The 72,089-nt window shown below is 34.4% G+C and overlaps 1 long non-coding RNA gene across 1 annotated transcript; it reads right to left on the bottom strand.

The window, feature by feature from the left end:
* Nucleotides 1-19,218: 19,218 nt before the first annotated feature.
* Nucleotides 19,219-47,781, bottom strand: LOC142343955 (uncharacterized). The gene is made up of 3 exons (XR_012759231.1): nt 47,627-47,781; nt 22,619-22,719; nt 19,219-19,380 (listed from the first exon to the last, which is right to left on the bottom strand). It is a non-coding gene; the product is annotated as an uncharacterized LOC142343955 (long non-coding RNA).
* Between the last annotated feature and the right edge of the window lie 24,308 nt (nt 47,782-72,089).

The raw sequence follows: 72,089 nt of genomic DNA, 5'->3' as shown, positions 1-72,089 counted from the left end.
CAAAAACTGAAAAGTTGGGAAAATATTTCAAAAGGTTTATCAAAAATTTAAGATTATTCGCTATAAACTGACTACTTCGGGTAACATCAATCATTCAATCCTCAATTACAAGCCTATGAGACCTGTCTATAATTTGCGGCTACCTAAAGATCAAAAACAACAAGTTCAAGAAAAAGATGAGAGAGAAAAAAGTCGTAGGCGCAAAAAAATGAACTTTTCACTAAAATATCTTCTATTTTCTATCATTTTTTAAGAGCAATGGCATTTGTCATTTTTTGTCAATATAATTTCAAAAAACCAACAATTATGAACAAATACATTTGAACCACGAAATTTTCGAGGAAACACGTATTATCAACGCCATTAAATTCAATAGCTTTGAACTGAAGCCAGTAAATGCGCTAAATTATGCCTCGATGGGACAACAAGTTTGTTTGCCAATCATATTTCAGCAATAAAATCTTAAAACAAGTTATTGACTATGAAAACAACAACAGAGACAGGCAAAAACCAAAAACTCATTAGAAAAAGGCGAGAAGAAAATGTCGAAGCAATTCAAATCGTAAGCTCTTCTATGAAAACTTTATCTATGATCCGTTGAATTTTTTCTCTGAGCCAACGGGGACTATCAGCAGTAGGATGATGGGATAAGATTTCAAAAGGATCCAAAAAAATAAAGAACCCTAAAAATTAAAAAAAATTAAGAAATCTCGTTGCATTAAACTAATAAGTAGAAGACAAAGCCGCTTACCAGATTAATTTTGGCTGCAGTAGAACGAAAAAGGATTTTGATAGTACTGACATTGACCAGGACTTCCCGAAAAAAAAGTTTAAGGTTGATTAATGTTCAAAAAAATTCGAAAAATTATTTTTTTAAGTCTTAACAGCCATTAGCTGTCCCCTCAAAGCACTAGATATGTTCACTTAATGCTCATCATGGAACCTATTGCACTGTTAGTCAATGAATTAATGCCATAGGACTAAAGCAATAGTAAAACCCCAAAAAAAGGATTAAAATTTTCATTTAAAAATATGAAAACTCAGAACCGAAGCAAAAAAAAACATGCGCAATTCCTTGAAAACGATGTTTTTTTGTTCATTGGGCTTCATTTGAATGTAAAGAAGGTTTTTTATTAATAGAATATCGATATAAAAAGTGACTTGTCTCTAGGTGACTTAAAAAAAGCAAAAAAAAAAGAAAATTTTTTTAAAAAAAAGCTCTCAAAAAGAATTCGGATTTTTTTTTTGATAGTGAACTTACCTATGAGACTAGAACTAGTATTTTTATCGCACTTAGTCTATTAGGAACACAAAATTGGTCCATTTTTTGGCGTGAAATTTAATTTTGAATTACTATTTTTATAATAAATATTTTAATTTTGAGAAAAATTACTCTAAAAGTGAACAAAACATCCCGTGTTCACAGAATCCTCGATAACTCCTCGAAAAAAAAACGAAAATAAAAAAAAAATCATTTTAGTTTTGAATTCCAAGCTGGACCAGCTTTTTAATGATACCACTCACATTTCTCTACGACGAATATATCGATCGGCCAAAATTGACTGAACAAAAAAAAACCCGTTTGAGTATATAGTTCCTCTCCCCCCCCCCCCCCACAAGTGGGGTCGGAACAGCAAGCTCAGCTGAGCGCGGCGGCTAAATGCTTAGCATTATTGCTAGAGCCATAAGAGCTAATGCTTAGCTTATTTCCTTACGTCAGTAATACATGCAACTATGCGCTATATTAGATAGTGAAGACTGGAACCAAATACGTGGTTTCAATTCAATAACTCATCATCCACGTCAATTTTTACCAACAAGTAAGCAATTATACCAACTTGAAGACCCATTTTATGCTAAACATGCGTCATTGGTTTGAAAACATACACTTATTGGCTCTAACCTTCAACTAAATGGGATAAATTGGCGCAGGTTACTAATGAATGTACCAAGAGCTGCTGGGATGGCGTTTATGATATCTGGCATTTATAACGTTTGGCATTTATAATATCTGGCTATAGAATTTCAATTTGAAGCTCGCAGGTCTATGTTTTGAGATTTTTGGCACACCGATCTTTTGCAAAATAATAAAAATACCTGAACGTCAAAAGGAAAACGCGCGAGCTCTAAAGGACAAAATAGTTGAAGAGTTATAGAAGTCGATCTGTCAAGAACCATTCCATCGCTTCTGATTGCCTGGAAGCCATAGGAATCCACCTCAACTTTTGTAACATCAAACAAGACAATGTCAGGTGACCAAATGGAATGGGGAGGTACTACAATAATGTGATTGTTCCCAAACTCTATATGGAGCAATGTTGCGTTCCCCTCTTTAGAATTTGAACATGAAAAATCAATAGTTCTACTTTTCGCGCTCTCATTTTGATAAATGACTTTTAAGGGCTGTAATCCCAGTAGGCTGTCAAACCCTCATCAAAGTAAAAGAGTAAAACACTCGTTCTTTTTCAAACAGACACCAAGATGAGGTCCGCCACCCACGACAGGTATTCCCGGTGAGAGACGGGATGGTTATTTTGTACGATCTTGCAAAAGATGGTTATCTTATAAGATCTCTCAAATTTCTTGCAAAAGATATTTGTCTTGTAAGACCTTGCAAGATGAAAGGTTACCTTGTAAGACTCTTGCAAGTTCGTTTCGGTTGAACTGCACTCCCATTGGTTCGTGTGAATTTTCTTCATTTATTGTATAAAAAATTACATAAACGGCTACGCGCATTTGGGTGATTTTTATGCATTTATTTACTTGAAAATTGATAAACAAGATAGCAAACTCAATTGTCATTTCCTGTCAATGATTTTGATATTTACGTTTGGTATAATGCCAAGAATTTGTTTATGCGTTGCAAGAATTGCGAGAAGAATTGTAATCTTGTGAGAATCTTGTAAGACAATTGCCCATCTTGTAGGAATCTTGTAGGAAGATTGCTTATTTTAAAAGATTCTGTCAGAAAATTTTGTAACACGATGCATCCTCTTGTAAAGATCTGACAGAATCTTACAAGATATTACAAGATAACAGTCTCCAGTTTACTCGGGTTGACCAGACCGAGTTGAGTTGCGGACAAGGGGGCTCCATACCAACAATACACAAAAAAGGTGTTGGCCAGACCGAGCCGACTTTGGCCACCCTCGGTCAGAAAAAAACAGAATTTGGCCACCATTGGGCAGACTGAAGAAATTGGGCAGACTGAACTTTGTCCAGACCATCGGCAGAACGAATCAATCCTAGGCCAGACTGTTGTCCAGACCGTCGGTCAGACGGAACAGACCCAAAGCCAGACCGTTGTCCAGACCAGTGACAAGATGGAACAGACCCTAGGCCAGATAATAGTGCTGACCATAGTCCAGACCATTGACAAGACGGAACAGACACTAGGCCGGACCATTGGCCAGACCCAATTAAACATGTAGAAGCATTCAAATTGTAATTTATTCCTTTCATTTTTTGAAGACTAAATCAAAATGTGATTTTGAGAAAAAACTCAATTCACAACTGCCGATTTAATGACTGGAGTGAATATCAGAAATTAGTTCCATTAAGTAGTCTAAACATCTAGAAGTAGATGTTGGCTATCATTGATGGGCTGGTATTTTGAAAAACAGTCAATGCAGAACACGTTTACTTATTTTGCAGAGGACCGGAAGACGAATGCCTATCTTGTAAAAATGTTGTAAGAACAATGCTTATCTTAAATGATTCTGTCAAAAAATCTTGTAATACGATGCATCTTCTCGTAAAATTCTGACAAAATTTTACAAGATATTGCAAGGTTATCATCCCCAGTTTATTGGGGTCGGCCAGGCCGACATGGGTTGCGGACAAGGAGGCTCCAGACCTACAATAACAAAAAAAGATATTGGCCAGACCTAGCAGGTTTTGGGCACCCCCGGTCAGATGAAATGGACTTCTTCCATCATTTGCCAGACTGAACAGACTTTGTCCAGAGCATCGGTAGAACAACCCTGGGCCAGACCGTTGACCAGAACATGGGCCAGACGCAACAAACTCTAGAACAGATCGTTGTCCAGATGGGACAGACCTTAGTCCAGACTATAGTATAGATCATAGTCCAGACCAATGAGCAGATGGAACAGACCCTTGGCCAGACAATTGACCAAACCCACTTAAAAGTGTAAAAGCATGCACTAAAATTTATGATTTTATCCTTATTGCTTTTTTTGAACAAGAGATCAGTGTGAGATTTTAAGAAAAAAAGTTAGTGAAAAAACTGTCGATTTAAATATAAATTTGATGCGAGAAATTAGTTTGATAAAATAGTCTAATCATCTAGAAGTAGATGTTGGTTACCAATGATGGGTTGTGGGTATTGGGTATTGGCCAGACCAAACAGATCGAAATGTGGGTACTGGCAGACCAAACAGACCGAAATGTGGGGGTTGGCCAGACCAAACAGACTGAAATGTGGGTATTGGCCAGACTAGAAATTGCCAATGGCCAGACGGAAGGCGGGACTCAAATTTTTTCCAGACTATTGAGTTGGGTCATACCGGAACACCCTGTCCGCGACCCAAATCGTTCTGGCCAATACCTGTCTTGGGTCAGGGACCTCATCCTGGGCCACAAAATGTACATATTAAAAGGGGGTAAGTATGTGTTAATAAGTAAGATTTTTTCACAGTGGTGAGAGGGTAGTGGGGCGTTCTGTTAGCATGACAAAAAATTTTGAAGCAACTAATACCAAGAAGCTTTCAGATTTAGGACCTTCAAGTATCGTTTTGTTATTTTCTAAACAAGATAGTTCGTTGGTTTGAAAATTATCAATAGTTGTGCAAAATATAGCTATAAATTTCTAACTATATGTTCTTGGCCATCGCTGATCAATAATAGAATTCCAAAAGCCTTTTCGATATAACAAAGAGGGGTGGAAAGAGGGAAACAGATTCCTGAAGGTTCAAATTTGAGTTGTGGGTTGACATATGTCACTTGGAGCCACAGTCGCATGATAGCAATGCTTTGTTTTTCGTCCATATCTACCAATTGATGAAGTTTGACAGAAAATTCGACGGTCAAAGTTTCATTGTCGAGTTGAGGAACAGAATATTTGGTCGACTTGTTGACCACTGAAGAAATCAAGTCCCACTCTTCCCGTTGAGTTAGAGGTTTTGTCATAACAAACGGAAGAGATAAATTTAGGAAAAGAAGAAGATACGAAAGCCCACGCATTTTCTTTTCATAAAACCTTGTGCGCGTATGACCAGACGCTTGAAATGACCTCTGATCAGACCAGACCGTCTTTGACCGAAATGACTACTTGTCGAGAACATTGATCTTCGTGGGGCTCAATTTTTTAATACAATTTTTGAGCAGCCCGAACTTTTTATCTGATTTCAGTTTACTGTCAAGACACTGTACCATTAGTGATGGGATTTCCGTAGTGTGCGCTCGAGTCTGGTCTGATCAGAGATATGAGAGAAATAACAATTCTTTGTATTATGAAATTTTAAAGCAAATAGAAAGATAGAAGACCAGATTTTGTTTGCTTTCGGAATTGCTCTCTTTGTGAAAAGTTTTCCCAGCAAAGGTGTGAATTGAAAATTTATTGATAATAAAAATTAATATCTGCAGCTGATTAGATTAGCGGCGAGATGAATATTTTATGAGCTGCAGTTGAAATTTCCATCGATCTATTTGAAGTTATAATTGTGTCTGAAGTAGGCGTTATACGAGTAGACGGTTCTGGGTGGAATTGAGAAACGGGGGATCCAATTGATTGAGATTAAAACTAACTATCGATTTCAAAGTTTAATATAAAACAAAGAATCACAAAAAAGCCAGAAAAAAGACAGACTCCTATAATAATAATAATCATTTCTTCAAAAATTGAAATGTAAATTCATTCACTTGGAAAATCTTGGTTAACAACTGATCATTGTTATTAATATAAGTTCAATTTGAATCAGCAATGGAACCCCACCCACTACCATTTTGGATAAATCTTTGAGTTATTTATCCCGTACTCGCTCTCAAATTTTTCATGCCACTGATTTACGATGCATTCAATGAGAAAAAAATTTTGAGCTCCCCTCCCATGGGGTGAGAAGTCAGAATTTGTTGTCCCTTCTCATTAGGTGACAAAATATTTGACGGAGACTTGCCACCAAACGGGTGAGACAAGGAATCAAAGAGTAGCTCCCGTTTCATAAGTGCCTATAATATCGCGTCTCTTGCAATCGGCATGATAGTGGACCCACGGATTGCTGTAACAGAGGCTGAGTGCGATAACCTACAAAAAACTACAGATAACCCCGCAGGCTTCAAACTTCTGTTATCAGCCAGAGTACCGATAGGTTTTGAGGGTCTTAGGAACTGTTGCCGAAAATCCCCCAAACTGCTCGAAGGCCAAAGGAATGAATTGAGTTACAACTTCCCTACTTTTCTGGGTGTACTATTCGTGCTTTCTCTCCTCAGCCGCTGACAGTGCAAAACCACACTCTTTTTTTGCGATAAGGCTTGGCCGCAAGGGAGAAGTTAAGGTAACATCCAATGCTGCTGACTGACCCGCAGTCCATACGGGCAAGCACATATCGCCCGGACTGGATTTTTCGTCCGGTGGTAAACTTTTCTGCTCACAGATGATGGACAGATGAGCTGCCAAGCAAACTGATATAATTCTGTAAACGTTGTTAAACGAGTTTTGCTGAATTTTTCCGGAAATTTTAGTTTGCAAAAAATAAAGCTTGAAAAAGTCTCTACATAAAGATAACTCATTTTAAGGGTCACTTCAAAAGCAACTGTTTTAAGGTAATTTCAAGCTATTTATGATAGTCACCAGAGAGACTTAGCAAAATTTCTGCTCAAATTTTGAAATTGTCAATTTGTTAAGATATTTCAAATATTTTTCTTTTTTAACTCGGAAACGATGCTAACCTATTTTTGTGCTGATAACATGACACATCATATTGTTCTGTAGACCAAAAAGTTCTATAGATGAGACAAAAAAAACATTTTCGAGTGAAACATTTTTCATTTTGTGAGCCTGGAAAACAGTTCACTTTTACAGCAGCAAGCACACAAGATAAAAAAATACCAAAACAAAATAGGAAAAATGACCTTCTAAATTGGTTTATCATGAAAATGGTCGCTTTCTAAAGTTATAAACTGCTTTGTTAAGCCACCAGTTTTCTGTGGAGATTATACTGTAATATTTAGAAAAAGACATTTTGGGGACAAATAATTGCTTATGTCACCTGTATCAATGCCGTGACTCCCATTGCTTTTTGATCCTCTAGAAGTGTGTTTTCGGAAGAGATTTTGAATGAGAACAAATTCTTCACCTTAAAATATTGTTTGGGATATTAAGAAGTGAATGACTTAGCGCAAAAGGACAAAAAATATGCAATCTACGAGTTGATAAAAAACATTTATCATCTTTAATTTAGGATTTTTTCTGACGTAATTCAAAAAATATATGAAAATAATTTACTAGAAAAAAAACTCAATTTTTTTGGGCAGCCAACCTTTCGACTTAGTTTTTATTGTGGGTTTGTGGCTCTCTCTCTCTCTCTCTCTCTCTCTCTCTCAAAAAAGTGATTTTGAATAAACAATAAGGGCTAAATTTGCATAAACTGTTTTCATCATAAAGTTTCTTATAGAACAGTACGGTAAAAACTAAGTTTATTATAAGAAAACGCTTTTCTCTTAATTTAGACCCAAAAAAATTTTTAATTGAGAAAAAAATTTCGGCACACTAGAAATTGAGTTCTCAAATAGTTGCAAAAAGTTAACTTGTGAGCGATTTGCTGGTAACATACAGAGACGAGGTAAAATTGAATAATATTGTACGACTTCAAGTTGCTTTGTTCACAGACCTATCAACGAACAATTGATCTTCCTTACAACAAACATAGAATAGTTTGAAGTTTTTTTGAAGACGAAAAATCTCCATCGTGTCGTCCTTTTTCGTCACCAATTATCAGAGGTAAAGGTTTTTCAGGCTACATTTTGACCTCTTTTCATCGGAAACATTTCTTCGAATAGTAATGAGAAAACATTCATTTGTATTAAATTACCATACGAAGTTAAAAAACTCTACATATTTCAGTTCCTGGTCGAAAAAACTTTTTAAATTTTTTTCTTGCAGAAAAATGACGAAACTTGCACCACTTAATTGAAAGTAAAACATTCTCTCAGAAGTTGAATTCAGCGATTAAGAAGAACTAGAACTAAAATGAAATTAAAGTGTGTTATTGTTCGGGACACCAATCTTTTTCAACTGCTTGTCTTTTTTTCTGGCTCCCGCTTTCAAAAATCTGATCTGACTTGTTTATAGGCTGAAGACTGTGTAAACAATTTTTTAATCGTGAACATTACTGCACAATAGCCCACTATCCTACTTGGCACAAACGGAAAAACTCACAAAATAAGGCAGATTGAAAATTTTTTGATGACAAAATCACGCCATCATATTGCCCATAAAGTTTTCGTTTCATTTCGTTTAGTGAACCATAGTAGTGGATAAGTACTCAATCGAAATGTGATGAATAATATACCGAAACTATTACATTACGATATAAAATTCAGAACACTACATGTTTGCATTTACTGAACGAACTCTTTTCATTATCTTTTGGCGTTAGCCTTACTTGGGAAACAAAAACAATAAAAAAATTGCAACTTTTAATAAAAAATGAATTTTTCTCGCTAACGTTCATTTCGGCAAGTAGGAGCAACTAAAGTTTTTGGTGTCGTTAGCTTAACTTGAATTTCAGCATTTTTTAAAATGTAGTTGGGATTTACGAAGAAAAAAGAGATCAAAAAACAAAAAGACAAAAATTTTTCAAAAAAAAACTTGAGGAAAAATATACAGCGTTTAAACTTGTTCCATTGACCCGAAAAACAATTTTGGAAGTAGTGCAATGAAATTTTCTCGCTGGTTATTTCAATTTCCTCTCCAGTTTTCCACTCTTAATTCAGATGTTAGGACATCGTAACAAAATTTTCCTAATTTAAACAAAATTTGATTCAAACCATTAATGAATGATGAGACTTGAGAAAGTTGTACTACCTCTTTTACTTCCTGATTTAGATTGTACTCTGCTGAATGGATGCAGTTTACATAGACAAATAATAAACCTTTACCTTTGTTTTTAGCTTTGTTTTTGAATTTCTGAAGGTTCGCTCGGTTGGAGAAAATTTATTAAAACCAGAAACAGACTGGAAATTTGTTCATTTTTTCTTTTAAAAATTACCGAATGGGCGCCGTTTTACACGAAACAAAAATTACCTCACAATTAAAAATTTGCAGATATTTCAATTTTGTTCCCAATCTGATAGTTTGCCCAAAGTTATACGTAGTTTTTGAGGGAAACTTTTCCTTTTGTCTATATCTGACAAATTATGTTTTTACAAAGTAAGTGTTTTCTAATTTCAACAAATCAAACAGCAATGTCAAATTTTTCCTCTCTTACGAAATGCTTCCGAAAATAACTAGATAAATTTATTAAGTGAAGAAGTGAGAGATTTTCCTGAAAAAATTACTGCTGCTAAAATAAATTAACTCTAAAACAGTGTTGTTATTATTTCTTGAGTAGTAGGCAATCAATTGAGTTTTTTAATCTTTGAAAACTTTTTAAAATTATTGAATCTACTGAAATTAAAAATTTGATTTATAGTTAAAAAATTCAATTTAAAATTTATTTTACTTATGAACATGAGCAGCAATTGGCAATATCTCTGTTCGAACTTTCTAAAGCTACTTTAAGATCTCTTTTAAATGTGGAATGATAAAAGTTTGTTATTTACAGCGGCGCCGTATAACCTAATTTGGACTCAAAGGTTTGACCGCATTATGTTTATTTTAGACTGTTTATAAAACAAAGATGTTTTTGAGTTCCCGAAAGATTGAGAACAAAATGACAACCACCAGTTTGATATTTGCGTGTTTCAACTTTTTTGCTAGTTTTCTGCTCACTACTGCGCTAGCGTGTTTAGTGCGTTTTCCACTGAAAGTTTCTTGAATTATACTATGTCAACGTTTAATTTACTCAAAATACAAATTTAAGTGTCAGTTGTTCGAGAAGTAATAGTCCTCTTTCTTTCAAACGTCAATTGTAAAATATTTAGATTCAATTGTTTCAGACGAATTGAAGATTATTTTAAATTTTATCGATTACGATTAGCTTTGAGTGTTTTGTACTTCTTGGTCCAACCTCAAAACTCTCTCTTTTATGTTTTTCATGTTTGCTGACAACTCTGAACCAATTGAGTTATCGTTCACATTTGGAAGTGATAAATATATAATTTCTTTCACGAAAAATTTTATGTTATACTTATGAAATATAATTTTGGTGATTGCGGTAAATTAAGAATGGACATTACAGAAGCTTTCTCGATGTGCCAAACTTTCATAAATTGAGAGTTGCAAGATTATGGCTTTTTTAAAGTCAACTGTTGCCTGTAAGATTTTTTGGAGATATAAATGTGGTACAATTCGAAAAATCTTAAAAAAAACTGAACCGATTGTTGTGAATAATTTTTTAAAATTTTCATTTCTGAAAAAATTAAGCATCAATATTATACTCTTTAACCAGAGGACCGTACACGACTATGTGCTTATATGATACTTTAGTTATTAGCATTATACAATGAAAATTGTTTTGCCCTTTAACAAGCTTTTGATTGATCCCAAAATGATGATCAATCCACTATACCTGAAATAGTTTCAGGAACACCAAGGGAGGTTTATTTTAACAGCACACAAAAATTAATCCAAACTCACTTTTTTTAATTAAATTGTTTACAAGAAAAAAATGATGATGTGTGGCAAGCAACAGCAGTTACCTAAAATTGAAACTTTAAGTTGTTCGTAATTGTCTCAAATGGAAAAAAATGGAACAATAATTGCAATTTTTGGCGGAAATTAAGACTAATTTTTGTTATCGAAAGAAATTATTTTGACTTCTTCCCCTGATTAATAGCTAAACAGTCTTCACACGCTGCTATTACTCATTTTGTTGTACTTCACCAGGCAGAAATATATTGTTTCGCCGCTTTTCCAAAGTATTGCGCAAAGCCTTTTTGACTATTTGACTTGTCTAGACTAGCTTCCTTTTTCTAACAAAGTACGTATTCAGTTGTAGAATTAGAAGGAACTGGTCAACAAAACAATGTGAGATGAACCAATTCAATATGAAAACACATATGAAACTGGATAAATCTGGAGAGCACTTATTTAGATAGCTATTACTTAGATTTTGTTTTCCTTACTCTTCGTTACAAGGTCTATTACTTATTGACTCTGTAAGAGTCGCTCTATTTTTCGCATTAGGAAGGAGCAGTAAACCTTAATATTCAAAAAAAAGTTGGGTCTTCTACGTTTGCGCCCCCAGTAACTTAAACACCCTCCAGTTACGGAGCACGTGTCATTGCATACTAATTTTAAAGGTAACAAGGAGGCTCGGTAATGTGCTGACGCACATGAGGTTCCGACCCCGCTCATCCACAATTTTGGCATAATTCTCTACCAAATGAGGAACAGATAGAAAAACCCAAAAATTCAATTAATTTTTAAAAAAAATTGTATATGAACGAAAAGATAGCCTCCAAAGAAAATAACTCTGTGGAGAAAAAATGATGCATTAGATTGATGAGATATGCCAATTTTGAGAAAGCGGGTCAAGACGAACAGCAAAATTAAACAACAACAACAACAACAACAACAACAACAACAACAACAACAACAACAACAACAACAACAACAACAACAACAACAACAACAACAACAACAACAACAACAACAACAACAACAACAACAACAACAACAACAACAAACATTAATTACCTCAAAAAGTTTGTCCGTTTTAAAAACAAAATTTAATATCAAAGTCAAAATAGTGTCAGATGAAACTGAAACTAAACAAAATAACTTGTAAAAGATATGGGACCAGTCAATAATAAGGCTTGGTAACAATTAGACAATAAAGAACAAAAGCTGTTAAAGCAGTTGAAAACAAGTTGAAAAATTCGCTCATTTTTTTTAAAAAACAATTAATTTCAAAGTAATGAAAACCATTGGAAATCAAGTAAAATTTCCCATAGGTTTAAAATTTCCACTGATTCTACATACGGGAATGGGAATTAAGAACTTTTGGTATTCAATTTTTAATGCGGTTACAAAATAAAAACAAATAGAGAACAAACAAAAAAACCGTTAAAACTTGCCAGAAAACTCTTTCGAAGCCGTAAAGCCATACTTTGGCCCTCGAAATATGTTTGACTGCAGCCTCGGCAAACACCAATAAAGTATTATGTGACCTCTCATTAATGAAACTAAGTAACAAGAAGACAAAAAGAAAAATGCAAAATTAAGTAATACTTGTTTTTTTTTTGAAAAAAAAGTGTTTCCAAGGAGATGAAGGCCATTAAATACAAAATGAAATTTTTAAATAGGTTCTTTTATTCTCCCAAGAGAAACCCTTGAGACCTGCAATTATCCTGAATATGTCTTGCGTCTACAAAAAGAACGTCAAAAACGACTAAAATCAAAAATTAATTCACTTTTTTATGTGGGAAACCCGTGTCGAAGCCAGTAAAGCCATAACGAATTTTTAAAAAACCTTAGATTTTGTTGCACCAATCCCTTTTGACACCTTCCCTTCACAACAAAAATGTCATATTTGGCCTGTAATTAACGAGACTAGTTAACAAACAGAAAAAAAATGAACAAAAATGTGAAGTAAAAACGTGTTTTTTTTTGGAAAACAATTAGTTTAAGAGTAATGAAAGCCATCAGTTATCTACTAATATCTAAATATCTGCTCATCTATTGTTCCATGAATACCAATGAAACCGTGTTATTGTACAGGAAAATAACCATAACCGTGTTATTGTACGACCAAAAGACAAAGTAAAAGGATCAAAAATTCATTGAAATTCTTCAAGGAAGTAGTGTCAAAGCCGTTAAATCCATAATCTACATCTTCAAGGATCATAATATTATCAATTGTGCTCTATTTTGAACGTCAATAATGTGATATATGAGATGTCAATTGCATGATAATGTGACAAATTTAGAAATTATGGAAAATGGGCAAATACCTAAAAATATAATAAAATTTTAAATCTAGTAATATCAAAGGAAGAAAACCATAACTTAAAGCGTAAAACCGAAATAATGATTAGATTTAAATTCAGTAGAAAGAGGAAGCATTCTTTCATTGCTGACACTAATCTACAAGTTGACCAAATTAAGTGAAAAATGAAGGCAAATTTCAACAAGCCATTGTTTATTTAAAAACCAATTTTTTTTAAAAGTCAAAACGACCATAAGCTGTCAAGTAATAAACTATACAAAGTAATTTGGAGCTAATTAGGCAGTCAAATTGACCTATCAATAGCGAGCTTTGATTTGAAATTTTCTTTTTTTTAAATAATATAAAAATGATTGAATTTTTTTAATAAAAAGACCGACTGATTACAATCCGAATTATGTTTGGATTGTAACTGTCCACGATTGGTCCAAAACTAGCCTTGCTAATGTTGTTTGTCTTTTAAGAACACTTAATTTTCCGAGTGCTATAGATATAGATATTTTGTTAGTTAAAAAATCAAAAAAAATTCCGCGTTTTTGATATTCAACGAGTAAAGTTAGCAAAAAACGGCAAAGTTTTAATTACGGAGCACTCCCAAACGAAGATGAATTAGAAATGGCCCCCTTTTGAGTCTACAAAGAATGTGTTGGTGTTGTTTGGGTGTGTACTCCCTGCTAATTTAATCAAAATGGACTTAAAAAAAACTTATTTCGTGCTGTTTTTGATGAAGAACTCTGAACTTTGACAAAATAAAAATAGAAATAGCTTAGAATATTTTTTTGTCTTTATCAATAAAACCAATAAACATTTTTTAAAAAAAGTTTAACGAATTTTAGCAAAATTGGCGAAACTGTAGTCGAAAATTGGCGAAAATTCCGGAAAATGTGAATAAAATCACGGAATTCACTCTATTTTCTCAAAAGTTTAAACCTCGATAACTCCCTGTAAAAAACGAAAATCCAAAAAATCTTTTTAATTCCATATTCTACGCCGGACAAGCTTTCTAATGATACCAGTCTCAACTCTCTACGGTGAATATATCGATCGGCCAAAATTGACTGAACAAAAAAAACCCATTTGAGTATATAGTTCCTCCCCCCTCAAGAGGGTCGGAACAAAAATAGAGCAAGTGCGTCTGGGGGTTGCAAATAATAGGCACCCACTAAGATGGGGATACAAACGAAAAAGACCCGAAAGTAATTTGCGCGATAAGAAATTAAAATTACGCATATCTCTGATAACTAAAATGCTTATTTTGCTTAATTGAGTAACAACTGGAGTCATGAGAATGAGACATGGCTTTTCTTCTGCAATACGCTATGTTGTTTTTTAGATGTGAAAAAGCAGTTTTTTGTAGATTTGAATTCAAATACTTTGAAATCCATTGTTTTAGATAGAATTGAAAAGAGAACAGAATTATATTTTTAATATATTTTGTCAGATGTTGATGTTAAGAAAAAAAGCTTACCTACAGGTCTATATAATAGAGAAACTTTTTATTGCTGCTTTTCGATCTTGCGAAAGAACATTCAGCATGTACAATCTGGCGATTGTTGAAAAGAATGGTTATCTAATAGGTTAAAATTTCCCTGTTCGATGCACATTCGATGCCCATTCCCCTTGTTTTATTAGATGCAGTGATTCTTTGGTAGAAATTTATTCAAAACCCAACATTGATAGTGGTTGAGTGAATTGTTTTCAAGGTTAGGTTCTGCCAATTATGAAACGACAATTTACAATTTTCAGACAGAATGCAGTGAAAACAATGAATTTCTTAGCGCAGTTTTTCTAAATTTCTATCATGGTTCCTGAAATTACAGGACAATTTAATTGTCCGCTTCTAACCTTTACTTTCATCATGGCATCTTTAATGTCATAATGAGAAAAAGTCGAAAAAAATTTGTGGCCGCCGTATCTGTTATCGTAAGATATCGTAATACTACGCAAAACAACCGTTGTACTGGAAAAGATTTATTCATTTTCATAACATTATAGATGATTGATCGATTTTAAACTTGCAAGATCTTGGCTTTATTTGAAAGATTCTAATATCGTAACATGATTCGGCATAAAAATTTGGCGTATTAAGATCCTGTTCAGCGGTTTCAAATTTTTAAAACAAAAATCAACATCCAGAATGTCTTAAAAAAAGAAAACATTAATTTCCAAAATAAAACATACCAAAAAAGTGTCAACAAAATGGTAATGTACAAATCCTAAAATACATAGAACAATAAGAATATTTTTTACAACCTTTGGAATATTAAATTAATAAAACAATTTATTGGATACTAAGAAATTAAAAACAATGAAAACTTTAAAAAGGTCCCTCAACAAATTTCTGTATTTCAATGCCTTTGGGTCCTTCAGATATTCTTTGAAATAGAATTTTTCAGAAAATCTTTGATGTTTTCAACCTTATCGAGTTTTTGTCTTAGTTCATAAGGCACATCATTGTACAATTTCATGGCTTGCAGAATCAAGGATTTATTGAGGAATTCCGAATTAGTTTTCACAGCCGGATATACTTTTCCTGTTCTCGCAATTTGGTTGCAATTGGAAGTTTGCAATTCATTGTTGTTGCTAAAAGCTGGTAATTGTTTCCTAATATATTTCAAGAAAAAAACGTGCATCGATATTTGAGAAAGAATTCAACAGGCTTGATTGTATTTTTTTATTTTTAAATCAGTCCAACGATCATACTTTTTGCTTTTGAAAAATAATTTAATTCCCCAATCAAATTGTTTTTCTAAAGTTATCATGAGATTTTTCTGATGCCAACGAGCATAAAAGATGAGTATTGAATGTGATTTAAAACAAGCGCGTTCAATAGTGTTACTCTAGTTTTTATAGGAAAACAGTTCATTATATCTTTCAAGAACTTAATGCTGCACGCCATTCTGGATAGTATTCTTTTGATCTCTTCTTTAAAATTTAATTTGTTGTCTAAAATTATTCCTACAAATTTTTCCGATTCTCTTATGTTCACACCGTTAACATTGAGATACGATGAAGTTCGTGCTTTTATAGAGCAAACACGATATATTCTGTCTTCTTATTTTTTATCATTAATTGATGTGATTGGAAGTATTAATACATTTCTTCAATATTTTTTTTCCAAATAACTTCTGGCTATATTTTCATTAGTATGAGAAGAATAGAGGAAGGTGTCTTCGGCGTACTGGATTAGTTGACATTTATCATTATCAATAGTTCTATGAAGATCATTCACATAAAAGTGAACAATAATGGTCCTAATACTGTGCCTTGTGGCACTCCTCTGTTAAGTAAAATCCAGTCGGACTCATTTCCTGAGAAAATTACTTTTTGAGTTCTGTCTTTCAAATAGGATCTAATCAATTGTGTAGATCTTCCGCCGAATCCTAAAAATTTCATTTGTCCTATTAGTGTTTCATGTTAGATTGACTCAAATTCTTTTGAGAGATCGAGGAATGCTCCACAAACTGTATTCTTTTTACCCATTTCTGTTCTTATCTATTCCGTACATTGTAGTATGGCATCTGTTATGGACACTTTTTTCCTATATCCAAATTGTTTAGGTGACATCAAGTTTTTTTGAGAACAAATAGTCATTAATTTGGTTCCTTATAACTTGTCCAAAAAATTTTACCAATGCGCCAGTTACTGATATTGGACGATAGTTAGTGGGATCTTCTGTGTTTCCTTCTATATGAAGAGGTAAGACCAAAGGTTTATTGAGGTCAGTCGGAAACGAAGGCTCAGAAATAATCTTGGTTATCAGAGAATAGAGAGGCTCAGCAAGGACTGATTGGGCATCTTTCAATTCTCGGGAATTCTCGAAGGACCCAAAGGTTTGTTCACGTTCAAGCATTTTATCAAATCATGGACTTATTTGCAAGTAACATATTTGAAGAGAAATCGATTTGCATTAACCGTATCAGCTGAGAGCAATGTTTTATCAATTTTTTTTTCGTTCGCCAAAGTATTCCCCAAAACTGAAAACTTGAAGTTCAAAAGGTTTACAATATGTTTTCCGTCCGTGATAAGCTCACCGAAGCTGTTACGCAGAGTCTATTACAATTCGTTGTTTTTCAATGTTCCTAACTTCTTGAATAAATTTCCAAAGACTTTTTCTGTGTTCAGAGCAATAAAGTCTATAAACAAGGAAGCTTCATTTTCTGAATAAAAACTTTTTTTTCAGTTAGGAAAATATTTCTATACAGGTAAAATTTTGGTTTATCATTCCTCACAAAACAAGATGTCAATGGTGTATGCACATTTATTGCTTACTTGGCTATGATAGAAAATTGGAACATCATTTCGTTTCATTTTGTGACATCCAGAAAAGACTGCAATATAATTCGGAATATATTTCTGGAATTTTATTTTAGAATAGTTGTTTTTGTCGAAGAACGTTTTTTGATTGGCATTCGTTTCAGGATTATTTTTTTCTTTTAATATAGCAACTGTTCCGTAATGATCACTCTTCAAGATGCTCTCTGTAACAAAACCTTTTCTGAAGTTTTCTGTGATGATATAATCAATCAATGCAGTCTTGTTGATATTCTGTCTTGTCCCTATCTTTGTGATACATAACACCAACCCGTACGGAATAAATAGCGTTTCTAATTTTCGTTTTTCGTTCTTCCGAAAAAATTCAATGTTGTAATCGCCCATCAAAACTATTCGTTTGTTCTCAGCTGCAGCACAGTCAATTCCCAGAGACAGTTCTGACAGAAACATTTCAAAAAGGTGTTCGGTCAGGCAGTACGAAATATGTATCAAATACTTTTTTAATGAACTCACATTCTCCCCAGATGCTTTCGAAACGTGTTTCGGAGGTTGTGGTAAGATCTGTACTATATTTAGGTTTGAATGATCTAGGTATACAGAGCAGCAGGCCATCTCCACTTGTTTTGTCATGTAATGAAAGATTTCTATTTTTTCTGAAACATAGGAAATTTTCACTGCGTACTTCCCAAAAACGGATATCGTCATTCTTTTTGAGCCGGGTTTCTGTAAAGCCAAAAATTGTGTTTTTTCCCATATCATCCATTAATTGCTTTAAGGTGGAGTTCTGACCAACAATACTTCTACAATTGAGCGAGAAAATCTTTACATTATCCTTAAAAGACGTGCCTACTGTTTTAAGGCATTCAGCATACTTCTTAACTGGCCCTGGGTTTTGTTCATGTCTTGGTTGGTAAGATGTACTATTTATCCTTGACTGGTCAGGAACTGCAGATTTTATCATGATAAGGACTTAAATCTGTTAAATACTTATAGACACATATAGATAGCACACATCCACAATGTATAAAATTAAATATAATATCCCGGACACCCTGTCTATCAGAAGCGACAACACTTTCCACTGATTGTCACAATCAGACACAATAATGACGTCATTTTCACCTGGTCCCGGCAAGTTTTCTCCGTTTTCCAATTCTTCAGTCTGCTCAATCTCCTCCTTTTTTGAACAGGTAATCTTTTCCATATTTTGCGAGGAATCATCATCATTTTTGGATAAGTTTGCATTTTGTTCAGCTGCGTGTGAACTCATTTTAGTTTCATGAGCTCCAAGGATTTCTGCAAGCTTCGAATCGATTATTCTCTTAACGAACTTTGGAGGCTGGCAATTTGGTGAAAAGTTTCGAATAGAACAGACCAAAGTTGACTCTATAATTGCGGAAACCGTGAACACAATTGACAAGCTGACAAACTGACGAAAAAAAACTGTTTCCTTTCCGCTGGTAAAGTTAAACCATCATTTAATTGCTATATTGCACCATTGTGGAATTTCACCCCAGTAAAGTTCAAAAAACAAGCACTTTAGTGACAACAACTAACGAAGTGAAAAGAGTTGCTTTTTTAACAAGCATTGATCCTGATAGAATTCTTGTTAACTTAACTGTTTTTCTGATTTGAAAACTTCTTGCTCACTGAACTTTTTGAGCCAGTTTTTATAACTATTTTTTTACCTCTAATGGTATTAATTTTGTAACAGATAATCCCCATACCTTACCAGGGGCTTGAAACCCTATAGGCGCAGAAGTCGCCCACTCACTTATTCCCGTTGACTTACAAAAAAATCTTTTCAAGAGAGGAGGAGGAAACAGTTCCCTGTCCGAATATTGGGAAGTCACTATTTGAACTTGGAGCGAGTATTTCAGACAAAACCAAAAGTTCCACAATTTGTGCTAACAGAACAGTCACACCCAATGAGATCTTCTCACCCATTTCGACAGGAATAAAGAAAGAAAGAACAGGCAGAAATCCCAAAAGCGTTGAGGGAACAAGAAGGACCAATATGTAGAATACTGGTGATCTTGGGAGGAAGGCAGACTCACTACTAATTTTTATTCAAATGAGTATTAATGGCATCAATTTGAATCGAAAGGTAAACACCCTAGTTGAGAAAATTTTGGTTTTAAAACCTAAGAGTTCGTCGGTATCGTCGTCTTATTTTAGCCACAAACGACGAAAGTTCTTATGATTTTTCAGCATATTTGTTTTTTGAAAGTAAAAGAGGTGCGGTATCATAGAGTGAAATACCGACGAACTGTTATATTCTGGGTTTTGAAAGCAGAGTTTTCCAGCAGACTGGACGAGAAACGGTCGGCAAGTTCAGTTTCAAACGTAACCATTCGTCGAAAATTTTGCTTGTAACTTGTGATCAACGCGCAAGCATGTCAAAACTTAGTGAATGTGAATTAAAAAATAGAATTTGCATCATTGTTCTACAAGCGTGATCAAAAGTAACAATTGATTTTATTTTCGTTCGGTTAGTTTTGAGAACAAGCTAAAGAACAAACTTCAGTAATTTTGCAAATTCTTTCAGAATTTTTCTCTGAGGAGTACCCTTAAATTTCCAGCAAAAAACCCATGAAAACGTCTTAATACATTATTAACAGAAAATTCAAACGGTTTTATGTTAAAATACCGAATATACTAATTTTTCTGAATCCGAACGTACCGAATCATTTTTGCGTCCAAAAACGACAATACCGAACCTTTGATACGTTCGAAACTGACAATTGTGAACAAACCGAACATACCAAAGCTTTCTTATGTTTGAAACCGGACATACCGAAGATATCATACAAATTTTTTGTTGTTTTTGTTTGGTCTTCTCAACTACAGCATAGTTATCTTTTTTGTTATTCTTCCTCTTTTGGTGCGTTATACCCTCCCTCCCACAACCGTTACAGAAAATTGCAATACATAGTAGACCATTATGTGGTGAAACAACACACCTAAGCCTGGGGTGGCAATAAATTGTACATTTTAACAGCGCGGGAAGGAAAGGAAAAGGATTTTAAAAATCAAATTATTGAGATTTTGTATGTTACTTTTTTAAGCCTTTTCTCGGTTTAAACGATATGGCTTTTATTGTAAACAAAAAAGGAGTTTAGGAGTTTTCTTCTCTTCGACTAGCAGGAGTTTTAGAAAGGCGGCTCGGTAATGTGCGCTGGCGCATAATGTTCTGTTCTATCGTGTCCCTCGAAGTTTTTGGAAGTTTAAGAAAAACAGTTTTTCTTAATTAAAACAGTTTTTCTTAATTAAGAAAAACAGTTTTTCTTAATTTTTTCACTTCTCTAGTATTTCTCAAATATTAGAGATCAATGATAGAATATCGTCTTAAGCAAATTTTCGCTGAACTCCCAAAGCAAATTTTAATTCTTTTTAGGAAATATACGTATACCGAATAGCAACACAGATAAAGTACTGCTGAAGGTCTTAACACCTGCAGCAAACTTTATTTTATAAAATAATACTCAATTAGCGTTGGCCGAAAAATAATCGATACCTGTGTGAAATTCAATCGATAAGAACAGATGTGACAAAAAATGTTGGTTGAATCAATTGGGATCAGCTCAGATCACTTTAGGACCCTCTAGCATTTCGAACACCCTTTAAACTATACATTTCATTTTTCAAATATTTCGAGAAAAACACTTAAATTATATACGTTAATATGTATATTAAGTGACACTAAACTTTTGTTGACGAAATGATATTTCAAGTGCCTAGATTAACATTAGTTCCCGTGTACTTCATCAAAAATCAAATTGATGTTCAGCAACTCTTTGTTCACAAACTTTAGTTTCTTTTCAGCTGATCGAAAACACCTCGGAATAAATTCCGAAAAAAACACTTTGTGTCTGAGTTGTGGTAAAATTGACAAAAAATATAAGCAAAGCGCTTAAGTGACTCCTAAGAAATTGATATCTTTCATTAAGAAAATTAAGCTTCTCAGTGAAAACCAATATGATTTTCGTTTAGAGCCCTCAAATTCTGACTTGATAGCATTTTTGCGAGAAAATTGGAGATGCAATCGGTTTAAAAGCATTCAGAGTAGTTGGGCATGTTTTCTTAACTTAGAAAAAGCTTTTGTTTTTTTGATCATAAAACACTTCTGCAAAAATGACCGTAGATTTCAGAATGAAATTTATTTATTTTCCACCCATATTTGAACAATGGTTAACGAAATTTGGGTTCGGTAATCCAAAATGTGGAGCTCCTCAGAGTCGTAATAGGACCATTGTTGTTTTGGTTACATAAAACTGATGAGGACAAATTCTATTTCTTGAAGAGCTTGACTCAAAGTACAGCCAACAGGCGGAAAATACTAATAAAAACTCATAAACAGTGTTAAAGTAGTTTTAATTTTAACAATTAAAAGAAGGTAAAATTTTTTATGCAACGCCAACTGTTAGCTGTCTACCGTATTTAAATATTAGCGTTGCTATCACGAAATCAAGAAATCAAGCGTACTATTTGACAAAAAAAATTGATTTTGACTTCTTTTTAGATAGAACTTTTTGACATTAATGTGGTTTGTCACTGTCATCGTCATAAATATAACTTATTTCAAATTCCATGGCGGGCATTATGTCATTAAGCAGAAGTATTTGTTTAATGTCTCGGCGTGCCCTACGACTATTTGATTTATGTTCCCATTATGACGCATCCTGAATTAAAGATTTTTTTTAAATACCATAGTAGTTTGGTTGTAGGGTTTGTAAGATTTTGTACAGACTACGCCTCGATCAGCACTAATTCACATGTATTTGATTAAAATTCAAATTGATGTTGAATCGGCAACTTCTTTTTAAACAAACTTTAGTTTGTTTTCATTTTTCAGCTCAAATAAATTGGAATACACATACATTTACTTATATATGTAAATAGTAAATAGTAAGAGAAATAGCAGATTCTTCTTGAAAGCTAGAGTTAATACAAACAAATGATCCATTTTCAAGTTCTTGCAAGTATTTTTTTTTTCCTAGAAGCTTGTAGGATTTCAGTGTCGTAATTATGACTGGTACCAACTCTCCCCCCCCCCCTTCCCACCTGTCCACGACTAGAATCACCTGTGGGTCGCGGGTCTAGGGTCCTGGGTGGCACATCTCATCCTGTGAATTACTGACTTTATTGTAACAGGTATTTTTTCGCAAGAGTACATAGTTGATACATAATTTTCAGCTTGTTTTTTGTCGCCTAACTTTTATTTCCTCATTCCCAAAATTGACAACTATTTGTTTTTTTGCCTTCCTCCTTACCTTTTGAACTTGAAGTTGAACTGAATAGACTCGTAACATTCATTCCAAATGCATGATTCGTACAACTGGTGTGTATTGGGCTCAACAATCGACCACTGACCCTATACATGAACTGATCTGTTTCCTAGGGGAAAACAATTCTTCGGAAAACAATATCTCGCAAATCAAGAAAAATGTAAATAAAATAAGTGAAACGTAAACTTTGCTATATTTAGACAAAACTATACGTTTTATTTGTCCGAGGTAGGATAAACGGGAAAGTTCAGATATGGTGAACAGAAACAACAGTCCCACTCAATGCGCTATGAAGATAAAAAAAAATGAGCTACTAAAAAATTCAGGTGCAGTCTTTAAAAGTTTCACATTCCTATTGTGAAACTTCATAAATAAAGGCAGAAAAAAACTGGACTTATTCCTGCAAAATTTGCGCCACTTTTTGTGTAATGCGCTCCTTGTCAGCTTAATATGCTGGCACAGTGTAGTTTTCTCAACAAATAATACTTATTTTTACGGCTCAAGTTTGCATTTTTTAAATCTATTTTGGCAGCAATGGGTGTTTCATGTCTACTACAAAATTACTTTTTCAGCCCTCAACGGAGTTGTTCGATCTTGTTGTCTTTTTTGCACTCACAGCTGTTCTATAGTTAATAGCAAATCAATATTTCTATATTTGAACATTAAAAATTTGCAGGTCAACGTAATTGCCTTTATTGGAATTGGAAATTTGCTCACAGTCCTCTGAGTAACTTTAATCTTTCATATGAGGTAATGATATCAATATTGGCACCTAGTAAAAAAGATGACCACAAAAGAATCACTTTGTTGTGCTCTCATGACTACAATTACTGTTGCACTCAGACGATGTGCCGGCTGACCGAAAACTTCTCTAAAATCTTTGACTAATGTGAAGAAGCAAAATCCAACTGCTTACTTGAAGCTAAATTGGTTTGTTTATGTTCTACTGCAGGCATGCATTCCGAAATGCAATTATGAAATCAACTGTTGCACCCAGTAGACAATTTGAATCAATTTTGACAAGTTGTTTCCAGAGGTAAAATCAGTAATTTTTAGACCAATTTTTTGTCAGGGAGAACCAGGGACACCACTGAACCTATTCATCTGATTGCTTAAGCAAACCAATGGCCGGCAAAAATTCGAAAAGATTATTTCTTTGATCACCTTTTGACCCTGAAACATATAATAAAACTTTTCTGAGATAAGCACTAGTCGTTAGCTCAGTCAGACAGTTTTTGTTGAACAAGGCAAACACTTTTTAGAAAAATTTTGATACTGCATTCTGTTTTCTAGCTATTGATTCTAATTGCAAACAAGAATAATTTCCGCATTATCTACAACGATATTCTAGAAAATTACTTTTCTATTCTAGAAAATTAACCTATGGTGATGTTTCGTCAGTCACTGCGACGTTGAGTGGAATTTTTTCTTCCCAATGCCTGCTGGTTATGTTAAATAGCTATGCCATGTAAAAATTTTGTTCCTTCAATTTGTAGTCCAATTTTTCACTTTGAAATGCTTTTTTAAATCAGCGGTATCTAAAAATTGAAAGCACCTCAGGAACAAAAACAATAATTCAGATTTGGCTTCTCTTCACATGTGTTAGTTCCATAATGACAATTTGAGATAAATATATAACGCTAAGCATTGTGACGGACTGTGGTCCTTCAAATGGTTGACAGTTTGAATTATATCTGTCAATGTTATTTTGAAACGACTAATTTCCTGTCCACTTTTCGTGCCTCGATAAATTGAAATCTGTTAGCTTGAGTGATTTAGAGATAAAACTCTGATAGTTAAAGCCTTGAACTAGCACACCTTATTGTCTCTTTGTCTCTTTTGTTTGAATTTTCGTACCTCGGAGTTCACAACGTCAGCAGAACAACCAAAACTAATTCAGAAAATAGTTTTTTTTTCCAAAATCTGTCAAATTTTTGTGTTCGAAACCACGAAAAAACCAGGTAATTGATATCACTTAACACTATTCCCAATAAAAATCCGTTCGACATAATCAAAAATAAAACAAAAGGGCTCCGAGGAATTCCCTGCAAGCTGATGAATTTTCCACATAATTTCTCCACGAGTATATTTTAACTTTTAATCGTCTTGAGGAAATTGCGTATGCGCTTTTTCAAGCATGCACTTTCACGACAAAGCACTGCCAATTTGTCATATCTCTCAGTCGTTTGTCGTTCACAGTAATTTGTTCCGCAGTTTTGCGGTTACTGACTGGCCAAAAGTTACATGAGCTAACATATAAGTAAAGATATGGAGGCATGGAAATTATTTTTTTTTCATTCGACCAATGTGCACGTGAACAGGTCGTTCCGGCTAGGGTAGAACAAGGGGCCAAACCATAAGGTTCGCCTGTTAAACGTATGGACTGTCTTACGGTCGACAAGTTACATGAGCTAACATATAAGTAAAGATATGGAGGCATAAATTTTTTTTTTTTTCATTCGACCAATGTGCACGTGAACAGGTCGTTCCGGCTAGGGTAGAACAAGGGGCCAAACCATAAGGTTCGCCTGTTAAACGTATGGACTGTCTTACGGTCGACAAGTTACATGAGCTAACTGATAAGAGTAGTGATGTGTCTTTCTGGGCAAACTACGGGGGGGGGGGACATAAGTGTCTTCCCGTGAACACTACGGGGGGGGGACACAAGTGTCTTCCTGGGCAAACTACAGGGTGGGACACTTTGAAATTCTTTCTCCTTATTTCCCCTGCCATGCATGAAACTAATCTTAGGAAACCATTTTCCCTCCACTTGCGTGACTGGTTTGCCGCTTTGGGCTTGAAGCCATTTTAACTACCACCGCTTTTGCTTTGAAAGTTAATTCGTCATATGTCTGCGCCAAGGTACTTTAATCTTGTTTTGTTCTGGGCCCATTTCAACATTTTACCTACAGTTATACAGAACCTACACACCCAATACCAGAATACGAATTCCAAATGCCACCAAGTCGAAAACGTTGCTTGTTGGACTGCTTTCTGTGTCGCTCCAAATTTTTAAATTCTAAAGATCTTTTTACTCATTTTGAAGAAATACACCCCAACAATTTTAGATATCAATGTGGAAACTGCAATCAGAAAATTTGGCGTTTAATTGACACACGATACCACCAGTGTGAAAATTCAGCAGTTATTGCGCCCCCTCTAATTATCCAAAACCCTGTTTTAAGGTGTAAAATTTGTTTCAAAGTTTTTACCCAGCAAAGTCATTCCCCCATGGCAATTATTCTTAGTCGTCGTGGAATCCCGATAAAACGGCGTTAGAGAAACCTTTTTATTGTCTTCTTTTTATAATAAAGTTTCAATTTTTACATTAATTTGTATTTAGTTTATATGAATGCTTTTATAATTTATCCATGCACTTCAACTACAACTAAATGTAAGTTATCAGTTATCTTCACTGCTTGAATTGTATAATACTAGACGTCTGCGTTTTGGTGTTGGTTCTATTATAAGACTATTACTTGAAGATAAATCAGACATATCACTATAATTGCTTGCATCGCTTTCAACTGCTTCCAATTCTAGAAAAGAATTGTCAAGGGCTGGCGGGGAAATTGCGTAGGGTTCATTCCAGTCAACAATATCTTGATCAAGCTCACTTTCTGAATAATCAGGCTGATTGAATCCTGGATCGGGGGGAGAAAAACTATTGTTTTCAGATATCACATTTTCCGGGGTTGGTTGTGAAATTGAATCCAAGTCGCTTTCGTTTTCTGACTCCCAATCTCAATCATTTAATATAACATTGTGAAATGCAAATCCTCTAATATTTTTATGTCCAAATGGTAGGGAGTTTATTGGGTCAAGGTAAAACCGCTTGTCACAGTAGGCCGAAAGCGCAACTCTGTTTTGTTCCAGTGTCATCAACTCATGTTTCTCTGATTTGATGGTCACATTTTTGACGCTGACAATTTCCCCGCTGTTTAATACTCTCCTGAAGACTTCGTGCTTTAGTTGCTTTTGCCCCTCAGGTGTTATTCCCTTTGCACTTTTCTTCTGACAGTCTGAAAGAACATTACAATCAATCCATTTTCTATTTTAATCTATGTGCTTTCCTAATCTAGGTTTCAATGTTCCTGTTATATTAAAAAGACGCTTCCATGAATTTGGTTAGTTTCAAAACTGGAATTTGTTTTAATAAAATATAATGTTACACATACCCTTCGTTTGTATTGAATACATTTTGGGTTTCAAGCCACAGAACTCTTCCATTACCACCCCTGCCAGTTCGTCTTTGAATTTGAGAGTTACCATGTGATTTTCTGTGTTGTACAATGCGTTATCAGAAGGGTAGTTGGAGAAATCGAATTCTGTGTTGACTTCTGCTCGTGCTAGCTCCTCATACAAGTCATCACAATCAACAGCATAGGTAAGTGAGTCCGTATCACAGTATAAAAGTTCACACTTGAACCACTGTTTCATATTTTCGTAGTGAAATCGAAACATGAATGCTTTTGAAAGATCCAGAATTGAAGCACCAACTATTGTAGGTTTCACCCAGTTTATTTTCGTTTTTCTTGTAGTCACGACTGCCATGTTTTTTAAACACTTGTAGTCACGACTGCCAAAATTTTAAAGGATTTCATGTTAAACTTATCTGTGTGGTTGAGGAGAGCTCGTTCATCTCGGACCAGGAAAGCGTTAACTCGATTTCGCATGCTTTAACAACACTTTCCAAAAGCACAGTTGTTCATGAGGTTGAAGAAGTTTTCAGCAATTTTGCTGGTTGCTGCTTGCCGCAATCTTGTGTTCAGTTCGATATACTTTGCCATCCACTTTGGTTGTCTGAATTTGAGCACCTTGTGCAGTTTTGAAACTTTAAGGCCGTTTTGTTCAAAAATCTTCAACGTTACATAGTGTAGTGTATAATCCTTCTTATCATAGAGTGTTTGAAGCAGTTTGTTGCACTTTGAAACTTTTGGGAGATGATATTCTTCCAAAAGGTCCAACTGGTAACTACTCAACCACATGCTGTCTACAGGTTCTCGGGTGGGTGCCATTGGAAAATCTTGGTGAGCATCGTGTATTGAGTCGGGGTAGTCCAAGTCGACGCAGACGATATATCCAAATTCAGCGTCATCTGGAGTTTGCAAAATTTGTTCAATCGTCACTTCTGTGTCCGTCTGGAAGGAATTGAGTGGCAAGCAGAAATCCTTCATGATCCCACCATAGAGGTTATTAGCATCTATGGTGAGACCATATGTTGATTTTTGCGTGTCATCAAAACGTTCCAGATATTTGTTGTTTGGCGTGGACAGTCTTTTTGTGTATACCGAGGACATACCCCCTCGCAACAATTCTTCTGCTATATCAAGATGGTTGCGATCTGTGAGAAGTTCCAGGTCGGGTTGACATATCTTCAGAAAGGCATCGCCCGCTAAGTGGTGCTGATAGATATTGAGCACAGTCCAAGCTGTACGAGTCCAGACAGACTGCTCGTAGCCGCTCAAACCAGCAGGCGAGCTGTAGGGTGTCAACTGTCAAGTACAGATCGTGATATTCACCCATGTTTCTACAATCAAATTTTTCGAAGATCAGCTTTGCTTTTTCGTAGTCAGCTTCGGTTATTGTCACTTTTCCTGATTTGAGTTTGTCGACCCAGCACTTCCTAGGAGGCAATTTTTTTAGCTTGAATTTTCTGAAGGTGTCCATGTAGGAGTAGGGGTAGAATCCTTTACCGTGCAGTAGTTTCACATCATTTTGGTCAGTATTCAAAATGGTTATCGAGTATATCGAAACTGTTTTCAGGCAAAGACTGAACTAGTTTATCTAAAGACGATTGCATGAAGCGAAGAGAATCGATAAAGCGAAGTTCTTCGTATATGGGTATGACGTTTTGATTTTTGTTCACAATATCTTTGATCCAAACTTTAAAGCTAAAACTGATATAATTCTCATCAGTTTGAGGTATCATTGAAAATTTATTGTTAGGGTAGCAGTGATGTAGACTCTTTACAACATGATGCAAGTCATATCCTGACAAGTTGTGTGCAATTATGGGGACGAAGCTCTGTGTTCTGCGCTGTAGGTTACACTTTGGGTGAGCCCAGCCAAGAAACTGATTTGAGAAATGGCAGTGATCCAAGACTTTTTCGTTGTCCGCAGCAAAACTAGTTTCGCATATCCAACAGTGAGTCGCAAGCTCTTTTGCTTGACCAACTGCTCCTGTGAAGTACCTGTGTTTTTGCTTTTTCTCGTAAATATCTTTTGCCAGTGTCTCCATTTGCTTCACAAAGACTTGCATGCAATCTGCACCTCTGTACAAATGGAAGAACTCCAAATTTGGACTTCCATGTGAAATGGCTACATAACAGTAACCGCTCGGAATGTGTTTGTCCAACACACGAGTCCCTGAAGTCTGTGGGTTTTGTTCAACTGATGATACCGGAACAATGATTGACTCTAGGTCAAAATAGACAACCAGTGGAAAAGCTGTTTTTGCTTGAAATTTTTTGAAAGCGAGACTGTTGCTGTCCGGCTCAGGTAGCAGAACTTGACAGGTTTCGAAGTGATAGCAATGTTTTTCGTGTTTTTGAAGCGTTTCGTTGTTCGAGCAAACATGAAAGCAGTTGCGACAGATTTTTGCGCGTGCATCAATCTGTCGCCCTGGCACTTTTCGAACTAAGTTTACCAGGTCCGTTATCAGCACGTAGTGATAACGTTCACCATCAGTTATCAGTAGGAGATCAACGACAAAATCAGAGTTGTGCTTTGAAATTCGGAAAGGATACAAACTTTTCTTTTCGTATCGAAAAACGTTCACTTTTACTTCATTACATCTTTCAAACGCGCTTATTTTGTCAATGGCATCAACATCGGGAAATCTCCTACTGCTTGATGAGTTAAAGGGTTTGAGCGAGCGTATGTTGCGGGGTTTGTTTTTTTGCTGTACCGATCCCCAGGTTGCGTGAGGGGGCAACCTTTCCCCTGCAAATGGTAGGCAGCCGTGAAACAATACAAGAAACAGTTTGGATCGTTAAAGTTTCGGATATTGAGCAGACATTTTAGAGCGCTAAGTTCAGCTGGAAGTGCTATATAGGTTGATCCCCGAATAGGGTTGAATTTTGCAAATCGAATTTCGAGTTTTTCTACCATTTCAATAATCCAACCACTTCCACTTGTGTCATACATTGAAACCACGTTGACAATATGCTGCACGGACTCAAAGAACTGCTCTTCGGAGAGAGCATCCGTGTACACAATTTGCATTTCAGCGTTAGCGTAAATTGTTACGTGTTTTTCTTCTTCATTAATCCCCTTAGTGAGTGTAATGCTTAGAGAAAGTTGAACTTTCTGAGGACTTCGAGAGTCTTTTTACGTATAAGTTCATTGATGTGATACCTCGAAGAGTTCATGAAAGACAAAACGTCAGTGTGATCATTACCTTCAATCTCGTAGATCTCCAGAGCACCTCGAATTGCCGACTGTACTGGTACTGCTGGATTATTGCTTTGGCCTCTGTTCCAAACAGGCAATCCGTGAGCATTCTTCAGATGTTGATGAAAGTTACTCTGGTTGTTGAAAACCAGAGTGCAGTAGGCACACTGATTTTGGACTTCTCCACCGTGCTCCCGTCGGGTGTGTTGGTTCATTATCAGAATGTTGTGAGTCTCAAAACCACAAGTGCTACACTCCAAGGCTGGGAATTCCGGTTGAACTCCATGAACGCGCTGTTTGTGTCTTCGAAGGCTTCTTTTGTCGGCCAGTTCCTTTGCGCAAATTTCACACGGTTGGGTCATTTTTGAGTTTTTCAATTTTTTTCTTTTGAAAATTCAACTGACTGCTTTACTGAGAAAACGACTCAGCAAATAAAGTCAAATTGTAACAACAGTTAACTGGTACAATTAGAGGGAGTGTTAGTTGGTTGAAAGTTGTGTTCTACACGAGAAAAATTTCCCTATAAGGATGTGCTTGCACTTTGACACCATTTGCCAGGTTTGGAACGCAAATCTTGGTAGGAGTGTAGGTCAACTTTAACCCATGTTAACTTTTGACCAATAAGCGGTGTGTTCTTGTTTCAGAACTACACATTTCCATTATTTCCATGCAAGGTAAAAGTTTATTGTGTAGTTTTAGTTATATCTGTTATCTACCACAACTGAAACACAGCTAACGCAGTATACTTACAATATACTCTTTTTTGTGTCGGGAAACAGTTCAAGTGTTCAAATTACTCTTCTACAAAAGTTGTTTTAGACTTTCTCTACTCTTCGAGGGTTGTATCGAAATTCCGTTCTATTTTCAACCTTATTATCAGTTTTCACTTTTAGGTTTCTGGAATACTTGGCAGTGTTCTTATACTATTGACTAAAATTGTTCTAAACTGCTATTATCAGCGTGTTTCATGTGAACATAAAGTAATTCCATGAAAGACACTCTATCTTATCATTGTGCAAAAGTAAATTGTAGCTATATATAAGACAAAGATAGGTCGAAAGCAATTGAAATTAAGGACTTGATATTTACCACTAGTACTGATAACACATTTACCAAATGTCATTTGGTGAAAACCATAAATATGGTTGTGGAATAACTAAATGCCTTCTATTTACAGAAAATGAACTTCTTTAGTGCTTAAAAACCTTTTTTTTACCCTATGGTTATTAAAATAAAATTTTTTTGTAACTACTTATATAGTGAGGACTTTGCACTTTTACAGAATACCTACATATGAAAATTGACTTTTTACCATTTGAAAACCTTTTTTTACCCTATGGTTAGTAAAATAAAAGTTTTTTGTAACTTCTTATGTAGTGAGGATTTTTCACTTTAACAGAATTCCTACATATGAAAATTGACTTTTTACCATTTAAAAACCTTTTTTACCCTATGGTTAGTAAAATAAAAGTAACTACTTATATAGTGAGGATTTTGCACTTTTACAGATTTCCTACATATGAAAATTGACTTTGTACCATTTAAAAACCTTTTTTTACCCTATGGTTAGTAAAATAAAAGTTTTTTGTAACTACTTATATAGTGAGGATTTTGCACTTTTACAGAATTCCTACATATGAAAATTGACTTTTTACCATTTAAAAACCTTTTTTTACCCTATGGTTAGTAAAATAAAAGTTTTTTGTAACTTCTTATGTAGTGAGAATTTTGCACTTTAACAGATTTCCTATATATGAAAATTGACTTTTTACCATTTAAAAACCTTTTTTTACCCTATGGTTAGTAAAAAAAAGTTTTTTGTAACTACTTATATAGTGAGGATTTTGCACTTTTACAGATTTCCTACATATGAAAATTGACTTTTTACCATTTAAAAACCTTTTTTTACCCTATGGTTAGTAAAATAAAAGTTTTTTGTAACTACTTATGTAGTGAGAATTTTGCACTTTTACAGAATTCCTACATATGAATATTGACTTTTTTTAATATTTAAAAACCTTTTTTTACTATATGGTGGATAAAATAAAAAGTTTATTATAACTACTTAAATAGTGAGATTTTTTGCACTTTTACAGAATTCCTTTATATAAAAATTGACTTTTTACTGTTTCAAAATCTTTCATTCTTCAATATGTGTTTTAAACAGAACTTTGCTTGCTTGCTGTGTTTTTATGTTTTAACATATGAGATTTTCTTCCAACGTTCACTAACTAACAATTTGACGGAATACTTTTTGATTCTGCCTTCTCTTTCCCGTTTTATTCTCTAAACAAAAAAGAGATATCATGATGTTCAATTAAAATTAGAAATGCAAATTGATATTTTTTACATTTTGACACCAAAAAAAAATATTATTAAAGCACACAATTTATTTAGAGGTTCATAGAAATGGTGACAGTTTCAAAAAGTTTCAGTTTTCCGAGTTCAGGTTCGTCCTCAAATATATCTATAAGTGGTGTTCGATTGGCACGTTTTTTCTGTGGAGCATTGCATACTTTGGGAGTCTCTGAGTTCAAGCGTGTTGTGTTGGTTGAGGTTCTGTACGTTTCGAAGGATACTGTAGCATTCTCTGCACTCTGCGTTGGTGTCACAAAAGTTGTCTCTGAAAGAAGAGAACTATCGAAATTCGGTTCGAACTGCTCGGTTGACCCCATATTCCAAGACATTTTGTCCATGATTGAAGCGATGACTGTTTTTCGTTTTGTATCTGTTGTTTCCGGCGTAACAATGGGGCTTGGGTCGTTCGTTGCCGGTGATCCAATTGGTGAAGTAGCTGGTGAAGTTGGCGAAGGTTGAATTCCCCAAAGTTGAGCCAGTTCTTCAATTGCCTGGAATTGGCCGAGTTGATTCTCAAAAATAGGCACACAGTCAAAATCGTACCGGTACAAAAGTCTCTTTGTGTCTGGAGAAAGTGTCTCTATGTCATAGGGGAAAAGTAGGTGCATTTTCCGAGGAACACTGTATCCTCCAGCTGTTAGCACAGTTTTCGTGCCATTGTCTTCTGTAGATACGTATTTATCTGGTAGTGTTGCAACAAAATTCACGAACATTTTTGGTATGATGCAATGTTCAATTGATCTCCAACAGCCTTTTTCGCTATTTTTCTTCTGCTGTATAAAAACTATGTAGTTTTCGTATTGAGTGTGATACAAAATACTGCGCTCCCAAGAATCTTCAGACTCGCAAAGAATGTGGTAAGACATTATTTGTAAAGCACTTTTACAAATTGTTCTCTTTAAAATGGAGCAGAACTGAACAACTATAGTCTTGAATTTAAAACGAATAAATAAAATCCGGCAAATACCAACGTTAGCAACACTTGTGTGTGAAATTTGTTGAATACTTAACACACCCACTTCAAGGGTTGTAACTGCAATTGTGAATGTTTACTCTACATGAACTTGTCTGTGTTATACTTTTATGTTTTTGTAACTAGTTGCAAAGTGTATATGAAAGTCTTATCTACACAGACTTAAACACAATAGTTTTCAGTTTTATTATGTTGATATGTATACTAACGTTTATAATGTATGCAATAGCAAGAAGTTTACAACCAGTTTTGTTTAGTATAGACTGTGTTATATCAAAGGCCTAAAGCCTTCTATCAAACGCTTGCTGTGTAATTGTGAGTTCTTTCTTATCTATGGACACACCCAGAGGTCACATTTGTTTTCCATTAAATTGTACTAGTTCCTGCTCTATGTTGAGTAATATTATCCAAATATAAACTTTATTACCAACGCAATAAAACAGTTTAAGTGAGGGTCACGAGTTTTGTCTTACATTTTGACAAAATTGCCAAGTTTTATAACCTAGACTTACATTCAAATTCAAATCAGAAGCTTAAATGTTAACCAAGAGCGCTCTTATCAGTAGTAAGCATTTAAAGTGTTGTTTGTGTTTTGTGTGTTAAAAGTACTTGTAAATAAAAATCATTTCCGAAAATTCTTTCAAAACAGGTAGTTTGACACAGTTTAAGTACACAATTCTTGAAAATGCCATTTACTGCTGATAAGGACGCAGAGCTTGGAGACGTGTCTTTTGAAATCTCTAGAACAGAGAAAAGATTGATACGCGCAACAGTGAAGTCTTATAAAAAAACGGGTGCCTATGTATTTCTCAAGCTATTTAAAAAAGTTGACAAGGAATATGAACTTCAACAACGAATTACTTTAACTTTAGATGAGTTTGAGCTTTTGTCAAAAAGGTCAGCAAAAATACGGGCTGCTGCTGTAGGTACAGCTACTGAAAACGATCAAGCTAACAAAGCTCCAGCAGCGAAAAGACGTAAAACTAAAAAAGACGACGAGCACGACAATTCAGACTAATTATAATATATTAGAAAATGGTGGAAGCGATGTATGAGCGTTCTCCGGGTTTCTTCAAGCAGTTTCAGTAAAACTTTAAATATTTCATATCGGAAGAAAAACCTAATTTTTCTTCTCTCAAGAACTTTGCCTTTTGCATGCATTTTGAGAGTGTCCACTGTGATTACAATTCTACTAATCATTACCATGTTCTTATCGACGTGTCGGAGTTCTCAGCAGACTTTCTCAAACAAACAAAACCGTGTTCAGTTCCGTGTCTTTTTACAACTTTCAAGTATCTGTTCTCGTCTTCGGATACACTGGAGGCAAAGGGAGATGTTTTTCAAAAACTCTTGCTGGCAGTGGAGTACAACAAAAGCAATTTAAACGGATTCTCAAAAGCAGACGCTACTGCTTCCATTCAAAAGCGTTTGCCAATTTTTACGAAAAACGTCACAAACAAATTTCAACAACCTGACTGCATTATACCGAAACTTTGCGGGACACAAAAGTTTGGAATTAAATGCATCGAAGCAAAAAAATCAACCAATTCAAACTGATCAACTAACAACTGAAACTCTGAAAAGATTTCAATCGATTCTCTCTGGACCGCATGTTGGTGCTTTTTGTCAAGTAATGGATATTTTTATTAGTGGATATCGAAAGTTGGAAATTGATTCTGATGTTCTGTGTGTTCGTTTCCTTTATGAAGAAAAAATTAAATTTTGAAAAAAAAATTTATTTTCAATATAGGTTAGTAATGTTAGAACATCATATGAAGCGCAAAACGAAGCAAATCAATATCACTCATTTTTACAAGTTTTTGTCCACTGAAAATAATATGAGCAATATAAATACAAAATAAGCCACACAAAATTGAGTTTTGTTTCTGTATAGGTTGGTTTCTCAGTAATTCATATACGGTATTAACATTAAAGTTTGAGACTATTCTGCTCTGCAAGTGTTTGTATGACGATAGAATTTGGCCTAAAGGATCTGCAAAAATAATTTTTTGATCTTTTTGGCAGAGAAGAATCCAATGGGTTCCAATTGATGCAGACGTTGAAATATTGACTATAATGAAGCTGTTGTCGGTTAAGTTGGTTGGAAAATTATCAGCCGCATAAACTCCACAAAATTTGTATTTCAGTTCCGAACATCTCTGAATTAGAGAGTTCAAGTTCTCTTCGTCCATTAGTTTGTTAAAATATGATTCTTTGAAACTTTCCGCGCCGAATCAATATAAATGGTACTTGCTTTTTCCCCAATAATGAATATTTCTACATTATGAGCTAAGGCAGCAGAAAACTTTAGGTCAATTGATACAGAACAGTTTGTAAGTTCAGGGTGAATAAAATCGTGAGACGCCTGCTGAGTACTTGTCAGATCAAAAACCATAATAAAATGATTTGGGTAGTCTTCTAGACTGATTCCATGTCCATTGTCGATATAGGCTAGATCTGACATAGTGTTAAAGTAAACACGTTTTGAATCATCAGTTGAAATAGGACTATCAGCAACGGGAAGACCATTACGGTAAATGCGAATTTGTTCCAAATTGAATTTTCTATAGTGAAATGGGTTAAGCAGCTTGCTTCCGAGGAAAGCTTTGTTCGTGTTTAAGCAAATGGCGAGTCTTCTAATGGGTTCTCTGCCAAAAACATCTTCTTGCTTCCAGCTCTGCAAACCGGCAGAAGCCAGAAAAGTTTTAGTAATCGTTTCTAGGTAAAGATAGGATGCTGGACTGGACAGCAGGGTCTTTTCTATTGCTGACACAACATCATCGTTCAGCGTCATTTTCCGTACATATAAGTTAGCTCCTGTAATTTTTATTTTGTAGGATTTTGCAGCGTCATCTGAAATTAAAGAAAAATTGTCAATTGATCGCCGAAAAGAGATGCGGAGTGTTACACCAATGAGAAGATGTCGATCACAGGTAAAGAAGTCAACCGCCACCTTTCCGTAAAATGTACACTCAGCAGATGCTCTGACTAAAGTTTTTCGTCTGGTGATTTCGGATGCTGCAATTCCCCCGGGGTTTGCTTCATAAGAATAGCCTTGACATGCCAACCACGTGCTTTTGGCATCTTTATTGTGAGAAAACTCGGTTTCGATGAAACATTTGTGGGCATAGTTACCATTGGCACTTGAAATTTTCAAACCGTTAGCAGATACTGTACAATCAGAAAAAAGTGAATGTAGGACATTGTTGCAAAAGTATGGCGCGTCTGTTTTAGTCACATCTGCAGCAGCAGTGTTGTCATATTTCAAATCAGCATCAGAAGGCTGTACAATCTTGCAATTGATTTCAAGAAAAATTTTTTGGAGATCAATGAAATTGTTGCGGTCTCCTGCAACTTCAAACTCTAGCATTGGTCCATTAGGGCTGTAAACCGGTCCAATTTCTGACAAAAACTTCCATCAAATGTAACAAGGAGAGCTGGTTTCTCGAATAAATCCAACGAACTATGCGTTGCTTCTGCTGGTAACATATTACCGATCATCTTTTACTTTGGCGAAGAAGTCCGACCGACTTCTTTTGGGTACTCTTTTTCGTGAAATGGTGGTTTTGCGTTTGGTTGTTTTCCTTGGTCCAGCGCGTAAGCGTTTTGAATTCCACTACCTCTTTGTCTATAGTGACCGGAAAAGTGAGGCAATGATGATGCTTGATTTGCGTAGTAGGAATACATTTAATCACCAAATTTTTTAAATTGTAGTGTTAAAATAACTTTACCAGTACCCGAAAAGGGAACTAACTGTCCCGTTTCATTTCGTAGCTCAATTGATATTGATTGAATGGTGTTCGAAAGTAGTTTTTTGTAATCTAAATTTGTGAAAACTATCCGGTGAGTGGGCTCCAACTCACAAACGCTACCGTTTTCCAAACGCTGTTTTGAATCAATGACTCTTAACAATGGTGCTTTCGCATCACCCACATACTGATACTCAATAATGTTTGTGTAAATAAAAATTAAATGCTTTCCAGCGCAAAGGTCTGCTGGAAAATCACCATAATAGGTTTTCGTATCATCATTTTTCATTAATCGGTTCGCTGTTGTGGGAATCATTTTGTATCCAATATGAATTCCGTAACCATCTGGAATACCTTTAAAGCCAATTATACTGGGTATTTCTTCACTTGGAAAGATAATTCCCTCGTATTTACCAAAAATCATTTCGTATTTCCCACTGCTTTTGATTTCTCGGAAAGAGAAGTTAGGCAGTCCAACTGTTCTCTTGATAGTTGCTAAAAGTTGAGCAACTGTATCATAAGTGCCAGCCATAAACGCTAATTTTTCTCCATTGTAGGGTCGTGAAATGACGTTGGATCCAGTTGCGCGATTTTGTGATTCCTTATATCCCCTGAGACTGAACGCAACCAAATCTCCATTAACTATGTGTTCAATTTTTGTTGGAAAAATGATTTCACTCAGAGCCACTCTCCAGTCTCCTGTGAGATTAATTTCATCATTAAAAAAATTTCTGAAATTTGCTAAAGTCTTTTCCTGGAAAATGTCCATCGAAGCAGATGATATAACGTGTACTGTGAACTCATCCTCAAAACGGTCACTACTCATTTTGATTTGGAGATTCTCGTACTAGTTGTAATTCTGGCTGGTAAAACTTGCCCTGGATAATTTCTTTATTAGAATCAATAAGAGAATATTTTTGGGTGGATTAAGCGTCGGAATACCGGCAATTTCAAAAACTTCGTCAGTGAAAGATTGCTTGTATCCTTTTCGGAAAATTGTTTCCTTTTTAACGATTCGAACAAAATCACCCACGTAAAGTTTTGGTTTTTGACTGCGACGTGTCTCCACAGTTAATGATACAAGTCTTGGTACATCTTTTTTGGTAACTTTGTTAGGAGCAAGTTTGGTGACACGATTAACACGGGAGTTGATAGTTTTTACGAATTGATCCAAATTGTTAATATAAGAATACGTCCATTTTTCCTCCAAATATCGGTAAATAATATTTTTAAGTGACCTGGTGTTTCTTTCTGCAAACGCAGACTTCTTTTCGCTGAAAGTACTATACAAATGAATTCCTCGTTTGTTGCAGAGTGTTTTGAAAGCTCCCAAAAACTCAGTACCATCATCCACCCAAACTTTTTGTGGTTGCTTGTGTTTGATCATGTTTCGGAAGACCTTTGCGGTTTCTGTTGCATTTTTTGTTTTCAACGGTTCAACACGTAGATACCTCGAGAGGCAGTCAACTGCTACGAGCACATATTTAACATCACGATTGTGCTTTGCAAGTTTATCAACATGAGCTAAATCTAAAGACCAGATTTCATTCAGATCGTTGACGATTACTTTTAATCGCGGAAAATTCAACCGCTGTGCACGATATTTTGTGAAGGATGGTTTTGTTTCCAAATACATTTTGACTTTTGTCATTGGTAGTTTACTGAAATCTTTTAATCGCTTTGAACTTCCGAATGATGCTGGACCTTTAGAATAGAGTCTATCCAGTAGTTTCACATCTTTAATAGTTAGACCATTTTTTTCCTTTCGTCTCCTGCTCTGTCTTTTTGTTTGTTTGATTTTTTGGTTCTGCAGTTTTGATCCGGAGGCTTTACTTTGACTTCCACTGCTCTGTTCGCTTCTTTGTTGTTTTTCTGATTCTCCTTGAATTTGTTCGGTTTCCTCTTCTTTCTCCTCATCGCTGTAAACTTCTTTGAGAACCTTTTTAGCATGAGTGTTGGATACTAAGTGCGGGGGTATCTTGAGTTCGTGCAAAATATTTGTGTACACGGCTAGGTCAATTTTCTTTGTCGGCTGTTGCAAATTGTACAAAAAAGTTGACACTTTAACTCTCATAGGTTTGTCCTCAATATGAAGGAAACAACTCGGGTCCTCAATGGAAACTGTTTCTGAACTTAATATCTTGTTTAGGATGATTTCCGCTCTTTGGATTTTGTTTTCTTCCATTAATTCTACTTTTGACATTATAGAGTCAAAGTCTGATTGTCTTTTTTTCAATGAAGGCTCAATTTCGCCATCATCACTAAAGAAAGACTGTACACTTTCACTTCCATCATCCAATTCACTTTTTAAATCAACACTACTTGTTCTTCTTCTTTTGCGCTTTTTCACGATATTAGTTTTATTATTTTCCTGTTCAGTCGCCTCTTTGCTTTCAAAATCGGTTGGGTTGTTTCGATGGAGGAGTGACAATTGAGCAGCTTTCTGTTTATAAATGGGATTATCCAAAATTTCTGTCCTAGTTGGTTGTTTTGACACAAACATTTTTTCTGGTATCAAGACAAACTCTTCCGCATGCATTACTACTTCTTCAAGTAAAGGTAACAAGAGAGACTTATGCTTCGAAGTAGATGTAAATTTTTTATCAATAGCTGACGCTTTTTCCTCAAACTTGTCTCTTTGGAAAGAAAATGTCGGAATGATGTTTCGTAGTTTTCAAGTAAACTTTTATCTGTGGGCACGTTTCCATTTATAACATTGGGAAAGCATTCACAGAGAAATTTTATAAATTTATTTTATGATTTTTTGATGAATTCTTTTAGCATGCTTTCCGGCATTTCGAGCATTCGCCTCAGCATACATATCTCTTTCTCTCTCATTTGTGAGGTGGGTAATTACAGCTTTGGAAGATGGCAGATAAAAAATTGTTGGCCCCGGTGGTACAATATTTGAACAATAACGTAGTGAGTCGGTTGTTTTTGGGTCTAAATCAATCAATAAGTGTCCGAATGGTTGTTTTGTTGCAAGATCATAGCTGTCTATTAAAAAGTTTGTGTTATTGAGTTGTTTTCCAATATAACTTATCTGCTGTATATCTCTGGGAGATTTGAACAAAATGATGTGTGTTGTGTTGAGATCAATTGTTCGAGACCATTTACTCTGTTGAAACAAATTATGCTTAACATAGATAACACTGATTTTTTTGTGGCGTCCAGCTGTTGCAAGTTTTGAAAACTCCTTGTCATTGAAAATTTCCTCGCAAGATTCGTCAAAGACGAGCAAACAGTTTTCCAACTGTGAAATGAATTCAAATCCCGAGAATTTGGTAAAATAAATGTTCAAGTTACGCTCCATCGTTTGAAATTTTGGTTGATCATGTTGATAGAAATAGTATATTGACTTGAAATTAGGGGAAAACGTATTCTTAAGAAGCATTTGAAAAATAATTTCGGTCTTTCCACAACCTGAAGGACCACAGACTGCCATGAAGAGACGATCACTCGTTGAGATTATTTTATTCATAACTTAGGATTTGGAAGTGCGTATCCAACTTTGCACGATAGCAATGAAAACCAAAATGTTGATTCTTCACAATCGAGGTGGAAGAAAACTAATTTGGTCAGCGAAACTACAATAAGAAAAACTATTATCGAAACTTGTGTAAAATAAACTACCTCAGAGCGCGGTAATCTAGAATTGCAAAACCTCCAAGAACGTCTCTCTTGGTTTTGATCATCAAAAACCAAGTCAGTGATTCCTGCTCCACTGCCAGCGCAATCTAATTGATCTGCTGATTGACTCATTTTGAAAGCAAATGATTTTCAAAAATGAACTTACTTCAAAAATTCTGTTCGTTTATTATTTAGTTAGTTCATCAACCATCAAAAATTCGTATGTAATAAATTCAGAGTTTTTGTCTTCCTTCTTATATTTTACTTTATAGTTCGCTTGGAATCCGTAGTCATTGCCATAGTAGACAATTGACTCCACCTTTCCTTCTCTGACTACCTCTTTGATTTCATCGGGGAGACTCTCATCGTCCAGGGGTACTGGTACTGGCACTGGATACTTGGGCGTAGGTAAAGGGGTTAGTTTCAGTTTTTTCATTTTCTCTTGTAAAGACATGATACATTTGAAAGTACTCCAGCAGTGAATAATATTTCTTTAGTGTTTCAATTTCAGCAGTATTACAAAGTATTTGCTGCTTTCTCAGTATAGTTTGTCCACGAGAATCAATTTTTTCTTCTTTCAGAAAAGTCACTGTCAACTGGTTATCACTCGCAATGCAACTGCATACTGTCAAATTTGGAGATAAATTCACTTGAAGAACTGAAGGAGTTGCTTTCTCCACACGACGACTCATTAGTTGGTAGTGTTATTCAATAAAAGTACACCTGTGCCTTTCTCTTTGTGCAATGCTTTTTCTTTTGTTTGAATGGTAGTATAGATGAATGAAGTGAACAAGTCAAGTGCTCTACTGGAGTGAAGATTTCTTCAATTTTTGGACATAGCAATGTTTCTAAATTTGTGACGTCTTTTTGAAGGAGTTTTTGCAGTGTCTCCGTCTTCTCCTTCCCCTTTGCGTAGAATTTAGCAGTAGGAAAACGGATCTTGATTGCTATAAATATTTGTGATAGAAACCAGTAAGGGTAGCTGCCGCTGTCCCACGAAATACCATGCAAATGCTTCGAAACCCACTGATTCGCTTTCCTCTCACTCGAGGACAGCGAGTTGAAGGAAAATGGAGGAAGAAAAAGAAGCGTGCCTGAGTAGTTGTTTGAACAAATAGATAATTCTTTTATAATGAATCCACTCTTTTTGTGTCGAAAACCTTCAAAATCTATAACAACAATCTCCGGACTCAACATTCCAGCAAACTGAATAAGTTACGTTTAAAAGTTTTCACGAATATGCAGAAGAATAAACCTGTCAGGTGACCAACTGAAGCGTTTGTGATTGGACAAGGCAAAACGTAAGAGTATCCTGGACCCTTTTGGCTATACTCTGCAATAAATCCAGAGGCATCATGAAGAATTGCATGTAAGCGAAGCACTTTAAATGATTTCAAAAAAGTATCCAATGAAGAGTTATCTATTCCAATGATCCCACCATAAGGCCTCAGTTTTAGTGCAATTTCGAGGTTAACATCAGGGTCCAAGTGGAAGCAGGTAGCCAAAAAGTAAAGAAATCTTTCATTATGCTCTGGATAGTCTGTTTTTATTAAATTATAGATTTCATGAATGGTTTTTAAATCTACCGTCGCGATTGTTATTGTCATGCTGTTTTTGAGCAAGCATTATAGACAAATGAAAATTAGGTGACTTTTGCAGGGTATGATAATTACTTTTTTTTGTTTGTGTCTACATGACAGCTCCTTTTCCCTCAAGGTTTTTAAAGTTCTTCCTGGTTGGTTTCCTTAAACTGATTTTTTTTTAAAATGCAAGTGTCCCCCCTCCCCTCCATAAGACTCAGAGAAAAACAAAGAAGAAATCTAAGTGTCCCCCCTGTAGTTTGACCGGGAAGACACTTGTGTCCCCCTGTAGTTTGACCGACCGGGAAGAATCTTGTGTCCCCCCCTGTAGTGTTCACGGGAAGACACTTATGTCCCCCCGGAGTTTGCCCAGACCAAAACAAGATTAAAGTACCCTGGCGCAGACATATGACGAATTAACTTTCAAAGCAAAAGCGGTGGTAGTTAAAATGGCTTCAAGCCCAAAGCGGCAAACCAGTCACGCAAGTGGAGGGAAAATGGTTTCCTAAGATTAGTTTCATGCATGGCAGGGGAAATAAGGAGAAAGAATTTCAAAGTGTCCCACCCTGTAGTTTGCCCAGGAAGACACTTTTGTCCCCCCGTAGTGTTCACGGGAAGACACTTATGTCCCCCCCCCGTAGTTTGCCCAGAAAGACACATCACTACTGATAAGTAAAGATATGGAGGCATGGATATTATTTTTTTTTCATTCGACCAATGTGCACGTGAACAGGTCGTTCCGGCTAGGGTAGAACAAGGGGCCAAACCATAAGGTTCGCCTGTTAAACGTATGGACTGTCTCACGGTCGACAAGTTACATGAGCTAACATATAAGTAATGATATGGAGGCATGGAAATTATTTTTTTTTCATTCGACCAATGTGCACGTGAACAGGTTGGTCCGGCTAGGGTAGAACAAGGGGCCAAACCATAAGGTTCGCCTGTTAAACGTATGGACTGTCTTACGGTCGACAAGTTACATGAGCTAACATATAAGTAAAGATATGGAGGCATGGAAATTATTTTTTTTTTCATTCGACCAATGTGCACGTGAACAGGTCGTTCCGGCTAGGGTAGAACAAGGGGCCAAACCATAAGGTTCGCCTGTTAAACGTATGGACTGTCTTACGGTCGACAAGCCTCCAAGCGAGTCCTATTATTTGAACTATACTAAATCAATTAAACATAGATCGAATAAAAACATCGATTAAAAATTGATTAAAAGATATCACAGAACTTATTTTTTAAACCAAGTTTTATAATTTTGGCATCAAAAGTCAAATTATAAAAAGATCAAACAGTTTCTGACTTAAGAGTTTCTCGAGCATAATTTTGAAAAATTGGGTCGAAAATACAAAAACAGACATACATGATACAGGCACACTTGCTATTTTACGTTATTAGCGTGCTATATAACAGCGCATATCTTATTACTGGGTTTTACAAAAAAAAATACGATGAGTACAATCCTATTAAATTCTATGCCGAGAGGTTGATACTGTAATACATTGGCGCTGAATCATTATTTGCAACAGAGTGTAAAAATACCAGCTTTGGAAATTCTGATAATGTCAAATTTTTGAATTTATCATCTGCAGAATTTAATACTTAGTTAACCTGTTTGCTTGTTGTGCAATCTACCATTTAGTTATAACAATAATAATAATTAATTGTTTCCAGAGGTCAGTAGAAAAAAAATATCCTAATTATGTATATTTGCATCAAGCCAAAAATGATTATCACCCTGGGAGATCACTATTAGGCCACGAAGGCCTGTTTTCTAGTGTCTCAAGAGGAAGAAAAATGACTATGGTAGATGCTGACAAGAAAAACAGGAAAATTACCGCTGTCAATGAAATTATTTGTTGTTATGCATAACAGCTTGCGAGATATAATTGCCGACTGCCCTTCAACTGGCCTGATTACATTGCCGATCTGTCCTGATCATATTTCATGCTCTATTTTCAAAAATTTCAATCGCTTGTTTCCTCTGTCTAAGCATGCAAATTCTGATTTCAGAGTACTATGATACTCTAACTGTTTGGAATTAGCGCAGTCGGCATCAGTGTCTGTCCAGAGAGAGCGTAATTGGTCATGACCACTGGCTAGATGTTGGGCAGTCAGCTATGGTTCTGGCCAGTCAGTTTTTGTTCCGACCCCACTTGTGGGGGGAGGAACTATATACTCAAATGGGTTTTTTTTTGTTCAGTAAACTTTGGCCAATCGATATATTCATCGCAGAGAAATGTGAGTGGTATCATTAAAAAGCTGGTCCAGCATAAAATTCAAAATTAAAAAGATTTTTTTGATTTTCGTTTTTTTCGAGGAGTTATCGAGGATTGAAGTTTTGTGTGAACAAGGGATATTTGTTCAGTTTTAGTGTTATTTTTCTTCAAATTGAGATATTTTCTATAAAAATAGTATTTCAAACTCAAACTGCTTGCCAAGAAATGAACCATTTTCGTGTTCCTAATAGAATAAAGGCGATGAAAAAGACTAGTTCTGGTCTCATAGGGAGCCTCAATATAAAAAAAATCAAAATCTATTGGAGAGCTCTTTTTATAAAACTTTTGTACATTTTTTTGCTTTTATAAGTCACCTAGAGACAAGTCACTTTTCATATCGAAGCTCCGTTAATGACAAACCTCCTTTACAGTTAAATGAAGCCTAATGAACAACAAAAATCGTTTTCGAGGAATTGCTCATGTTTTTTTTTAACTTCGACTCTGAGTTTTCGTAATTTTAATGGAGATTTTGAATTTCTTTTTGAGTTTTTACTAATTTTTTGGAGTCTTATGGCATGGACTCATTGACTAACAGTGCAATATGTTCCGTAATGAGATTTAAGTGAAAATATCTAGTGCTTTGAGTGGACAGCTAATGGTTGTTAAGACTAACGGTTTTTTAAGTCAGTCTCTGTCATGACAGCAGCCTCCTCCATCATATTGTAACAAAATTTGATCTAGCTTGCGGTTTTATCTTCTATCTTTTAGTAATATGACTTCACTGACACAATATTTCAAAAACTTTTAAAATATCAAAAAGTTTTTTTGAATATTTCCGTATTATTGGTTACTTTTGAAATCTTTTCACGTTATCCTAAGATTGAAAGCTCCTATTGGCTTCAAGAAAACATTCAATGGATCACAGATAATTTTTTCAGAGAAAAACTTATCGTTTTAAATGGCTTCGAACCTTTTCCTCTCGCACTTCTCTAATGAATTTTTGCTTTTTGCCTGATTTTGTTGTTGTTTTCGCAGTCATAAGACTTGCTGTGATGTCATATTGATCATCTATGCATGAAAAACATCCCCATACTCCTATTAAAGCATAATGGAGCGTATTTTTTCACTTCCGTTAAAATTTATTGGATTTAATGGCTGTTAAGAAGTTAAAAATAATTTTTCGAAAATTTTTTTTGAACATCAACCAATCTTAAAATTTTCGCGAACTGTTAGTCATTCTCAGTATTGACAGAACCCACTTTTTTTACTGAAACTAAAATAAATTTCCCTGGTGGTTTTATCTTCTAACTATTGATTATATGACTTCAATAACAAGAAATTAAAATTTTTTGAAAAAAAAATTGGACATTTTTGTATTATTGATTACTTTTGAACTCTTATCTCATTATCCATAAATATACACATTATCCAAAATTCACTCTCTTTTTATTGGCTTGGAAAAGACTTTCCAGTGGATACCAGACAAAATTTTCTGAGAAAAGCTAATGGTTTAAATGGTTTCGAAATTTTCTTCTCTCGTTTTTCTACTGAAATTAGGTTTTCGCATGTTTTTGTTGTTGTTTTCATAGTCTTAAGACTTATTGTGATCACTTATTGATTCTCTACGTATCACAAATATCTTTTTTCTGCCATTGTGTTATTTCTGAGCGTAGTTATTGACCTCCGTTAAAAGCTTTTGATTTTAATGGCTGTTAATACTTTAAAAAAAGTTTCTCGAATTTTTATTGAACATTAACCGATCCTAAACTTTTTTTGTGGACTGTTATTCAGTCTTAGTACCTAAGGAATCCTCCTTTTTTATTTCTAAAGCAGTCAAAAACAATCTGGTTAGCGGTTTTATCTTCTACCTATTAGTTTTAAAACTTCAAGGCCAATAGTTTCATATTTTTTTTTTCAAATTTTCGGGTACTTTTTCTTATTTTTGGATCCTTTTGAAATCTTATCACATTATCCTATTTCTTATAGTTTCCAACAGTTTAGGGAAGACATTCAAGGGATCATAAATAAAGTTTTCAGAGAAGAACTTATGATTTAAATTGCTTCGACACTTTCTTCTGGCACTTTTCTACTGAATTATTGGTTGTTGCCTGTCTTTGCTTGTTGTTATTTTCATCTTCAAAAACTTCTTGTAAGGTCTTATTGACCAAATATAAATAGCCAGCAACCTTTTTGTCCCATGGAGGCATAATTAGCGTATTTAGTGGGTTCCTTTGAAATTTAATGAAATTAATGGCGTTGATACTACGAGCTTTCTCAAAAATTTCGTGGTTCTATTGTATTAGTTCAAAACATATTGACTAAAACTATATTTTAGATTTTTTGAAGCTATATTGACAAAAAAGGAGGATCCCATTGCTGTTCAAAAATTAATTGAACATAAAAAAGTTTTTAGAGAAAAGTTAAATGCCTTCGACACCTTTCTCGCTCAATTTTTTTCTTGAATTTGCTGACGTAAACTTTCCGTCCCCTGTATAGTAAGGAGAAAATAAAATTGAGTAGTTAAGGTTTTATCAGACTGCATTTTGACGTTGTTACTATGTGCTTTTAAATTTAGATATTCACTTTTTGCCGTGAAGTTTTGTTTTTGCTAATTTTTTTTTGTTTTTTTGTATCGTAGTCTCTTTAAGGTCAGATCTCATTGGCGCTGTAATAAGGCATGGCATTATGTAATTCAATTAATAGATAGGTTATGTAACGATTGTTTTAAACTCCAACATCTATTTTTGTTATTTCTTCATTTGGTTGACAATTAAGTCAAAAATGTAGATGAGCTCAGGTCGGAACATCATGTGCGAACGCACATTAACGAGCCGCCTTGTTGTTTTTATTATTCATTTTGCTATGCAACAGCCGTGTTTATCATTCAGTTTTATTTATGCAGTGCTGGAATGCATTGAGGGTCAATTTTGGGTTGACGATAGACCTGGAACCTCTAATGAATTACTCAAGTCTTGATGGGATATCTTTCTTATCTTGATTATCGATCCCCCAACTCATTACATGAATATTATTGCGTAATGGCACATGTGAGGTTTTTTAAGAAGAAGGAAACAGATCAGGACCTGTTTCGTGAACAAACTGAATTCATCTGGAGCTGTGGATAAACTAATGTTGGGGTTTAACCTGAATGAGCTCATATTTGAAACCCACTGTGACGCTGTGATGGGGCAATCCTGTCAAAAGAACAAAAAGTTGTCCAATATAAACGTAAACTGGGTTATTGTACAGTTAATGCCAAACCAGAAGTCAAAAATTTAAATCTTTGCGTTTATGTTCAGACTTTCGCGCCTTCGTGTCTAGTCTTCCGTGCGTTTACCAAACATTCGTGCGGTCATGTTCAGGCTTTTGTGCGTTCGTGTACAGACTTTCATGCGTTCATCAGACTTTCGTGCATTTTTGTCCAGGCTTTCGTACGTTCAGATCCAGACTTTCGTGTGTTCATGTTCAGACTTTTGTGCGTTCATGTCCAGACTTTCAAGTGTTCAAATTCAGGCTTCCGTGCTTTCATGTCCAGACGTTGGCGCATTCAGCACTTTTGTGTGTTCAACACACTTTCGTGCGTTCACCAAACTTTCTTGCGTTCATGTTCAGACTTTCGCGCCTTCGTGTCTAGCTTTTCGTGCGTTCACCAGACTTTCGTACGTTCAGCAGACTTTCATGCGTTCATGTTCAGGCTTTCGGGCGTTCATGTTCGAACTTTCATGCAATCAAAACCAAAATTTCTTGCGTTCACGTCCAGATTTTCGTGCGTTCACGAGACTCGCGTGCGTTCATGTCCAGACCTTCTTGCGCACTCTTTCGTGTGTTCATGTGCAGACTTTGGTGATTTCACCAGACTTTCCTACGTTTACATCCAGACTTTAATGTTGAGACGTTCGCGCGTTCAGGTACAGACTTTCGTGCATTTTTCGATGTTTCCAGACTACGTAAACCATGACGCATCCTCGTATGTTCATCTTCCTTTCAGACATACCTGCTTCGGTCTGGGATCTCATCTTGGGTAATGCCAAACGTAACGTCAAACTCAGAGAAAAATTTTAAAACTCCTTTACCTCTCAAATTCTGGTTGCCAATTGTTAAGATAGATTTTAAAATGCAATTGTTTTTGCCTCTTAGCCAATTAATTGTTCAGCTTTATCTATAGATTTTGTTTGATATGGAAAATTTTTTAAACAGATGAAATTAAATTATTGGCCTGGAATATTAACCTCTTCTAGTCGTGCTATATTGAAAAATTTTTTGTTTCACACTCACCTGAAATTGGGCAAATTCAGTTCCACGTTTGGTCGAACTTTAAAACCTCTCTGACTCGATAAAAAACGCTATTATTTCAAAAAGAATATTGACGTCGATCAACTTTTTTTTCTAGACAAGCAATATCAAAAATTTAATTTGTACTAGGCTCAATTTACTCTGTGCATACTCTTTTTCGAGTTGGGTCCAATTGGAACAACTAATGTCGATTGAATGCTCGAAAGTGTGGTTAGAGCACGAAAGTACGCAGTAAAGTCTGGACATGAGCGCAGAAAAACTGCGAACGCAAGATTGGCTGGTGAATGCATAAAAAAGTGTGGATATGAACATACCAATGGTCTGGTAGATGCATGAAGTTCTGGACATTAACAAACAAAAATTTGTGAAGACACGGAAGTGTAATGAGCGCACGAAAATCTGGTCATGAGCGCAAGAAAATCAGTTGAACACACGAAAGTTTGGACATAGATACTTTCCGTCTTGGACCGTCTGGACAGAGACACTTATCGCCTGGGAAGGTGTGGACATAGACACTTTCTGTGGGAGGAAATCCTGGACATATCAGTTTTTGCCTCGAACCTCAACCTGGTTAAGTTGACCCAAGCACTCTCAGTGAACCTGATCGGCCTCAAAGCTGACTAGGAATTCCTATTCAATCCGAAAATTCTACACAAACTTGGCTATAAAGAAAAAAATGTTTGGACGTGTTTTGATTTTATTAGTCGATGAATTGGTGCGAAAACACCACTTGAGAGACAAGAATTATTTAATAGTTGTCCAACTAATGTGCAAGCTTTTTAAGAACTGATGATTTTTTTGTTTCAATGCAATTGAAGTAAGAAGAACTAGAGATATTCTTAAAAATAAGTTGCTGCTGTCGCCGACATAAATCCCCGTACACAGTTTAAGTTTTAAATCTTGGAATAAACTTTAAAAACGTTTAAGAATTTGATCATAAAAAATAATACCTACTATTTACAACAGCAGTTACTTTAACTTTTTTCAAATTCTGCTGAGACACCAAGTCTAAATTGAATTATGGACTCCTGATGTCAAAATTACATCAAATCAGGTATGGTAGATTCATAAGCCAGCTTGAGTATTTGCAAACTTCACAAAAGACTCTGAGTAAAAAGAAAAATTATACTTTTTTCCGACAAAAATGTGGCATCAAAACCAGTTTGAAAAAAAAAACATGAGGATGATATACTCAATGTGGTTGTTTTTGGAAAGGCAGACATCTATTTAGTTAACAATATTCGACAGTTTTGAAAACTGACCTTCGATTGATATAGATATTTTTAATGTTTTTCCAGTATAATTGATATCAATCAGCTTATATTACTGTTCAACAATTCCTTCACTTTTGAAACAATAAATTATAAGGGCTTTCACATAATCAGCATAAAATGAAAATGCCAAAATATTTCTCCACAATGAAAATTAATTGCTCGTACAGAAGAATAAACAAATGAGCTCACATCTGCTTTCTCTTAGAAAAATGCTCTATGTCTCTCGCCTAACAGATTTTACCGCAAAACTCTACGACGCAGCTGAAATTGATTGGCATGAAGAGATAGATTTTAGCAAGGTAGGAATAGTTTGGCCCTCTTTGTATCTATTTCATATAAATCAGGACACTAAGTGAAAAAAAAACAAACCAAAACCATCCTCAGATTGTCTTTTTTTCTTCAACAATCGGGCACAATGATACGTAGATTTAGAGTGATTTATAATTTTTTGCGATTGAAAACAAATCATAGTGTAGAAAAAGGGTAATTTTCAAACTAAGGATCTTTTTCACTTTCATAAAAACTTATAAATTACTTTAGAATCTACATATCATTTAAAATTTTTCTGAGAGACGCTTTCTGGCAATAAATAATTGTAGAATGAGCAACTGATGGAAATAAAATTTTCTTATTTTAAAAACTTATCCGAATTATAATTTCTAAAAACATCAAATTGTATATTGTTTTGTCTTTAGTTTGAAGAAACTTACTCGTCTGCGTAAAAATTAGCAGCAAAAATATTATTTGAACAAAACAATCAATTCATCTCTGTGTTCTCTTATTTCGAGAAGAGTTGATAAAACTGTCCATTAAAAGAGAACATCAGAGAAACAAACGGATTCGGAAACAGGTGATTAATGTTTGGCCACTAAATTTGAATTCTAAGACAGTAAATTTTCCTGACGTTCCAAAAGTTTATAGCAAACATGACACACGAATTTTGTCAAACTTAATCAAACAAAGTTCAAAATACATTTCTGTAAAAAAACTGACGCTTTTGGGTATCAGGGCATGTTTCATATTTATTGAACTTGTTAAGCAATAACTTGTTGCAAAACCCAAATAATCATATTTAGAAAGAAAACAGCTGCAATTTCCAGACAATATAACAGGATTAAATATAAGTGAGTATATTTCATTTTTACAATGCATTATGATAGAAAGTTGAAAACCGGAAAATTTGAGTAAATTTAGTAGAAAAAAATCAGCACCGGGGGACACAGGTAAATATAATATTATTAAATAATTTACGGGTTACGTATAATACAGATGGGAATTTACATAATCTATTTGTTTTCAAATGTCACATTCACTCCGAAAGGACACCATTGACACTTGTGGATTTTTTTCAGGTGCCGTGAGGAAATTTGTTTGTTTTCAGATTACCTGGGTCAGGCGTCAGATAAATAGCTATTCTCATCATTACTGGGTAGTTTGTGAGTACGTTTTTGCAATAAAAAAGTCAAAGACTATACCATTTATTATTGTAAGAGCTGATAGTTAAAAATGGTTTGTGAAAAGAGTTTTTGTTTGATTTGCGCGGAAATTCTGTGCTCTCAATATTACCCTAAACATGCCCAGTCATTTTCAGATGTAAAGTACCGTCACAAACGGCCATACATTGCTAACCAAGGGAATGCGTCAGCAGCCTGTGTGATTTAATATTTACGATCTACCACAAGCGAACAGAAAGCGTTTGACAGAACTCTTGTCATTATTTTTTTTGCGTGTTAACGATTTATCTGAGCAACAAAATGTAACCTTATAAAATTAAAGATGTATGGTTGAAAATGAATCTCCACCGAACAATTCAACAAGAATATCCTTGAAATGGTTGTTGAAGATACCAAAAGGTAAACGAAAGGTTGAAATAAATTCACTGATATAAAGAAGTGCCAATTTACATAACATTTAATGGAAAACCTTTTTATCGAAAACAATTTGTTACCATCAAAATTTAATGAGCTTTCTAATTGTTTGTTTGTCTGTCTGGTCCACAAGATCAGAGACAACTATTGAGCATTGAATTAACAAAAGCAATATTCTCCTAATTGCTACTTTGTGTGCACCTTTCGAGGAAACAATTTTTTCGAATTTAATTAAAAAGACATCACAAAATGATTCAATTTGATGTGGCCGGGGTTCTCTAAAGGGGTTAAAAAATTAGTCAAAAATTGAAAAATCCCTCAAATTAATTAAAAATTTCATTTGTTATCTTTCACAAGAGAATGTTTTTTTGAATATTTATATCCAATTGTAAAAAAAATTGCAATTGCAAAGGGCAGTTTCGGATCCGTAAACTATCCTCTCTGAGTGTACAATAGTTTTCTGTATAATGCGAATTCTTGAGAATTCAGTTGAGCAATATTAAACATCAAAAATTGAATTGCATTATTTATTTACAAATTACCATCCAGAAATATTCTTAATGATCTCCAACAATTGTCCGTTTTAGTGTAAAAAATTATTCGTAACTGATTGATCAAACGAGACGATCTCTTCGGATTCTGAGAAGCAACTTAGTAGAGCAATCTATTGTTCAAACAAATTTTCACCTGAAAACTACTCCAAATGTGTAAAAATTGAATGCAAGTGTCGAGTGAGACAATTTACCAGGCTTAAAGATTGAACAAGGAAACTGGATGGAGATAGATCAAAAATGGGCCTCCTAAATTGAGCCTGCAAAAAAACTTGAGTTATCTGAAAACTTTTAATTTGAAAAGTGTTGCCGAAGAATCCATTCAAACAAAGAAGCTGAAAAAAACTTCGTAATAAGTTTGATAACATTGAAATAAAATTTTACAAAAAATTGTAAACTTCACAACATTGCTTAGAACAATAGAAATTATTTCAGCAAAACGTTTTAAAATTTAGACTCCAATGTTGCAACAGTGAACATAACCATTTCCAAAAGCAGGTTTTAAAAAGGGTTATATAAATTGAAAAAAAATATGAAAAGTTCATCAACCAATTTGAAAAGAGTTTTTAATGAGCAGTAAGAAATTTAGAATTTTGAAAAAAAAAATAACATCTAAAAAATTGATTCCTTGGATAAAACGGATACAAGTTTTCATCACTAGGCAAGAAACAGCGATTGGCTTTTAATTTAGAACCCTTATTGAAATGTTTTATCCCTTCTTGGCTCTTGAAAAAATTATTTGTTGTTATGTGCGCTTGGCATGTGCGCTTGCTTCTATATGAACTGTTTTTAGTAGCCCCAACTTTTTCGATAATAACTTGCTTCTTGAAAAACCATAAAATCATACAAGAACAAAGCGTTTTTTTGCAAATCGAAGACAAATTTATAAGTCTTCTTAATAATTTTTAGAGCTTGTAAGATTTCACAGTTTGGTCCAAGACAAACGAGAGTTTGGCATGATCATCTTGCTCATATTTTGCAATCTTTTGATTAATATTAGTCTCGAAAAATCTTGCAAGATAGTCAGTGTAGTTCAGTTGGACGTGTCGGTCTTGATATATCCCATTCACTACTCAGAAGTTAATGCGCTTTTGATTCGAACCTTTAAATTTCTTCACTAAACCTGACATTTCACGTAAGCAGGTGGCTTAAAGCCGTTCAAACTGATTAATTTTGCTCTGCAAATGCAATTGTACTTCTTATAAGTTTTTTTGTATATGTTACGTGTTTCAGACAAAAGTAAATTAAAAAATCAAGACTTTCCATGAAATCAAAACTCAAAAAAAACATCCAGCTAAAAAAATTTAGTTTAAAGTTATTAAAAAATCAAACAACAATAACAAAAAACCTTAATTACATCCACAACTTTATGTCCATTTTTTAAAAAAAACTTGCCAACAAGCTCAAAATAGCCTCGCATAAAAGTGAAACTAAGCAAAATAACTTTTATTTCACTACAAAACATATGGGACCACTCATTAAAAAGGCTCGGTAACAATTAGAAAAAAAACAAAAAAATTGGCTAATTTTTGAAAACAATTAATTTCAAAGTAAGGAAAACCATTAGATAGCAATTGAAAACAACCAATATAATTATGACTACACGCGCCTCTATAGGAGGGCATTCAATCCTGTCAATAATTAATTTTTTAAGCGGTTACAAAAAGAACAACAAAAAGAGACAACAAAAAGAAGTTCAAATAAAAATTGCGAGAAAACGCTGTCGAAGCCGTAAAGCCATATTTGGCCCCTCAAAATACATTCAATTTAGCCTTCTTCAAACGCAGAAAATGTGGTATTGGCTTTCTCATTAAGGAGAATAGGTAACAAGTAGAAAGAGGTAAAGGGAAAAAGTAATTATCTTTTTTTTTGAAAACAAATATTTTGAAAAGTCATGAAAGCCATTAGATACAAAATGAGAAAATTAGGTAGGTTCGCCTATTCGTCTAAAAAAAGCGCTTAGACTTGTCATAAGACAGAATATGTCTTACATCTACAAAACGAGCGTTAAAAATAGACAAAAATCAAAAATTATTTTACTTTTTGAGCGAAAAATCCGTGTCGAATCGCGTAAATTCATAACGAATTCTTTAAAAAGACGTTAGATTTTGTCACTTTTACTTTTCCTCGATAACAACAATGTCACATGTGACCTGTAATTAACAGGACTAGCTAAAAAAAAGACAAAAAACAACAAAAATGAGAAATTAAAGAACGTTAAAAAGTTTTTTTTTTATTTTTGAGAACAATTTTTTTCAAAGTCATGATGGCCATCAGCTATCTAATCAATTCAAAACAAAAATTAATTTATTCTTTCATGAAATGCCAATGAAACCTGTAATTGTCAGAGTAGTTTCATACGACTAAAAAGACAAAGTATAAACGACAATTTAAGACATTTGTAAGAAAAATAATTTTAATTCTTCGAGAAAGGGGTGTCGAAGCCGTTAAAACAATATGATATGGCTTTCAAGACCTCTATCTGTTCAATTGAGCCTTATTTTAAAAACCAATAATGCAATATGTGAACTGTCAATTATGAGATAATGTGAAAAAAAAACGAAAAAAAAAAACGTGAAAAGCTGTCCAATACCTAAAAATAACAAAAAATTGTGATATCGAGTAGTATCAAAGCTAGAAAACCATAAACTAACGCGAAAAACCGCAAAAAATTTTAAAATTTAATTCAATAGAAATTAGAGGATGAATAACCAATCTTTCTTTGTGACACTAAGCTATAAGTTGACCAAATTAAGAGAAAATTCTTGGCAAAGTTCAATAAGCAATTGTTCATTTAAAAAACAAATATTTGTAAAGGTCAAAACGACGAAAATCTTTCGAGTAAAGACAGTAGATACGATAATTTGGAACTGCTTATAAAACTTTTTGAACCTATCAACAGTGAGCATTGATGTGAATGTTTCTGTTCTTTAATTATCATAAAACCTCTTAAACTTTTTTAAAAAAAGACCGACTGATTACAATCCGAATTTTTTATTGATTGTAAAACTCCAAAATTGCAACAAAATCAACCCGCTACTGCTTTTTGTCCATTTAGAGCACTTAATTGTTGCGAATGCTTTAGATCTAGATAAATTGTTAGATAAAAGATGCCGCATTTTTGATTATCATAGAGTAAAGTTAGCAAAAATGTCGGCAAAATATTGAGTCTAGACTATCCTCATTGGAAGTGAAAACAAAACTAGCTGTTTTTTTAGTTTACAAGGATTGTGTTTGTTGTTTTGGGGAGTGTAATTCCGGCAAATTTAATCAAAGTGGACTAAAGAAGCTTATTTCGGGCAAATTTTGATAAAAAAAAGGCTGAATTTTGAAATATTTAGCCAAAATTTTAGCCAGAAAAACAAAATGAAAATTTTTAGCACTACCTTTTCTGTCTCTAAAAATGAAATTGACAGTACTATTGTTAACAATTTTTAGAAAAATTGACGAAATTTTAGGCGAAATTCGGGAAAATGTGAATAAAAACATCGGAAATCCGTCAATTATTCACCAAACTTCAACTATCGATAACTCCCTGTAAAATTTCGAAATTCAAAAAAAAATTTATTCTATATCCTACGCTGGAGGGGCTTTTTAATGATACCACTCACATCTTTGTACGATGAATATATCGATTGGTCAAAATTGTCTGAACAAAAAACAAACCCATCTGAGTATATAGCTCCTCCCCCCTCAAGAGGGTCGAAACAAATATCAAAATAACAAAAATTTCGTTTAATTTTTATGACATATCGGATCTATATTCTCTTTGTTAACCATCTTGTGACTGAGACGACAACCTAGTTCTTTTAAACACTTTGAAATTTAATAGAGTCCCTTATTTCATGGTAAAAAGTATTTATACTTTAAAAATATTCAGCTTTGTATGCGTATAGTTGAAAATGAACGGACATATTGCCGATAACACAAATATTTTTTTTCTCAATAATAAATAACTAAATAACTTTTCTAATAAAGACGAAATTGTTGCTCGGCCAAAAAATGAATTTAAAACACAGATTGAAGTTGATTCAACGGTAATTTTAACTTTATGAAATTGCCAATTGATAAAATTCGTTAGTGCATTTGCCACCATTTTTAAAATAACTACGCCAGTTTGATGAAAAAATGTGGTAACTCTTTTCTCCAGACTTACAATGCCGATAATTCTTGTTTCTTCTCCCTCGTATGAGGTTTACGAATACCAGATATTTTATATGTCCTTAACATTTGTTTTTGTAAAGGCCCTCTCTTGAAAGAGAATAGGTCTCATTTATCTTCGGCAATTCATTAGAGCACTGCCTTGAGATGCTTGCCTTGAGATTATGTAAGCTAATAGAAATAGTAATTAATACCTGATTGTTTTTTCATAATTAAAAAAACCTGGATATTTTTTTTTAAATTTCGTTAATGATCAATAAACTGCTCGTTGTTGATTAGATTTCCACTTGTTAATTATCTGATTTTAATTCGTTTGTGGTCCGACATCGTAATGAAACACACACTTCAACCCCCTCCCGTGCTTTTTTGTTGTCTAATTATTAACACGAAAGTCTGGACATGAACGCATGAAAATCTGGTGAACGAAAAAAAGTCTGGACATAGACACTTTGCGTCTGGGACGGTCTGGACATATCGACTTTCAGTCGGGGAACTCAACCTGGATACCTCCGCTTGGAAATTGTGAGCGGGGCTGCGCTCGAGGGCCGTAAACGTTTGATAACCTCTACGGTGAATATTGATTTAAAAGAAGAATTTTTTTCACCTGTTCATCGAATGGGAATTTCAACAGCTTCAGAGCGCAAGATAAATGGAGGGTCATTGCAACTGATTTGTCAATGACAAGACCATCGCTTCGAATTGACTGGAACCCAAAAGAACCAACGTCAAATTTGGTCACGTAGATGAATTCAATGTCGGGAGACCAAATTGTGTTTGCAGGGACACTGACTATATGGTTGCCTCCAATGTCATTCGGGTCAAATGCCAACTCCGGGTTGGTGTATGTCACCTAGAGAACTGTTTCCTGTTACCCTAAAATGCAATTAGTTTCATGGGGGTAATAAAAGTGCGGGGCTATAATATAAGAGACGGGGACAAAAAATCCCAGAAGAGCAGAAACTGATACTGTTTAGTAGCTTAATAGGTGGGACTTACCATTACAAATGTATAACATATTAAAAGAATATCTCCATGCTAAAACATCAGTTTTAACATATCAACCTTTAGAAATGGTCAGACAGGGTGGGGGCAGGGAGGGGGGGGGGTCGAGTGTACAGAAAATGATTGTAGGAAACGGTTCCGGTCACATGTTGCCAAATCTGCATAATTGCAATGTTGCGTTTTTCATCAATTTCGATCAACTGATGCAGCTGGATTGCAAAACTGACTATCAAAACGCCATTTTGAGGTTTCGGAGCCAAATATTGACTCGTTTTGTTTCGCAAAAACTGGAAAAATCTCAAATCCATGTCGTGGTTCAAATTTTGAGCAAGTAAGTTAGGAGCCAATAGAACGAAAAGTGGTGAATAAACTATCAAAATCATTTTTTTGACATTTGCGAGTGTGAATCTTTGAGAGCTCAGGTGATACTGTGGTATTTAATACTACTCAGCTATTCAGAACGCATTATAATACCATCTGTTCATTACTTTGGCCCAATTAAGAGCTCATTTGAAACGTTTTTAGAAATAAATTATTTACAATGTTTCACGATAATAATATAAAACAATGATGAGATCGCTTGAATATATTCACCTTAACTAACTTAATGAAACTTACTTCATTATAGAGGTGATTTAAAAAACATAGAATAGCAGGAACAAACAATAAAATGTGAGTAAACATGGTGAAAAATAGATTCTTCTTATCGCTATATCGGTTAGATTCCTTTATAATCTAATCAAAAATTTTCTGCGATAACATGTGCTGTGTCTTTGATTGTTTCATAAATTGAGGTTTCATCCGATTATTCGGAAAGTTTTGAGGAACACTTCAGACAATTATTTCAACTGAACGAAAATTTAGTTCATGTGTATATTTAATTTAAAGTATTTAGCAAACATCTGCTACTTACAATTTCAAGTGTCAAAATATTTCATATTGTCTGAAACGGAAGAAGTGGATTATCAAACATCCTACTTTGGAGGGTTTTGAGACTAATTGTTCCGACCCCACTTGTGGGGGGGAGGAACTATATACTCAAATGGTTTTTTTTGTTCAGTCAATTTTGGCCGATCGATATATTCATCGTAGAGAATTGTGAGTAGTATCAATAAAAAGCTCGTCCAGCGCAGAATTAGAAATTAAAAAGATTTTTTTGAATTTCCTTTTTTTCGAGGAGTTATCGAGGATTGAAATTTTTTGTGAACATGTGATATTTTGTTCACTTTAATGTAATTTATGTGTAATTTAGTGTAATTCTTCAAATTAAGATAATTTTTATATAAAATTTTGATTCAAAATTACTTTTCACGCCACAAAAAGAATCAATTTCGAGTTCCTAACAGACGAAAGGCGATAAAAAGACTAGTTCTGGTCTCATAGGGAAGTTTACTATCAAAAAAATTATCGAATTCTTTTTGCGAGCTCTTTTTTTTTTAAAAAAGTCATATTTTTTTTGTTTTCTTATGTCACACTGAAACTAGTCACTTTTCATCCCGAGGTTCCGTTAATAACAAACCTGATTCTCCGTCTAATGAAGCCCAATGAACATTTGTTTTCAGAGAATCGCTCGTATTTTTTTTTGGCTACAACTCTGAATTTTAAAGGAACTTTTGAATTTTTTTGAGGTTCTACTAAATTTTTGGAGTCTATTGGCATAAATTCGTTACCCTAAAATGCAATTAGTTTCATGGTGAGCATTAAGAGAACCTATCTAGAGCTTTGAGTGGACAGCTAATGGCTGTTAAAACTCTAAAAATGGTTTTTCGAGAAATTTTTTTAACATTAACCGATCATAAACTATTTTCGTGAATTGTAAGTCAGCTTCAGTAATGATACGACCCACCTAATTTCTACTGCAACCAAAATTAATCTGGTTATTGGTTTCATCTTCTTATTATTTGTTAAATGACTTCAATGATACAAAATTTTGAAAGTTTAAAAAAAATGGATTTTTTCGTTTTATTGGTCCCTCTTGAAATTTTATCACATTCTCCTGATATTAATATCTCCCATTGTCTTAGAGAACTTGTTAAATGGATCTTGGACAAAGTTTTCAGAGAAAAACTTATGGTTTAATTGGCTTCGACACTTTCTTCGCGCACTTTTCCGCTGAATTTTTTGTTTTTGCCTGTATTCGTTGTCGTTTCCATAGTCATAAGAATTATTGGGGTGTCTTCTCGATTACCTATGCATGAGAAATATCTTTGTTGTCCAATCGAGGTGAAACTGAGCGCATTTTTTGGCTTCCGTTGAAAGCTATTGGATTTAATGGCTGTTAAGACTTTAAAAATGAATTCCCGAGAAAATTTTTTAATATTAAACGATCTTAACCCTTAGTTCGTGAACTGTAAGTCTGTCTCAGAAATGACCAGACCCTTTTTTTCTTCCTTTCTAAATTAACCAAAATTAAATTAGCTGGCAACTTTATGTTCTAACTATAGGTGTTATGACTTCGATGCACGAGTTTTCACAACTTTTTTAACAAAATTTTGGATCTCTTTTTCCTAATTCTGGTTTCTTTTGGAATCTTAACACCTTATCCTAATATTGTTAGTTTCATTGGCTTAGAGACGACGACGTTCAATGGATCATACAAAAAGTTTTCAGAGAAAAGCTCATAGTTCAAATGGTTACGACACTCCTCGCGCACTTTTCTACCAATTTTTTGAGTTTTGCCTGTGTTTTGTGTTGTTTTCATTGTCAATGACTTATTGTAATGTCTTATTGATGAATTTTGAATACCAAACATCTAATCTTTTTGTTGTCTCACCGAGGCATAACTTAGCGTATTTATTAGCTCCCATTGAAGGCTATTGAAGTCAACAGTGTTGACAATACAGTTCTTCTCAAAAAAAATTCGTTGTTTTACTGTGTTTGTTCAAGTTTGTTAATTTATTGGAGTCAAATTGTTAAAAGGAAGAATCCCATTGTTGTTAGAAATTAATTGAAATTGGAAAAATTTCAACTGAAGAGTTCATTTTTTATTGGCTTCGACACTTTCCTCGCTCAATTTTTTTTGAATTTGCTCGGTTAGACTGTTTTTTTTATATGTTAGGTAGCCGTAAATTGCTGACCGGTCTCATAAACTTGTAAGTGAAGATTGATTGAACAATGTTACCCGAATAGGACTGTTTATTGCGATTAGTGTTCAAGTCTATAATATTATACCTTTTTGAGGTTTTAAGGATTTTACAATTTTTTCAGTTTTTGTTGTTGTCTTCGTTATATTGTAACGTATTCTCATCATTGAGAGGTCCCATGTATTTTAAAAACAAAAATGTTTGCTGATATTATGACGTAACAAATTTTTTATTTGTTGGACTATGTGTTTTCGTAAAAAGTTTTGTGAGTGGTGTAATTGTGTTTCTTTTTCTCTTCCTTTAGCACAATCGCGTAATAACAGATCTCAATGGTTTTCAAATGTGGCCCAATTGAACTTATTTAATCATTCGGTAAATATTTAGCTGAATTAGTATAAATGGAAATTGAAATAAAAATACAAAATATTCAGATAATAGCTAATGGTTTTAATGGCTTCACTAATTTGTGTTTTCGCAATGTTTGTAATTTTTCTGCATCTATAGTCGGTTCCTATGGCTTAGTCTAACCAAAGACAGGTCTTATTGGTTTGATTATGATTTTTCAGTAAATTTATTGAGAAATATTTCGTTAAAAGCTAATGATTTTTAAAACTTGAAATTATTCGTTTTTTGAAAAATGTTGATTGATTTTTGAATTTCGCCTTAATATTTTTTTTGTAGAATTGTTACCTAGTCTCAGTGAGGAAAAATCCCGTCTGCTGTGCAGTGAGCAAAAATTAAGTTTGTGTAGTTAGGGTTTTGTCTAATTGTAACCTGACGTTGTTACTAGGTGCTTTTAAAATTAGATATTGAATTTTTGACGTGAAATTTTGTTTTTGCTTTTTTGTAGGTGTTGTTTTTTTCTGGTAGTCTTTTCAATGAAGATCTCGTTGTAATGTGGCATGGAATTGTTTAATTCAATTATTAGATTGGTTGTGTAACGGTTTTTTTGAACTCAAACATCTATTTTTGATTATCTCTTCATTTGGTTTACAGTTAAGTTTAAAAAGTAGATGACCGCTGGTCGGAAAATCGTGTGCGAACGCTTATTAACGACCCTTCTTGTTTTGTCTAATAACAAACATGAGATTTAGAATATAAATTCTATGATTTTGAAACAAGACTATTAATAATATGGTTAAACGTCTACTTTTGATTATCGCTTTGTCAAAAATACAAGTCAAAAGACAGTTAATTCAAAAATGTAGATGCGCGCGGGTCGGAACATCATGTGCGAACGCACATTAACGCGCCTCCTTGTTCAGTTTCTCGCACTTTCTAAATTTAAAATTCCGAGCTATTATTTGTATGAAGCAATTTGGTCTGATTTTTTCATTATCCTAGGATGAAGCAGATTTCCGTCATTTTGAGATAAGAATGCTTTGAAAACGTTTTGTTAGATAGATATGAGAAACCAGTAAACAATTTTTGTAATTTTTTTTTATTTTTTATTTTCTTTTCTGGTTGTCTAAAAAATTCTTTTAGCAATTTACAACTCAAAATTATTAGTGCATGCGTTGCTGGCATTGTTAGGGTTTGAAGGAACCCGAACGAAAACAATTTTTCAATGATTCTTGTTAAATCAGAAGGTTTAGACTTTTTGAAACCTACATTCAGGTTTGAAACCTGTTGGCCATTGGTCCTTCTGCTCTCAACTCATAGATTTACCCTCATACATATATTGAAAACGGTTATAAAAAAAATTGGAACATTTTCTGCCAACGACGAGCATAAACCCTAGGAAATAAACCCCCATTGAAAAACCCCACATAGATTTAGATAGGAAAAACCCACGGATATGAACACCCATTTTAAATTTGAGTTTTAGTCGTGATAAGTTGATCGGTTGTCATAGTTTCATATTAGGTCCCACGGTCCGCTAAGGCATGTTCATGACTCCCGAGGCATGACCAAGCGCTAAATGCGCAGCTCGTTAAAAGTCAGGTGGGGGTTTGTTTGCGTGGGGGTTTATTTCCTATCTAAAATTAAGTCCTATCTAATAAACACGGATACCTGTATCACAGTCCCATCTCGTGATTTTCGTTCAAAATTCTATTATTGATCACTGAATTTTTTTTCTTTAAGCTGCTACAGTAATTGATATTCCACTATAGCAGTAACAATTCAAAAACGATAGAATGTTTGTTTTTAAAGTATTTATAATTATAAAACTCAAATCTGCCAAATCTGTGTATATATTTTTCTCCCCCCCCCCCCCCCCCCTTACACCAAAAAAGCACAATTTCTATTTTAAAACACTGTATTAATCAAAGCCAATGAATTCTCATATTCAAACATCTTTTTTATATCACATTTCATTAAAATGCACAGAAATATATCACAAAAATAAGATTTACTCAAATAATATCATCAAATTATTATAAAAATTATCCAAAAATATGGCAAACAAAATTTTTCACAAAAGTCAAATGGTGTAAATATTCTTCAGATGTATTTTTTTTACCAATTTTGGGACAAAAAACCTACCGCACAAAAACCACTTAGTTTTAGCTACAAAATTAACCACAGAAAAAAACCCACGGAATTAAACTCCCACTTGATTTTTAACAAGCTGCACATATAGCGCGTTTGGCCATGCCTCGCCAGCCAGGGCCATGCCTTAGCGGCCCATGGGAATAGATATGAAACTATCACAACCGAATAACTTGTTGCGACCCAAATTCAATTTTAAAATTGAGATTAATTGCGTTGGGGATTCATTCATGTCCGTTGAGGTTCATTTCCGCGGGGGGGGTATTTCCTATCTATAATTATGTTTTTTTTTTTCATGTGGGCTTATTTAGTAGACACTTTTTGGACGAACACTTTTCTCGCCATCATTGAGCCGCAGGTCTTGCTATCTATCTTCAGATATCGGCGTTGTTGATGAAATGGATCTGAATAGACTCCGTTTCCTAAAGAAATTTTCAGGAGCCTTTATCACTTGTTACAGTTTTTTTTTCTGTTAGAATTGAATATTTTCAAAAGGAATAGAACACTCGTTTTTGGTTTGACAAGAGATCGCTTTCAACTTTAACAATTAATAGCTAAATAAATTAGTCTGTAAATATTGAAAGCCAAAGAAAGTTGATTTGGAAAAGTATGCACACTGCAATCTCATCACCAAAGACAATATTTCTACGAGAAGACCCCCTTTTTGTATCTGGGAGATTTGCCTTGATAAAAGTTTTGCTTATGGGCCTAGAAAATCTCCAACTAATGCGTCCCTCTAGAAGAGCAAAATAATCTCTTTATCGGTTTTGCGCTTACTTTTGAAAGACAAGATGCACGACTCTGTTTTTTTCTGTTCATCTGCTCGGAAAGTAATAAACTATAAAAAAATATATTACAATGGTGCATTTTTGAAATCAATGGGTACTGTATGAGTTGGATTACAAATGAATTCACTGCAAATCAATGACTTAAACCATTTTTTTTATATTCAAACGAATTCTCATGGCACAAAAAGAATCTATTTGACAAAAATCATTCTCCTGAAAATTTACTTATCAAACAAAGTTTTCCTGTTGACAGAATAACATAATCCAATATCATAAGTACACGCAGAAAAAGATTGAACATAAAAAACCATCAGAAAACAGCAGAAATCAGAAATAAAGGAGTGCAGAAAGCCCGAATCAGGGCCTAGAGCTTTATAACTCACAAAACATAAACCCTTTCTCTGCTGTATTTTTTTTACTCTGCTGTTTTAGGAACGGAAAATAATTTCTTAGTATTAAATGGTTTTTGATTGAATGTGCCCTTTTGGCAATTTGATGATAATATTGATCTGAACATGAAATTTAGTCTGGTAATGAACTATCTCAACTTCAAACAAACATTTTCGAAAAATTAAAAAACACAATTATTGACCATAACAAAACTTCCTTCAAACTTTTTTAAACAAAATTTAGGAATAAGGGTTTTGCCAGGCGACCTACAATCTATCAACTAATTCTGAAAAGCAACGTCTGCAACGCTTTTAATTTTTATAGATAACTGTGTTTCCGAGCTCTACAATTGATTTGAACATCCACTTTTTTAAGGAACACTTAAAGTTACACGGGAGTTCAAGGGAACTCAAAATTTGCCAAATGATGCAATTACCGTGAAAAAAAAAAGCATTTACAAAATTAAAGCTTTAACACGCATCGTTGTTCAGTTTCTCACACTTTCTAAATTAAAAATTCCGAGCTATTATTTGTATGAAGCAATTTGGTCTGATTTCTTCATTATCCTAGGATGAAGCAGATTTTCGTCAATTTGAGATAAGAATGCTTTGAAAACGTTTTGTTAGATAGATATGAGAAACCAGTAAACATTTTTTGTAAATTCTTTTTTTTTATTTTCTTTTCTGGTTGTCTAAAAAATTCTTTTAGCAATTTATTACTCAAAATTATTAGTGCACGCGTTGCTGGCATTGTTAGGGTTTGAAGGAACCCGAACGAAAACAATTTTTCAATGATTGTTGTAAATCAGAAGGTTTAGACTTTTTGAAACCTACATTCATGTTTGAAACTTGTTGACCATTGGTCCTTCTGCTCTCAACTCATAGATTTACCCTCATACATATATTGAAAACGGTTATAAAAAAAATTTGGACCATTTTCTGCCAAGGACGAGCATAAACCCTAGGAAATAAACCCCCATGGAAAAACTCCACATACATTTAGATAGGGAAAACCCACGGATATGAACACCCATTTTAAATTTGAGTTTTAGTCGTGATAAGCTGATCGGTTGTCATAGTTTCATATTAGGTCCCACGGTCCGCTAAGGCATGTCCATGGCTCCCGAGGCATGACTAAGCGCTAAATGCGCAGCTCGTTAAAAGTCAGATGGGGGTTTGTTTGCGTGGGGTTTTTTTTCCTATCTAAAATTAAGTCCTATCTAACAAACACGGATACCTGTATCACAGTCCCATCTCGTAATTTTCGTTCAAAATTCTGTTATTGATCACTGAAATTTTTTTCTTTAAGCTGCTACAGTAATTGATATTCCACTATAGCAGTAACAATTCAAAAACGATAGAATGTTTGTTTTTAAAGTATTTATAATTATAAAACTGTCAAATCTGCCAAATCTGTGTATATATTTTTCTCTCCCCCCCTTACACCAAAAAAGCACAATTTCTATTTTAAAACACTGTATTAATCAAAGCCAATGAATTCTCATATTCAAACATCTTTTTTATATCACATTTCATTAAAATGCACAGAAATATATCACAAAAATAAGATTTACTCAAATAATATCATCAAATTATTATAAAAATTATCCAAAAATATGGCAAACAAAATTTTTCACAAAAGTCAAATGGTGTAAATATTCTTCAGATGTATTTTTTTTACCAATTTTGGGACAAAAAACCTACCGCACAAAAACCACTTAGTTTTAGCTACAAAATTAACCACAGAAAAAAAACCCACGGAATTAAACTCCCACTTGATTTTTAACAAGCTGCACATATAGCGCGTTTGGCCATGCCTCGCCAGCCAGGGCCATGCCTTAGCGGCCCATGGGAATAGATATGAAACTATCACAACCGAATAACTTGTTGCGACCCAAATTCAATTTTAAAATTGAGATTAATTGCGTTGGGGATTCATTCATGTCCGTTGAGGTTCAATTCCGCGGGGGGGGGGGGGGGGGGTATTTCCTATCTATAATTATGTTTTTTTTTCATGTGGGCTTATTTAGTAGACACTTTTTGGACGAACACTTTTCTCGCCATCATTGAGCCGCAGGTCTTGCTATCTATCTTCAGATATCGGCGTTGTTGATGAAATGGATCTGAATAGACTCAGTTTCCTAAAGAAATTTTCAGGAGCCTTTATCACTTGTTACAGTTTTTTTCTGTTAGAATTGAATATTTTCAAGTCCCAGGCCTAGACCTCGACTTATGAAAAGACTTTAAAAGTCTAGTAGGGGGGGGGCAATATTGACTATAATTACACGGTCGAGGTTCCTAGTTAAAGTCGAGCTAATATCTTTTCATGGGTCGAGCTAAAGTCTTTTCATAACGAAGAAAGTCCAGCTAAGGTCTTTTCATGGGTCCAGCATTAGTCTTTTAATAACCAGCAAAGTCGAGTTAAGGTCTTTTCATGGGTCCACCATTAGTCTTTTCATAAGTCTGTTTTTTTTTTAAATTCAAAATTTTTTAATTTTTTTTCCTGCTTCTGTACATACAGAAGCAGAACCGGAGCAAGACTAAATAGTTTTGCACAAGAGCAGTCCAACTTAAGAATCAGTTGGAAATCTGCCAAAAGACTTAAGAATTTTGTCAAATCTTAAGATAAAGAGTTATTGCAGATCGAGTATATTACCACATTACTTGATTCTATGGAGCCAGTTAGCTTAAGAGTATTGGTCCTAGTCCAATTAGCCATGAAAAAATTTCGGCGTTATTCAGTTTGTTTTCCTTCCCAATATTATGAGCTGTCTTTTTAAAAAAATAATGCAGGTTTTTGAGGTATTTGTGGTTTTTTTGAATCGTAAAAGGTGCAGGATCATATATGCTGACTACGTTATATGCAATATTGCAGGTAAAACGTTAATGGCTGAAAAGCAGATTCATGAAAAGACTAATGATGGACCCATGAAAAGACTTTAACTCGACTTTGTTTGCAAACATTGAGTCGAGCTTAAGTCCAGCACAAACTTTGGGTCGAGCTAAAGTCTTTTGTAAAATTTTGGGTCCAGCTAAAGTCTTTTGCGAAAAATTTGAGTCAAGCTAAAGTCCAGAATCTCTTAAAGTCCAGCTAAAGTCTTTTCATAGCTCAAATGAGTCCAGTATGGTCTTTTCATGGCACATTTTGGTCGAGCATTGTCTTTTCATGAGTCGAGGTCTAGACCTGGGGTGGAATAGAACACTCGTTTTTGGTTTAACAAGAGATCGCTTTCAACTTTAACAATTAATAGCTAAATAAATTAGTCTGTAAATATTGAAAGCCAAAGAAAATTGATTTGGAAAAGTATGCACACTGCAATCTCATCACCAAAGACAATATTTCAACGAGAAGACCCCCTTTTTATATCTGGGAGATTTGCCTTGATAAGAGTTGTGCTTATGGGCCTGGAAAATCTCCAACTAATGCGTCCCTCTAGAAGAGCAAAATAATCTCTTTATCGGTTTTGCGCTTACTTTTGAAAGACAAGATGCACGACTCTGTTTTTTTTCTGTTCATCTGCTCGGAAATGAATAAACTATAAAAAAAATATATTACAAAGGTGCATTTTTCAAAATCAATGGGTACTGTATGAGTTGGATTACAAATGAATTCACTGCAAATCAATGACTTAAACCATTTTTTTTTAATATTCAAACGAATTCTCATGGCACAAAAAGAATCTATTTGACAAAAATCATTCTCCTGAAAAGTTACTTATCAAACAAAGTTTTCCTGTTGACAGAATAACATAATCCAATATCATAAGTACACGCAGAAAAAGATTGAACACAAAAAAAGTCATCAGAAAACAGCAGAAATCAGAAATAAAGGAAAGCAGAAAGCCAGAATCAGGGCCTAGAGCTTTATAACTCACAAACCATAAACCCTTTCTCTGCTGCAATTTTTTTACTCTGCTGTTTTAGGAACGGAAAATAATTTCTGAGTATTAAATGGTTTTTGATTGAATGTGCCCTTTTGGCAAGTTTATGATAATATTGATCTGAACATGAAATTTAGTCTGGTAATGAACTATCTCAACTTCAAACAAACATTTTCGAAAAATTAAAAAACACAATTATTGACCATAACAAAACGTCCTTCAAACTTTTTTAAACAAAATTTAGGAATAAGGGTTTTGCCAGGCGACCTACAATCTATCAACTAATTCTGAAAAGCAACGTCTGCAACGCTTTTAATTTTTATAGATAACTGTGTTTCCGAGCTCTACAATTGATTTGAACATCCACTTTTTTAAGGAACACTTAAAGTTACACGGGAGTTCAAGGGAACTCAAAATTTGCCAAATGATGCAATTACCGTGAAAAAAAGCATTTACAAAATTAAAGCTTTAATCCATTGAAAATTAAAGTTTTTAAAGTGTTTTGCAGAAAAATTTGTTCACTGGAAGTGAATATTATCAAAAACCAACAGAAAGATAATATCAAGAGATATTGATCCAGTTTAGTTAATTGTCACCAGAGAAACATTTTTTCTACAATAATTGCAGTATTAATTGGCACAATTTTTAAAAACCATTATGTACCAAGGACAGCTTCATTGTATATTTTTTGCATATAAGAAACTGGAAATTGCTTCTCATTTTTTTAAAAGTAGTATTTGCGAGTTCAATCTAACAATAAGCTGATAGCAAAAAACCGGATGAAAATAAAAAATTTCATTTGAAATAAACTTTAATACACTTTCAACACATACGTGTTTTAGCGCATCAAGTTGTAGGTATTGTTCAGTCGTTGCAAGATCGTTTAAAATGAAAGTTTTTTGTATAACTAAATGAAATACATCTTAAGAAATTTTTACAAAACAAATCAATTTCGAGACAATTGGGGCATGAGAAAAAAGTTCCAAAAAGCGAAGAATAAAAGCGATTGTATCGTTGATGGAACTACTTATATTAATTTAAAATAATTTTCTTGATTGTGAGCATTTTTAGCTGAAATTGTTATCCTATTCTCTATGGCTGATCAGGATCTTTATAGTGTTTTCGTTTCACGCCTACAATTGGCCTAGATTCGAAAGAAGATCAAAACTTATTGAATGCTTATGCAACTAAAATGACTTGAAGATTGAGAAATCAATCGCAAAAAGAGATTTTGCTGCATTTGAAAACTTAGTGCAGAAATAAGCCTACTTGCACAATATACAGTTGAATTTTATAGGAAACACCGTTTGCTTTTAATCACATGAGCAATTTTTATGTAAATTGGTTGAAATTGTCTCACTGCTTAGGAAAGGCAAACGCAATTTCTGATTTCTGAGTTCTTTATTTAACAAATTGCAATTTTGATGGTAATGTTTGCGCTGATCATTGGACAATTTTTATGAATAATTGCTGTCTCCCGTTTTGTTGAAAAAGAAACAAGTCAAACCTTCCTTTTGAAAGCATTTTTTCTTTTGAAAAAAAATTTAAGACCATAAGTTTTTAGCTTAACATTCCACAAAACCTTGAATTGAACGACAACTTATGTGAATCGTTAATTGTTGCACGCAATATTAGTCACTCATTTTGGACCCATACAGTATTATTTTACAATTATTTTATTAACAAAAAAATGTACCCATTTGTTCCGAAGGATTCAAAGTGTTTTGATTTTGATTTTTTGAATTGATAAAATTTATTCACGCAAGTAAACGTTCAAACCTTCCAAAGATACTTCTTTCTCAATTCTTTAAAGATTTTTGGGACTTTTTAATCCATGTTAAAATATTATCCAAGTTTATTCATTGAAAGTGCCGAAGAGTAACGTAGCGCCGGGCGCTACTTTTTTCCTGTTGTTTTCTCAATTTTCTTGAAAAGGCATGCTTTCGCTGAATTGAAATCAGTGCTGTAAAAATAATTTTCATTTTTTATTGCCATATAGAAGGCGTGTTCTTTTTTTGATGTTCAGTTTTTTAATGCCAAATTCTCAACATGTTAGTACAACTCATCAAATATGTCATTTAGCTTGCTTGATTTCCCAACGAGAAGATTCTATAACCAGCATGAACACTTTCAAGTCACCATTTTTATCTCCAATAAGATATGGAAAAATTTGTTGCCTGCAAAATGCTGGGAATAATGCAGTGCAAATTTTGACGCTGAAATGTCAAATTAGAAAAGAAGATTGACAATTTAAGGACATAATTTCATCCTTTTCACTCTTCCTTTTGGTTCCCTCCTCTTCCCTCAAATCTGTTCCTTTTCAGCCGGGAATGATTGACAGGTAGGCTGACACAAATTGGTTCCTTATGTCTTTTAAGCGCACCAAACACCTATCAAACATATTTGCCATATCACTAATTTTTCCCTTTCAGGCAACAGACACCACTTCCCACTGCTACCCTCACCCCCAATGGATCCCCCAATCTCCCATCTATATCCCCTATCCTCTCCTCAACCCCCCCCCCCCCTCACTGTTGAACAGCCTTTCTAAATACTGCGTTGAAATTGTTTAGTAACCCCTCTCCCATGAACAATTTTTTTTCATTCATAAGCCTATGTGAGCAAATTAATACGCGTTTTTACAATAATGGTTGGATATATGTTGCTTATAAGAGGTATGATTCCATTGCACTTCATAAATATTAAACTATATTTATTTTTTAAGAACTGAAACTATTATTTTGCTGAATTCACCGTAAATTTTTGTAGTTTTATAAAGATTATCTTCACTTCAGCGGGGATTTTATACAAATTCAGCGCATTCACCGTAAAATTACTTAAGATTTTTGTGGTAAAAATTAAAAAATAAACAACGTTTCGCTGGTTATCTTGCATATTTTTTCAATTATTCTTCAGCCAGAGAAGAGTAAAAAATGAAAAAAAAAAATGTCAATTATAGATGGACATATTCTATCCGGGGGGGGGGGGGGGGGGGGCTGCTTGGGTTTGCCTGCTTGGGTTTGCCTGGGCCATTTATGACTCGTATTTAGTTCTCTATTTCTCAGCTACTTGCAAATTTTAGAAATCAATTCACGGACTACTACATAATTCTAACTATTCTTATAGAGAACTAGAAAACATCTTAAGTTGTGAACAAAATTCATCAAGTGCAAACTTTGTTTTTAAAACAATTAACCGTTTTGTTTCGTTCTGAACAAAACAAACGCATTTAGAACTGCTCAAAAACTATAAGCATAATCACGTGAACAATTGTCAACTAAAATGAAAGGCAATATTGCAAAAGCAATTGAACGAGAAATTGCAATTACCGACAGAACAGCAAAACTAGAAAGAGTCATTGAAAAAGCAACAAAAATACATGAAAATAGCTTTTAAAAAGGGAAAATACGGTTTATTGATGTGCTGAAAAAGCAGCTGAAATGAAAAGAGGCGAATAAAAAGCAAAAATTGAAGTGAATTTTACCAATAAACAAACAAATTAACAAAGACGCCATTGATTGCGGTTCGATTCACCCGATGGCTTGATAAGAAAAAGGTTATTGAACTGCGTGAGAAAAGAATTCTATCGGCAACACCAATAATTTCAATTGATTTTCAGGGGGCATTTCGGGCATAATCAGTGATGGTGATCTAAAGTAAAGGAGGTAATTGAACCACTCTTAATTCTTACATAAGATGACAAAGAACTAGATATTGTTGATATTCTTTCTAAATACTGCTTAAGCGATTTAATGTGTTAAAG

Source organism: Convolutriloba macropyga, chromosome 8 (assembly GCF_964194025.1).
Source record: "Convolutriloba macropyga chromosome 8, txConMacr16.3, whole genome shotgun sequence".
NCBI classification, from domain to species: Eukaryota; Metazoa; Xenacoelomorpha; order Acoela; family Convolutidae; genus Convolutriloba; species Convolutriloba macropyga.
Note: the sequence above shows the minus strand (reverse complement) of the source record. Positions and strands in the feature narration are given on the sequence as shown.